Raw genomic sequence first — 71,674 nt, 5'->3', positions numbered from 1 at the left:
GGAATTAGCCTTCTAGACAATGCTTTACCTTTATGTGAAAATCACTGTCAACAAGGATATTTTCAGGCTTCAAATCTTTGTGTATCACACCTTCTTCATGTAAGTACCTCATTCCTTCAATGGTCTCCATAATTATTCTTCCTTTTAGAGAAAGTGGGATACCGACCTGAAACAAGTGACAGTAAGTCTATAAAGCAGACAAGGCAAGTATTTTGTGGAAGACTGGTAGATCTGAGTGTGAGGATAGCTTCTAGGTCTCCTGCTTGGAGAGGCCTATCAGAACTACCGTCATGATTCTCCAACAGTTCCATTTCAGGGGCTGAAGGTCCATAGTGCTATATTTTGTGTGTTTAAGACCAAAAAGTCTATTCCACTTATGGCAAATAAAATACCATAAAATTAAATTCCTTGCAAAGACATATTATTATTACTCTTACTAGTATAATTTCAGATAGTACTTTTATTACTAGAATGGTATCTAAAATGCGTGAGTAAATGAGCAATGGTAAATCATTATGGCACATTCTTTTTACCATAACGATATGGTTACTTGCATTAAATGCATGAATAATATCAGGAAAATGTACATGTGAAATAATGTTAAGAAAAAAATAAAAGAAAACAAAATCATACAGATAATAAATGAAAAAATCCATGCTACATGCATAATTCAAAAGCTATGATGAAATAAATTGACATCTTTGGTGATATGGTATCAGACACTTAGGGCACCATTTATAGTAGCATAAACAATTCTAATTTCTATCATAGTGGTTAAATTGTAGCTTTTCTTTACACTGAGAAACTAATTTAAACACCAGTATTCCTAAAATTTCTTAAAGTGTTCCTAATTTAAACACTAATATTCCCTAAAATATTTATGTGCATATTGGTTATTAGCTAACAGGAAAAAATGATGGAAGTTAGATTTGCAAGTTTATCTCTGGAGCCATATTTAACTCATAATGTGGATGAACTACAGAATCTATAATATCCATCACTGTACTAAAAAATAGCAGAAGGGGGCCGGGAGTTTGGCCTAGTGGTTAAAGTGCTTGCCTAGCATGCACAAAGACCCGGGTTCAATTCCTTGCTACCACATATATAGAAAAAAGCCGGAAGTGGTGCTGAGGCTCAAGTGGTAGAGCTCTAGCCTTGAGAAAGTCCAAGGACAGTGCTCAGGCCCTGAGCTCAAGCCCAGGACTGGCAAAACAAACAAACAAACAAAAAAAACAAACAAAAATAAAAATAAAAAAATAAAAAATAGCAGAAGACTAAGTGTGGGAGCAAATGCCTATATGCCTAGCTATTTGGAAGGCTGAGGCAGGAGGATCACTTGTGTTTTCAACTTTGAAGCCAGCAAGGGGAACTAGCATAGCAAGTCCTCATTTTGATAAACAAATAAGCAAAAAAAGTATCTTTTTAAATGGCGGAAGAGTTTTTCCTGTTTTTCTTGGTATACTTTCTAAGTTGGGAAAAATTTCAGGAAAGCCAAAGTGTCCCTCTCCCATCTCTGCCTGCTTCTCTCTTGGGCCCTACTCATTTTTTTTTCTTTTTGGGGATAATGGGGTTTTTCACCTCAGGATCTCATACTCTCTATGCACTCTACAACTCGATTCATACCTCTAGCTTTTTCTGCATCTGGTAAGTTTCAGGCAGGAATTCATGCTGTTGCCAAGGTTAGCCTGAGACCTTAATTCTCTTATCCCTTCCACCTGCATAGCTGGGATTAGAAGTATGTGCTCCTGCAGTCTGGCTGACTTTTTTCATGCATCCCAAACAATGTACTCTATCTGGTCTAATTTTGAATGTCTTATTCTCAATCAAGATGCACATTTCTTTCAAGCAGCTAATTTTACCTGGCTTAGTAGAGAAGCACAATCTGAAAACTATAATACAATGAATACAAGTGATCCTCTTTAGTCATTTCCATAGGTTTTTGGAGGTTTCCAGAGCGATCTGTGGATCTAGCTAGTGTGATTTGGAAGAAGCAGATGGAAAAAGGGACATATTTGCTATAAATTATGGTAGCCATATCTTGCATTCCTCACATGTAATCTATGTTCTGCCCAAACCCATCGATTTGTATTTCTGCAAAGCATGCCATTGTCTCTACTGAAGCATGCATTCAACAGTTGTCTGCTTCAAAACTCTACTTGTCTTTCAGACTGGAAGTCTTTCCTATCCATCTCAAATTGGGATGTGCCTGTCCTCTCTGTTCTACAGCAGACTTTGGGTTTGTCTAACAATACCTTTAACAGTATTTCTTTTTTTTTTCTTTTTTGCCAGTCCTGGTGCTTAAACTCAGGGCCTGGACACTGTCCTTGGATACCTTTTGCTCAAGGCTAGGGCTCTGCCACTTGAGCCATAGCACCTCTTCTGGCTTTTTCTGTGTATGTAATACTGAGGAATCGAACCCAGGACCTTGTGCATGCTAGGCGGCCACTCTACCACTAGGCTATGCTCCCAGCCCCTTGACAGTATTTCTTCATTCATTTATCTTTCTTACTAGCCAGCATCATATTGGCAATGGGCTTCTGACAAATAATACGTGATCTTGATCATAAAAGATTCATAAACTTTGGCTTTGGTAAATTTTGTTTTTCCATTTTCTATATTGTCTATTCTTGTTATTCTCTATTTAACTTATAAGAGATTTTTAAAATGTTACAGGTATGGATAGCATACATGTTTCCCATCAACCAGTGATTATCGCAGCCATGTACTTCTCATCAAGAGCTGTTATAATCATCTATACCTCACACATTTCTGTCAATCAACAGCTGTTAGTCATGTATAGCGACTGTGCTTCCATCAATCAACAGCTGTCATAGTCATGGGTGTGCATCAGTCAACTTATTAGTCACAAAAATAATCCAAAGAATTTCACATGCTTTCGAAGACAGGCCTACCTCTGAACTGTGGGATCATAAAGAGCTACAAGGTATGTTAAAAAGTCAACCTCAATACCAAGACATAAAAAGCAGCCTGGGAATGGCAGCACATCCAACATTCGGGGGCACTGAGAGGAGGGTGAGAAGCCCCAGGGCAGAGAGAGGTAACAAAGATCTAAGGAAAGCTGACTTCAGAAAATCTATATTATGGTGTCAACCACAAGGGGATTATTTTATTCCAGCAACTCACAAATGAATTGTTCGATAGTCATAACAGCACCAGCACACTGAAATACTGGTGAATTATCTTCTACCTGGGCTTTCAGCACATGCATCAGGTTGCCCTTCTCCATGTACTCCATCACCAAAGAGTAGTTCCCTTCTTCTATGATGATGCCCAGCAGCTTCACCACCCGAATGTGATTCAGTCTGTGCATCATCTTCCCCTCCTCCAGGAGGGCCTGGTTGTACCTATGGGCAAAAAAGGTGTTCTGCTGCAGTGGGCAAGGCCAATTGTCCCTGGACACCTGTATCTCATCACATCACACATGTTGTCATCACACCTTGGTCTGTTCTAGTCTCTTTTCAGTACAGAGGACAAGGCTTAGAAGACAAAGGGTTCTCCATCTTTCTATCCCTCCATCTGAGTAAATGGCAATGGTCACTCAAGACATGGAAATCGGTAAATGAAGAGTACAGGGTCAGAAGCAACACTGACTGTATAAAAAGATTGTGCTGGACTACAATACATAAAGTTCCCCTCAAAAGTAGTTTATGGAGGAAACTCAGGTAGAACCTTTTCACTGACTGCATCAGGCAGGGTTCCTGGGGCCTATCATGGAAGAATCTCCTACTCTCCTTCTCCTCTTCCCCTCCCCACCTCCACTACTCCCTTCTCCCCAGCCCTTTCCCTTCTTTCTCCTCTACTCCATTCAATTTAGACTTGGTCTTCACCAAGTCTATTTTTACTGATCTCTTCCATTTCTTCTCATTGCTTCTCTCATCACCCCTATCTCTCTTTCTTGATTTCCTTCCTTTACATTTCTCTTCTGTTATCCAACACCTCTTCACTAACTACTCACAGAATCTGAGTCACAGGTAATAATATTAACAAGAGCTATCATCATGCCTGACCTAGAGCTGGTATACTAAGGCTCCCACTAAGATCTGCCTCACCTCAAACCTGGGCTGTTCTTAACCATGCACTGACAATAACAACACTCTCTGTGGACAGATGGTGTGTGACACCCTCCTCTCCCGCCCCCCTTTCCAACTCACTCATTGCGCTTGGGCCCTGTGTACACCTTCTTCAGGATAACGAATCCATGGGTACTATGGTAACATAAGGACACCTTCCCAAAGCCTCCACTGTCTAGATCTTCCTTCTGCAGAAGGTCACTGGATTTCATCTTAATATCATCCAAAGACATGTCTGGTTGCATTCTGAATGTTCACAATCCCCGAACACACTTCTGGTTTCTTAGTACTGTGCTCTGTGAAGAAAACACAAGACACAGAGTAGCAAGACCATGATTCAAAGAAACACATCTGGGGCTGGGAGTTTGGCCTGGTGGAAGTGTGCTTGCCTAGCATGAACAAAGACCCAGGTTTGATTCCTCAGTACCACATACATAGAAAAAAGCTGAAAGTGGTGCTGATGCTCAAGTGGTAGAGCTCGAACCTTGAGAAAGCCCAAGGACAGTGCTCAGGTCCTGAGTTCAAGCCCAGGACTGGCCAAAAAAAGAAAAAATCATTTTTTCCAGTAAGATAACAATCTCTAAAAATGAGCTGTTTGTTTTTTTAAAAAAAAGAAACACAATACCATAAATTTTATTTCAGCAGACTTTACATTTCTGATAATATGAAGCCTTAGGGGAAAAAAGGCCCAAAACATGCTAGATAATGTAATTCAAGCATCTATATAGATGGATAGCTAAGCTCAATGGAAAGACCAAGAATTTCAGGCACATCACACAAAAAAGAAACACAAGACAAGTGCAGTGGACCATGTGGTAGCTCTGAAAGGCATTGCCAATATCACCATCAAGACACAGGGCATTAAATCCCCGCCAGGGACAGGGCCTATTTTAAAGATATGCCCCCTTATAGCCTGGACCTCCATAGTGCAGGAGCAGAAGAGAAATAAAACTGAAATCTGTATACCACCCAATGCATTTACATATAAATTTATAAGCTATCTTCCACATATAGAGGAAAACATACATCCATAGTCTCTCTGAGCCTGACGTACTTCACTTAACATAATTTTTCCAGGTCTTTCCATTTGTTTACAAATGGTATAATATCATTCTTTCTAATGGATAAGTAAAATTCCACTGCATATATAGACAATATTTTCTTAATCCATTCTTCAATTTAGGGGCATCTGGGTTGATTCCATGCCTTGGCTATGTTGAATAGTGCTGCAGTATACTGGGTTGTGCTGGTGGCTTTACTGTATCCTGTTTCAATCTTTAGGTAAATGACTATGAATGAAATCATAGGATTGTTCTATGTTTAATTTTTTTTAGGAACCTCTATGCTACTGTTGAACAAGTTTACATTCCCACCAGCATTTGTTATTGTTAGTTTTCTTGATTTTGTTCCGATTTATATTTCCTTATGACCTTAGATAGTTTTCATGTGTCTACTGGTCATTTTTACTTCTTCTGAAAAGACTCTCTGGGTCATTTGGTTTCTTGAGGGTTTAAATTTTAAGTCCTCTGTACACTCTGGATGTGAAGCCACTATCTGATAGGTAGCTGGCAAAAATCTTTTCACATGCTGTAGGCTTTTTAGCTTGTTGGCTGTGTCCTTTCTTGTGCAAATTCAGTTTGATGAAGTCCCTTTATCAAGTTTTTCTTTGATTTGTTGTGCTTTTGGATATTTACTCACAACGTTTTTACCTGTGCTCAGGGGCCCTAATGGTTCCACTACTTTTTCCTATAATAGGTCCATGGTTTCGGGTCTTATATTGAGATCTTTGATCCATTTTGAATTGATGCTGATATATAAAGATCTAGTTTCAGTTTTCTGCATGTGGATATCCAGTTTTGCCAGCACCATTTGTTGAACACAAGCTGTCTTCCAGCCTATGTTTTTTAGCTCCTTTATCAACTATTAACTGCCTATAGTTCTATGGATTTATTTCTGGATCTTCTGTTCTGTTCCATTGGTCTTCAACCTGATTTTGTGTTAGTACCAAGCTGTTTTCAACTCTATGGCTCTGTAATGGAGTTTGAAGTTTGGTATTGTTATTCCTCCAACACTATTGTGCCTACTAAAGTCTGTGTTTATTATTCAGGTCTTTTGTTGTTCTACATGAATTTTTGGATTGCTTTATCATCGAAGAATGGTGTTGGGATTTTGGTGGCTATTGCATTGAATTTGTAGATTGCTTTGGGCAGTAGTGCCATTTTAATGTTAATCCCAACCCAGAAGCAAGTCTTCTTCAATTTCCTTCTTTAAATTTTTAAAGTTCTCACTATGTCCTTCACATCTTTAGTAAATTCCTAAGTATTTTATTTTTTGAGATTGTCGCAAATGAAGTTGCTTTCCTAGTTTCAGTCTCAATCTTCTTGTAGTTAGCATATGGAGACACCACTGATTTTTATGGATTGATTTTATACTCTTCTATTTTACCAAAGTTTTGAATCAGCTTTAGCAGCTTGTGGGAGGAATCTAAGGGGTCATTTAAGTACAAGATCATAGCATCTGCAAAAAGAAAAGGTTTTTCTTCTTTCCCTAGTTACATCTCTTGACTTATTGCTATTGTTAGGAATTCCAATACTATGTTGAAGAGGCGTGGAGAGAGTGAGTATCCTGCTTTGTTGTTGTTACATAGGAAAAAAATAAAAAGTAACCAGCTACAAGGTTAAAAAGAGAAATAAAATGCATTCTGACTGCAAAAATAAAATAAAATAGAAAATTATCACAGGTTAATTACATCTTCAAGTTGTCAAGCAATGGAAAAAAATAAAAACATGAAATTGGGCCATAGATGCTTCTCATATGCACACAAAAAGGCTTATTTTACCATAAAGTATCCTCCTAAAACCATAAATCAGAAAAGAAAATAAATGCTAGTTACAGGATGTTGGAGGTTCACACCTGTACTCCTAGCTACTCAAGAGTCTAAAATCTGAGGATCAGTCTGGTTTGAAGCCAGCCTGGACAAGAAAATTTCTTCATCTTTTTTTTTTTCATTTTATTTTTTATTATCAAGATAATATATAAAGGGGTTACAGTTACATTCGCCAGATAGTAGGTACATTACTTCTCACACACTGATAACCCTTCTTATGGTTTTTTTTTTCCCCCATTTTCCTCCCTTTATCCCCTCCCAATCATCTTGTTGAAACAGGAAAGGGAAGGAAAGTTTCTTATTGCCAATAAACTACCTAAAAACTCGAAGTGGAGGTGTGGCTCAAGTGGTGGAGAACAATCCTTGTCTGAACAAGCTAAGGGACAGTTCCTAAGCCCTAAGTTCAAGCTCCAGTACTGGGGTGTACACAAAGAAACAGCACCTGAGCCAGATACTTAGTAGTGCTGAGCATCAGGTAGGGACTGTGGTAAATAAATCACACTTGAGAATAAATACATTTAGAGGAATTATGAACCAAAGTAGGAATTAGAAGAATGAAGAAGAATATTCAAGTCTGAATAGAAAGATGTAAAAAACACCCAAGATTTTAGAGACTTTGTCCTCCTGTGCTGTATAGGCTACTATGAGATCTCAAAACTTAACTATTTGTTTCATCTTCCTTCTCTTTCTTTCATTCACTCATACTCACTGATTTCTGCCAAACGATAGGACATTCAAAATTAAAATGATTTATTCATAATTCCAAGGGAGAAACAGTTGTCCACTACAAGAAGCATAGTACACATATTGCAGAGTATTCACAGAATGCAATATGACTCAACAGTTAAAAGGAGTTCAACTTCTTGTACATAAAAGAGCATGAATAAGGAGCTGGAAGTTTGGCCTGGTAGTAGAATGCTTGCCTAGCATGCATGAAGACCTGGGAGAGTGCTCAGGCCCTGGACTCAAGCCCAGAACTGCCCCCACCCCAAAAAAAGAGCATGAATAAGATGCAAAACAAGTCATTAAATTACAGATGTCAAAGAATAGGCATTCTGTGTGCTTCTTAGCTATATGCACATGATCATATAAAATGTCAAAATGAAACAAAGGTTTCTTGTTATTTTGCTTTTATTTTTCCTTTGTCATTTTGAAAAATTTATTTCTGTACCTTTTGTCTTGTATATAAGTATATGTTTGGAGGAAGGTAAGGAGGAACACAGAAATGGTGGGGCAAACAGTGAATAAATATAGCAGTATACAGCAGTGAACAAATACATTCATCAGACACTATGTTGAAAATGAACTATACAACTTGTTGGGGAAGGCTGTTGTGAAGGAGAAAATGAGAAGTGACACTGTTCAAAAAGAAATGCAGGGCCAGGAATATGGCTTAGTGGTAAGAGTGATTATCTAGCATGCATGAAGACCCAGGTTCAATTCCTCAGTACCACATACACAGAAAAAACTGGAAGTTGTGCTGTGGCTCAAATGGTAGAGTTCTAGTCTTGAGAAAGCCCAAGGACACTGTTCAGGCCCTGCCTGAGTTCAGTTCCCATAACTGGCAAAAAAAAAAAAGAAAAAAATTAAAACAAACCTAGGACTCTCCTAACAGAGGACTACAATAGCTCAAAACCTAGATACATAAGGCCATATAGGATGAGGCTAAATGAAAGGACCTCCAAGATATAGAAACAAGAGCTTTATAATATGTGATTATTGTTCTTAATTACTACTTTATTTCTCTTTTCTTTTGTTGCTCTTTGGTTAATCTTATATAGGTACAGTATCTGACTTTGTTACCTGGTATATTGTATATATGTTTATTTGCTTATTTGAAATAGGAAAGGGAAGGGAAAAAATAAGATGATTGGGAGGGGTGGGGGAAGGGCAATGGGGACAAAAACGTGAGAGGGGGTGTCAATGTGTGAGAAGTGATGTACCCTCTATCTGGCTAATATAACTGTGACCCCTCTATAAATTACAATAAAAAAAGAAATGTACTCATTGCCTGACTTATGTAACCTCTCTGTATATCACCTTTACAACAAAAATAAATAAAAAATTATTACAATAAAAAAACAACGGAATGTTGAGCCATCAAGTTTTGTTTTGCTTTGTTTTATGGTAAAGAGCTATTCATTAGTAAAGAGAGCCAAGCAGGGGCATGCATGAGGCCTTAAGTTTAAGCCCCAGGTTCAGAGAGGAAAACAAAGTACCTTGGAGAGAAGGTATTTTAAAATAGCCTAGATGCCTACAGTCTTGTTCACTAGACAGCTCTAGGTAGTTTAAGGAATAGATCTTCTATATTTTATACTATACATAGATGACATCCATATGTCAGCATATTAGAAATGTGGGCTGTCATTATTTACCACAGCTAAGATATGGAGCCAACCCAGATGCTCTTCAGTAGATGAATAGATCAAGATGATGTACTTATCCACAATGGAATTCTATGCTGCCATCAGAAAGAATGACATCGCCCCATTTGTAAGGAAATGGAAAGACTTGGAATATATCATATTAAGTGAAGTCAGCCAGACCCAAAGGAGCATAGACTCCATGGTATACCTCATTTATAATAATTAGTACACACCAAGGATTCTCCTAGCAGAGGATCATAATACCTCAAAAGCTATGTACATATGATCATATAGGAGGAGACTAAATGAACTCTAGGTTATGGAAACAAGAGGTTTATCTTTGTGATTGTTGTCCTTAATATACTATGTGAAGTTTTTATTTTCTCTTTTTTTTCTACTTATGGTTAATCTCATATGGTTACTGTAGCAGACTTTGTTACCTGGTATATCATATATACGCTTATTTGTTTATTTGAGATATGGAAGGGAAGGGGGAAAACAAGATGATTGGGAGGGGGTTGGGGGAGGGAAAAGGGGACAAAAAAAGAAGGGATATCAAGATTTCAGAAATAATGTACCCATTACATGACGAATATAACTGTAATCCCTCTATACATTATCCCGCCAATAAAGTACAATAATAAAGAAAAAAAGAATGACAGAAAAAAAAGAAATGTAGGCTGTCTTTCCCCATGGGAAAGGGTGTGGCTGAAGTTGCAAGTGATATAGCAGGAGCCATATACAATGGAACAGAGTCCTTTCTCTTTTGAGTAAGATCTCTAGCTCTGTGACGTATTATCCCTGTGACCTTAAGGAATATATTTAAGCCTCAAATTCCTTGTTTACAAAAGGAGATTATAAGGACCTGTTTTTCACCTGATTTATTATTGCTCTTGCAATGCTCTGTCTGGCTGCTCATATTTATCTTGGGCTTTGAGAATGGCAGGATGCCACTGGGGTCCTTCTGGACAGGAGGTTTCTGCTGACAATCATTGTAAAAACAAGACTGGGGTGGAAAGATGTATAAAAGATACATTTGTTCCAAGAGGACTTATTTTTCCTTTACTATAGGGGCATACATGACTCTATAGTCTTCCACACTGCAACATTTGCCCCTCCCCCATTTTTGTCCAAATCTCTTTACTAGAGGCGGTGGGGGGGGGGGTGTCTCAGGAAAGCCTCACCCTAAGTCTTCTTAAGCTGTGTTATAATCTTCATTTTTATCCCCTCAAACAGTAAAAAGAGCTTACTTAATAATTATTTCTAATGAAGTTCAGAGAGGGCCAAAAAAAAAAAAAAAAATCTTGGCCCTGATTCCAGTATCTAGCATTATCTAATGTAAGGCATTTTTTTTTTGTAATTTTTTTTTAGCCAGTCCTAGGCTTGAGTTCAGGGCCTGGGCCCTGTCAGAGCTCTACCACTTGAGCCTTAGCACCATTTCCAGCTTTTTTCTATGTATGTGGTACCAAGGAATCGAACCTGGGTCTTCATGCATGCTAGGCAAGCATTCTACCACTAGGCCAAACTCCTGGCATTTTTGATCATTAATAACAACTATGAGCATTTTGTTTGTTTGTTTGTTTGCATGTTGATACAAGGGCTTAGCTTCAGGGCCCTGTTTCTTGCTTGGCTATTTCACTCACACCTAGTGCTCTACACTTTGAGTCACACCTCCAGTCTAGCTTATTTGCTGGAAATTGGAGATGCAGTCTCTCAGACATTTCTGCCTAAGATGGCTCTGAACTGTACTTACAGCCATTTGGGTATAAGATTTCAACCTTGGGCCTGGAGTTTGGCCTAGTGGTAGAGTGCTTGCCTAGCATGCATGAAGACCCGGATTTGATTCCTCAGTACCACATACATAGAAAAAAGCCAGAAGTGTTGGTGAGGCTCAAGTGGTAGAGTTCTAGCCTTGAGAAAGTCCAAGGACAGGGCTCAGGCTCTGAGCTCAAGCCCAAGACTGGCAAAAAAAAAAAAAAGAAAAAGAAAAAGAAAAAAGATTTCAATCTTATAAATTTTGTTGGGCTCTGTCTCCCTCAACCCAGAACACAACTCTTCAAATTTACCAATGTTGATTTCGCTAGCAAAGCCTCCAGCACATGAAGCTGGGGGAAGACATCTCTAGGTAGGCCCTCTGTGCACTGTGAGCTTGGTGCATGCTCTCAATCCTCCCTACAGCCTTATGCTTTGAAGTTTAGACTGCCTTTTTCCATGAACAATTCAACTTCATGTTGTTGTTTTCTTATAGTGCTAGAGACTGTTTTCACATATGCTGTACCAATGAGCCACATCTCCTATACCATTCAACTTTACAAGTACCAGATGTCTTGAAAAAGCCTTAGGACTACTTTAGTGAGAGATGACCAAGGACTTCAAAAATACTGACCTTAGGGTAGAAAGCTACATTACAAAGTTACATCACACAGTAGTTAATAAAGGCATGCTAGCCTGTTCTACCACACTCCAACTCATTTCAACTAATGTAACTGCATTTAAATCAAGGTAATTCAACAAATGTAATTTGTAGTGACATGTATTCCTGTTTGAAGAAATATGTATTAAGTTAGGAACTAAGGGAAGTGACTTTTTTCCCACTGAAAATAAGAAATTTCACAATTTACTTTCTATATTAGGAGAGGTCTATATATTTTAATATATATGTATATTTAATATATGTATATTTAATATATATGTATGTATATTTGCCTTTCAATAGACTACTTTTTATTTTTATTTATTTATTTATTTATTTATTTTTGCTAGTCCTGGGCTTGAGCTCAGGGCCTGAGCACTGTCCTTGGACTTTCTCAAGGCTAGAGCTCCACCACTTGAGCCTCAGCACCACTTCCAGCTTTTTTTTTCTTTGTATGTGGTACCGAGGAATCGAACCCGGGTCTTCATGCATGCTAGGCAAGCACTTTAGCCACTAGGCCAAACTCCCGGCCCTAGACTACTTTTTAATACAATGCCTTTCCTTTCTTCTTTCCTCTCTTCACTTCCTTCTCCATCCATTCCACTTCCATTCACTCCATTTTAGTAGTATGGGATTTGAACCCAGGGCCTTGTACTTACTAGGCAGGTTTCTATCACTTTGAGCCACACCCCAATCCCTTTTTGTTATATTTTTCAGATAGGATATTGCGTGGACAGTATCAGACAATGATTTTCTTGATACCTGCCTCTCATGTGGCCAAGATTACAGGTATGAACTGACTGGACTTTCCCCCCATTTTTCAATGATGATCATATATAATAAGAGTGTGATAAAAATGCTGATTGCCTGGTTCTTCCTTGCTAATAGAATTCTGACTTTATTCAGGTTTCAACATGATCAGATGACTTCTCTAAGGTTCTCTGATCAGCTGCTTTGTCCACATAGACTCCTGAACAAGGGAGAACCAAATGACCAACAAAAGACAAGGCTGAAATATAGCTTAAATAAGAGTGATCACATTCATTATCAATATTATGACCAAAATAAATATCATCCCTACTTCAATTTACAATCGAGGAAACAACAATTTTAGGTCAAATGAGTTATATTAACCGTAGATTCTAGGATCAAACCTGTCTCTCTAAAACCTTCTCTTTCACATGCTAATACACGCTATTTCTCTAAACCTCCATTATCAAATACTAATACATGCTATTTCTCTAAATAGCCAAAACCCAGGTGCAAAGATGAAGTCTTACAGCTTTGGCCAAGCACAGTGACTCTTATTTGACTAGGTACTTGGGAAGGAGAGATGGAAGGATTACAGTTTGAGCCCAGTGAGGCAAAAAGCATGAGATCCTATCTCAAAAACAGCTAAAGCAAAAAGGGCAAGAGGTGTGGCTCAAGTGGTAAAGTGGCAAATGAAAGGCGCTGGGTTCAAATCCCAGTATACTTGGAAAAAATACCTTACAGCCTTGCTTGTCTATATTAAATGAGTATGATACAGTTAGAAACAGGAGCATGGAGGATTATAAAGACTAAAACTCAAAACATTAAAAAATATGATTCAAAACTTTATACATTAATAGCTGTTTCGACCAGGATATTATACCCAACCCAACCAAAGGACGAGTAGCTAGAATTTTTGTTTCAGATCAGATTGACAGTATTAATATGTTATAGATTAGTAAGTAATAAATAGTACCTTGCTGAGTTTATTAGTTGATATTTTGGTCATTGTTCTTTTTTAATATATTTTTTATTGTAATTAATAAAAGGGTTACATGATATTTGCCAGATAGAAGGTGCATTAGTTCACTTACATTGATACCCTTTTACATGTCTTGGTACCCATTACCCTCCTCCCACCCCCCCCATCCCCCCATCCCGTCTTGGTTTTCCCCCCTTCCTTATCAAATTTCAAATAACAAAATACAAATAAATTCAATGTATCAGATAACAAAGTGAGATACTGTAACAATATGAGATACCCAAGGGACAGCAAAGGAGATGAGAGATAACATAGTAGATTAAGGACAACAATCATTCTTTATATGGCTTTTGTTTCAATATCTTGGAGGTCCTTTCAATTAGCTTCATACTATATGGCCTTATGTATCAAGATTTTGCTCTATTGCAGATCTCTGCTAGGAGAGCCCAAGGTTTCTACTGATTATGACAAATGAGGGAAACCATTGAGCCTAAGTTCCTTTGAGTCTGGCTTACTTCACTTAATATGATTTTTTCTAAATCTTTCCATTTCCTAACAAATGGGTCGATGTCGTTTTTTTCTGACAGCAGCATAGAATTCCATTGTGTACAAATACCACATCTTCTTGATCCATTCATCAACTGAGGGACATCTAGGTTGGTTCCATATCTTTGCTATGGTGAAAAATGCTGCAATGAACATTGTTGTGCTAGTGGATTTAGTATGCCCTAGATTCTGGATGGTAAATGCCAAGTAAGTGGAATTGCTGGATCATAAGGGAGTTCTATGTTTAGCCTTTTGAGGCACTGCCATACTGCTTTCCATAGTGGTTGAACGAGTTTGCACTCCCACCAACAGTGTAGTAGTGATCCCTCCTGGCCACATCCCCTCCAGCATCTGTTATTATTCGTTTTCCTGATCCTGGCCATTCTAACTGGAGTGAGGTGGAGTCTTAGAGTTGTTTTGATTTGCATATCTTTTAGGTCATTGTTCTTAATAGTCATTCACACTCTCAATCCTGAAAGCATAATGTTTCTCTGGGCTCAATATAGCCGAAAGGTGAAATGAAAATGAAAACTACAGTTAACTGTCACTGTTGTTTTATCAATAATTAAAATAATAAGACACTCCAAATTCCGTTTTAAACAAGCCTAGCCTTCCCTTGTTCTGGATAAAGAGTTGGAACAGGTCACATTTCTAACGGAAACCTATCACAGTACCTTCTTGGTGGTTAAAAATGCAGGTAAGTAGTAAATCATGATACCGAAAGTTCAACCTGTCCCTACGTTTGCTCACATGTAAACGAGGGAAATAAATAAGGGAAGAGTGAAGTAGCCACCGTAGTAGTCTTCTACGAAGACTTGAAGCAAGTTAGACCCAAGTGCAGCAAAAAGACAAGGCATTCTCCACCAGCACCAGCGGCCCACAACGCACACTCATCCTTCCAGGGCTCCTCCAAACGCTGCGGCGAGGAGAGCTGCTCCTTCTCAGCGCTCAAGCATTCCCGACCACAGAAACCTCTCCGACGCGACGCCTGCCCCCTACCAAGAACCTCTATCTAGGAACGGTTAGGTAACCCTGTGGTGGCAAGAGGACGCACATTTCCTGCAACAACCCATCGTCCTTACCTAAGGAACAGAAACAACGACGAAGCGCACGGCCCCAGGTACGTCTGGCCGACCTCCACCTCCATCGCGATCAGAGCTCAGAGAGAATCGCAAACCGAGGACAACCAAAGCAACTCGCGCCGACTTCCGGGATCGCGGAAGTGGCTCCACCCACCCTGACGTCAGAGCCCATGCCACGCCCCCTTCCCACACGCTTTCGAGCAAGTCCCGCCCTTTCCGGGAAGCGGTCGGGGCGGACGGCGGCCCGCCCAAGCCTAGGCACGAGAGCGGCGTAGGGTTGATCTGCTTTCGCTTCTACGGCAAACCCTCCGGAGGCCCCGATGAGGGGAGAAGCGCGGAGATGGGAGGGTCAGAAGTGGCTCCGGCTTCCTCTCCGGGGCGGGCAGAGGGATGCCGACGTGGGTGCCACCCGGAACTGAACTCGGCGGGCTCGGGGCCGCCGTCCTGCCGCGCTGCCCTGCGCCCCTGTCCCAACTCACCGCGTCCCGCCGAGTCCTCTCCTGCGCTACCCGGGCGCGTCCGGCACCGACGGCTCCGGTGTCCGGGCGGGGTGAGGGGCCCCCCGGATGGCGCGCTCGACGGTTGCTCTCCAGGCCGCTCCCGAGGCCGCGCTCTCCGGGTCCGAAGTGAGGCGCGGCGGGCGGGAGGGTGTGGACTACCGCCTGCCTCCGCCCCCTGCCCGGGTGGCGGACGGGCACGCCGCCAGGGCCGCTCGCCCCTGGCGGATCCCTAGTCACGGGGTGTAAATCGGGGCGGCCTACCAATGAGAAGCCACGTCGGCTTCGAGTAGATGGGAGACTAAAGAAAATAGCTTTAAAGGGTGTGGAACCTCTGCCACCAGGGAGAGACCTGTGGGCGCGTTGGGAATGCACTGGGTAGGTTTGGCGAGGTTGGTTAGCCCATGCGTCTGTCCCGCAGGGCTGTTGAGGAAGAAATGTAGTAATTATTCTGTGGTCCTTTAATAGGACAATTGTGAGATTGCAAGCCAAATAGGAAATACTTAACTAAAAAGTATTCAGTTAAGCGCACAATGTTGGCAGAGTGTGAAAAGATACGTGTCAAGAGAATGTGAAATGGAATGGGATGTGCAAATGGAAAGGAAATATTTATATATATAAAAACATCTGACAGTAGACTCTTATTGAAACTACACAAAAAGAAAATGTTAAGCCGGGCGCGGCGGCTCATGCCTGCAATCCTAGCTACTCAGGAAGCTGAGATCTGAAGATCGCGGTTCAAAGCCAGCCCAGGCACTAGAGACCGTGAGACTCCAATCAATCACCCAGAAATCGGGAAGTGGGGCTGTGGCTCAAGGAGTGGGGCGGTAGCTGAAGGGCTCAGGCATAGCTCTCAGGATCAGAGTTCAAGTCCCATAACCCACAAAAAAAAAAGAAAGACGTGAAATGCACCAGAAAAGGAACAGCCTGATTAAAAGTGGACACAGGTCTCAAAAGATAAATCATCGTGTAGATGAACCTACAAAAATAGGAAAATACAATTTAAAGCAAGGAGATTATAATACATTTTTTACCATAGTTAAAATCCAAAAAAACAACAACAACAAATGCTAAGGATATTGTAGTGATAGACGCTCCATTTATTCATGGTAGGAATGCAAAATGTTAGGAAAACTTTGGAAAATAATTGGGCAGTTTTTTGATTTTGTACAGGTACTGGAGCTTGAACTCAGGGTCTGACATTGTCCCTTAGCTTTTTTACTCAAGGCTGGCATTTGAGCCACATCTCCACTTTGGCTTTTTGGTAGTTAATTGGAGCTAGTTGCGTTAGAGTTTCCTAACCAAGACTCAGGCTGGTTTCAAACTGCAGTCCTCAGATCTCAGTCTCCTAAATAGCTAGGATTACAGGCATGAGCCCCTGGTAACTGGCCCAATGTGGCAGTGTCTTACAAAGCTAAGTCTTAGTGTATAACAGCAGTTGCACATTTTGACATTTACCTAAATGAACTGAAAGTTTATGCTCATACAAACACTTGCATGAATTTTTAAATAGTTCTTTTAATAATTTCCAGTGCTTGAAAGCAACTGAGATGTCCTTCAATAGCTGTGGTGCATCCATACAATGAAATATTCAGCACTAAAAAGACACAAAGTTACAAAAATTTGGAATCAAATTTATCTAAAAAGCCTACATAATGGGGGCCGGAAGTTTGGCCTAGTGGTAGAGTGCTTGCCTAGCATGCACGAAGATCTGGGTTCGATTCCTTGTTACCACATACATAGAAAAAAGCCAGAAGTGGTGCTGAGGCTTAAGTGGGAGAGCTCTAGCCTTGAGACAGTCCAAGGACAGTGCTCAGGCCCTGAGCTCAAGCCCAGGACTGGAAAAAAAAAAAAAGCCTACATAATGTATAGTTGGAATTGTATGACATTCTGGAGAATGCAAAAATCAGTGGTTGCAGGAGTTTGCAGAGAGAAGGAGGAGAGAGAAAGGGAGGCAGAAAGAGAGTGACAGACAGACAGACAGAGGTAAAGCCTAATACATATTTTGAACATTGAAACATCTAATACCACAATGGTGATACTTATTATGAAGAATGTTACTGAGTGTTCTCCAGACAAACAAATCCGGAAGGATGTACATCCCTATCTATCCATCTCCCAAATTGCATCTGCAAAACAATGATTTTTTCCAAATAACTTTCTCTCAGATTAGAACTTAGACATAATGTTTTTGAAGATGCAGTTCTATCGACTACAAGGAATAATTTATGTGTGGTAGAATTCATGAGTTTTGAGTGGTTCCTTTGAGTAGTTTTGATGAATAGATGTAGTAGCATCACTGTCACCAGAGTCATGATTCAGAGCACCTCCACCAACCAACCCAAAAAGTCCCCCTTGACTTTTTTTGGGGGGGCACAGATGTTGTAATACATACTAGCCTGAAACACTGTGTAGCACAGGCTGCTTTGAACTTTCAGCCTCCTGTCTTTGCCTCCCTGATTACAGGCATGGCCCCCAACACCTGGCATTCTCCATGACTTTTGTAGTCAGTCCCTCAACGACTCCTCATCACTGATAGCCACAGGTCTTCTGTTAGTGTAGTTCCACCCCCCCCCATTTCCACCTACCATGTTGTCCTATAAATGGAATGCATGCATGTATGATATGTCAAACCTTTGTATCTAGCTTCTTTGATTTGGCTCAGTGCTTCTGAGAATTAATCAGTGTTATATTTATTAGTGGAATCAAAAGGTTTGAATTTTGTAAATATAAAATATGGTTGCAGGAAGGGCTCAGTGGCAAGCAATGGCGGGTATTTCCCCATGTTTGTGTTACTGCTCTACTTTTCTGCACATGCCTCACAGATTTTGTTAAATCATTTTCTTCAGCTCACTTCCTTGATGGCAATACTCTGGTTGTATACTTTTACAATAGCTATTGTGAAGCTCCTGTAAAGCCAGTCAGTTCATCTCAAAGTGTGAATCATCTAAATATGCTCTTATCCAAGTGGAAATCCTAGTAAATTTTCTTGTACACATGTTTGCAAGAGTCAGACCCAAAAACATCACTATTCAGACATTGGTAAATCTGCTTAATAATTGTACTGGGCTTATTGATTCTCTTCACAGGCAAGTTGAGATTTAGGAGCAATGTCAACTAACTTGGGACTATTAAAATGAATTTTTCTGACATCATATTATGCACTGTCATTGGAAATCTAGGAAGAATGTTGTTTTTATTTTAGCAAGATTTCAAGCAGGTTAGATATCAAGCCGGTAAAGTTCAAGCCAGAAGTTTTATTGTACATTTGTGGACTGTGGTTCTTAAAGCCTTTGCTGTGCTGTCCTGTTCTGATCTCTTGCATGTGTGTACCCTTTGGTCTTCGTTTTAGTTCTCAATGTTTTCATCTTGCTGATTGGATCTATATGCATGAGGCTCAAGCGAGCCCCTGTCTGTATTCACATACCGTTTTATGGTGCTGCTTTACTGTGCTCATTTCTCTCCCTCTGTGATCTCAGTATTTTTTGGCTCTTGAGACATTTATTCTTAGTCTTCATACAGAAAGCTGGGACTTTAGTTGCCCAATCTGCTGCATGCTTGTTCAAGTGCACCTCTCTCTAGAGCCAAAAGATGGGAGGACAGAGAGAAGAAACAAGAAGGCTTGACTTGTGAGACTACAATGTCCCTGTTTGGATGAGGAGGTGTGTCATGGTTTTGGCTCCTGTAGGTTTTATTTGCTGCCACAGTGGGATTCCCAATAGACTCATTTGCGACAGAAAAGAAATATTAGGTAGAATACAGAATTAAATTCCTGCTATTCAAGCCAGAAGTAGAATGAGTTTGTTTCTGTTCTCAGTAATGTTTTCAGAATTTTGAACTATGATGGGTTCAGGCTTAGGGATACTAGAGTAAAAAAGGCAAACGTGTTGCTACAATGGTTGTACCTTGAATTCTGCTTTTCTTACTTGCTTCCTGCTGATAGTTTGTATACTCCTGAAATAGCTTCTCTTAAGTGTTCTGTCCAGATTTTATAGCTGCATTCAGTGGGACAGTCAGAATGAGTCATGCTTATCGTAGAAGCAGAATGTGGATTTTGTTTTCGTTTCTATGAAACCAAGCAAAACTGCACATCCAGATACTGTTATTTGTGAGTGGTTCCAATCATTGAAGCAATGAACTATGTGATTAATCATTAAGAGGATAGAGAGAAGTTCTGAGATTACACTTCATATTAAAATTTAATAAACATGTTATGAGGAAAATTATAAGCTAATCTAATTCATTAATGCCAGTAAACAACACTTAATAAAACCAATTAGAAAACAGAACTTATTAGAATATAAAAAATAACATGAGATGACCAAAGTAACTCTCCTAGACTTTGTTTAAAGTTTGTTTAAAATTAGTAAAACACTCAACAGAATTTACTATATTAATTGATTAAAGTTTAAAACAAGCTGAGCACCAGTGGTTCATGCAATAAGTCTAGCTATCCAGGAATCTGAAGTCTGGGGATCACAGTTTGAAGCCAGCCCCTGGAAAGTCTATGAGACTCATATCTCTATCCAACCACCAAATCGCTGAATGTAGAGCAATGTGTGGCTCAGTCATAGAGCACTAGCCTTGAGCACAAAAATTTAGGGTCAGTGCTAAGGTTCCTAAGTTCATGGGTTACCTAGTGAAATCCTCTCAACAAAAAAAGCAAATGAAAAGACTGTCTAGATTATGCTTTAAAATATTTGGTAAGCATGCAGTAACAATTCATCATGCCATGAAGCTGTAAAGTCTCTTCACATTAACGAGATCAGGTAACAAGATGAGGGTGCTCATCATCTTAGGAAGAGAAAGCTGAGCTCAGAGATTCCATCGCTTTTACAAAAAGCTGTGCTTTGCCAGGGAAGATTCTTGGCCCCCTCCCTTGATGTCCCCCCTTGTAACTACTTTCTAAGAAATAGTTCCAATAGCATACAGTTAATACTGGAGAGTCTCCTAAAATACAAAAGGGCAGGAAAAAGTGTTACAAGAGTTGGAAAAAATAAAATGCCCATTACCCCAAAATGAATTGTGTTGAGTGCAAGCTCCTGGGAGCTTTCAGGTCCTCTTGGACGGGATCAGGGCTCTAGTGTCCACGTGGATATTCATAGTTAATCTGTAGAAAAGATGGAGAACCTGAGCAGCATGTCTAACAAAGGAAAGAAAACTATTCCCGTGATTAGATTTTGGAAAGCTGGTAGTGGATAGCGCTTAAGTGTAAGTATACACATATAGATAGTGAGAAAAAAACCAAGGCTGCTACAGTGTGTCTTTCAGGAATTCATTTGCTGGAAACTTAGTTCTCAGGGTGGTGATGTTGAAGTGGTGAAACCTTTTAGGGATGGGGCCTACTGGAAGGTGAAGTGGCTGCCCTAGGGAGGGAGAGTCCCTGAAATGCAGTTTGATAATAGAAGGAACAAGCCTGGCCCCTAAATCTCTAGTGTCTCATCTTGTCTTGTGATCCCTTCCTCACATGCTCTAACCATTGGGATTCCATTTTTCAATGAAGACCAAACAGTCCTAATCTTGGACTTTCAGCCTCGAAAATAGTGAGCTAGATAAACTTTTTCTTTATAAAGAATCCAACCACAAGTATTTTCTTATAACAGAACAAGGACACAGTTTAGGAAGTATTTTGCCACACTAGCAAAATTATTTTTCTGTTTTACAGTTCCATTTTTATGCTTCTCACCAAGTTTTTACATTGTTGTTAGGCAAAATGGTCCACCATAGTGCTGGGTCTTCCTGCAAAGAATACTTGATGGCACTTTTTCTTGCCTGTTAGAACATGTGTACAAGGAACAGCCTCAGAGGAGGGGTCAACAACTCACTGAAGCAAAGAGCAGCTGTCTTATTCTTCCTAGGAAAACAGTGACTCCTCAAGCTTAGCATTCCCTTCCTGAAGTGCAGGTGCCCTCATGTGCAGTCATCAATGACAAATCTTTTGCATTTCCTTCCTAGGGCTTAGGTGGCAAGAGAACCAACACAGGGGAGTGTGGCAAGTGTTGTTAAACTCTCCTATCCCCTACCCAGAAAGCTATATCTTCTGTTAGAAACCATGAAATTGGATTCTAGCCACTACCTAGCATCACATCCTAAAACTACATAGCTCTCCAAGGTATAGTCCTGGTTCTTATATTCATTTCTCAAGGGTAGGACTTTCTGGCCAGCAATTTATGCGTTACATATGACACTAAATTATTTTCCCATTAAGTTTATAGTGTTAAAAAGGTGATGTAGTTTGCTTAATGAAACTCCTATGGGGGAGTTCTTTTATTAGAAATTTTTGTTATTGGTGATTTTTGTATGTGTGGGTATGCCAGTCTTGCTGCTTGAACTCAGCCTGGCCTCAAGGCTAGCACTAAACCATTGAGCCACACAGAGTTTCACTCTCTGCTTTTTGGTGGTTCACTGAAGATTAGAGTCTCACAGAGTTTCCTGCCTGGGCTAACTCTGAACTGCCATCCTCAGATCTCAGCCTCTTGATTATACATGTAAGCCACCAGCACCCTACCTTACTTGGTAATTTCTTTTCCTTTCTTTATTGAGATTGAGTAATTACATACATAATCATTTTTACATTCACACTGATAAGGACATCATTCTGATTTACAAAACTGATGTATAATGAAAAATATAAAAACCTTAAGTATCACACAGGAAAAAAGTTTAACTCTTGGAACATGAACAATAAGATGAGTTCTTCTTGAATGGTGATACGTACATTTCTTTCCTATTGCTTAGTATCAGCTGTTCCCTCTTTCCATTCCCTCCCTCCCCCCTCACTGCCCTTGTTGAGTTGCTTAGTTCTTTTTCATCATGATGGGCCCATTGCTGCACTGTTTCATTCCACTGAATCTGTGCCCTCCTCCCACTTTCCATTAAATGTGTACATGTTTGCATTACTCGGTGATTTTTTTTTAACAATCTACTGAGGATAAATTATTAACAATAAGGTTAAAGTAGTAAATATGGATGTGATGAAAATTTACCTTATAAATTGTCTCATCACTTCTGAAAAACAAAATCTAATAATAGTAGAAAAAAATAAACCTGCATGTTCCAGACCATTGATTACAAATAGTTGTAAGTGGAGAGTGTGCTTCTTGGAAGCATTGATTGTGTCATGGGGACCAATATCTAGGTATCTTCAGATTTTAAAGACTGAGATTTGATTTTGCTGGGTAGAATATTGAAAACCACGGTATGAAAGTTGTCACTTGGCTGTTGATCACTAAGGCTTTGTGCACATTATTAAGTCTAACAATCGAACTGTCAGGAGATAGAAATCAAAATTAAGTATAAGGAAGTCATTATCAGCTGAATTTCATTAGCTAATGCCTGTAATCCAAGCTATGCGGGAGGCAGAGAACTGAAGGTTGAGATTCAAAGCCAGCCTGGGAAGATAAAGCTCTTTTATCTCTATTGGTTAGCCAACAAAAATCCAGAAATGGTGTGGTTCAAGTGGCAGAGCAACAACCGTGAGTGAAAAATCCAAACCAGAGCATAAAGCCCTGAGTTCAAGCCCCAGTACCAATGTATACAGAGAAGGAAGAATCAGAAGGAGAAGGAAGGATGAAGAGGAGAAAAAGGGTAGCGGGGGGAGGAGGAGGAGGTAAAAGAAGGAGAAAGAAGGAAGGAAAGAGGAGGAGGAGGAGGAGGAAGAGGAAATTGTGATGAGTGACCATAGACATAAAGTCTAAAAGAGCCAGACTCATGCTTGTAATCCTAGCTACTCAGAAGGCTGACATCTGAGGATCCCAGTTCATATCCGGCCCAGGCAGGGAAATCTGTGAGACTGCTATCTCCAGTTAACCACCAAAAAGCTGGAAGCAGAGCTGTGGCTCAAGTGGTAAAGTATTAGCCCTGAGTTACAAAAGCTCAGGGACGGAGTTCAAGCCTCGAGACTCCCTCCCCCCACCCCCTAGCCCAACACAGACACACACACACAGAGTCTAGAAGGTGCCATGGGGACTAAGGGAAAGCCACCAGGAAAGGACAGGTGGGAGAGATTCTTACTTGTTGGAGAAGATGGGGCTGGTCTGGAGTGGCAGAGAAACAGTGGGTCACTATGGGGTGTGAAGAGAGCGCATTTGCTTTGCCAACCTCTCCAGCCCAAGTAATAGAGCACAGTGTACATCAGGGCTTCCCAACGGAGAGAGTGGCTAAGGTCAGGTTTGCCCCAGCCAGGCTGCAAGGTAACAGGTTGTGCTACAGTTGGGCAGGCTTCCTGGAGGTCCTCACTCCATGCTATAGTCCTCTAACTGTGCTTGAACCCACCCAGTGGATTCTGCCCCTTGCTACCCCTCCCCAGAACACCACCCCATTAAGGAGAATGCCAATTTTTTGCTTGCTTGAGAGGTGTGTTTGAAGGAATTTCGTTGTTCATCACAGCACGTGTTAGAGGTGGATGGAGCTTAGAAGGACAAGACTGATAGTTGACCCCTGAACTATCCCAGCCAGTTTTTCTGTACATGTAGTTAGCTGTAGTTTTATCTCATCACTCTGCTAGTCTCCAAATGTTGAATGTTACTGGCTTCAAGTCTGAAGCCAAACCTACCAGGTCACATTGGAGATCTTTCTTATGATTACAGCCTCATGAGCAAGGTGTATCTCTTAAACACCACTGAAGGACAGCTTCAGTTGGCTTCTTTCCAACATACAGCTCCCTCAGGATGTCACAAAGGTAGATGAGAACTGGTTAGAAATCATGCCACACACATACAAGAAACATGCCAAATGTCCTTTAGAGCGGGTTAAATACCAGACAACTGAAAAAGCTCCCTTCTTCAGTCCCCTCCTCAGAATGTCAGTCCTTTCATGTAATTTCTGGTTGTGGCAGAAATTCTCATTAAGGTGAAAAATTAGTGAAAAGAAAGAAACTTCGTGTGATGGAGAAGACTGAAGTTCCTCGCTTCTTCAGCATGTCAGCTCCTAGAACCACTAGTCTCTTTTTCCAAATTGTCACACATTCTTCTTGAAATCAATACCCATCTTCCTCTCATGCTCTTCACCCTTCACGAAGCAGTTCTAGGGGCACTTTGCTTCGGATTCTGAAACACTGGACTCTTTTTAGTATTTGCCACCTATGCCTAGGACTTTTTTTTTCAGCAGAAAACATTGCAAAAGGTGACCTTCGGGCCAGGAGTCTGGACTAGTGGTAGAGTGTTGGGGGCCGAGTAATACCATGTCTAATAACTTTCTGCTGAGTCCTGTAGTAGGGGTAAACAAGTGGACCTCTTTATCCTGCCCACCTGTTGTGCTGATAGGCTACCGCACCCAATATAAGGACAAGGGATGGGCGGAGAGAGATTTTCCTGCCTTGATGAAGCTGCGTGGCGTCTCTGTTCATGCTTGGGGAAGGAAGGCTGAGTGCAGGAGGACAGTGGGCCCTCTCCTCTCGTGGCTTGGAATAGTCCCCATCCCTCCTGCTAGTCGAGAGGGACTGGGGACGAAGGACCCCGACATACTGGCACCCAACGTGGGGCTCGAAAGAGGCACGAAATGGGGCACGACTGCGAGTTGAGCTAAGCGAGAGATACGTGGAGAAGGGACTGAAAAGCCAGGGAAACCTGAAGGAAAAATACAGGCTGAAATTGCTTACAGGGAAAAGAAAGACTGAAAAACCAGAGAAACCTGAAAGGCACAAAAAAAAGAAAAAGGGATTGAAAGGCCAGGGAAACCTGAAGGGAAAATGCAGGCTGAAACTGCTTAGAGGGAAAAAGACAAAGAGAAAGAAAAAAAAGTTGGTAAACAAGAGAAAGGGAAGCAACTACCTCAAAGAGAAAGACAAAAAGAAAAAAGGTGGTAAACAAAGCAACTACCTAAGTATTGAAAGAGAAAAAGGAGGGACTGAAAGGCCAGGGAAACCTGAAGGAAAAATACAGGCTGAAATTGCTCACAGGGAAAGAGAAAAAGACAAAGAGAACTCAAAGACTGAAAAACCAGCGAATATGTGTGTGAAAGAGATATTATTCCCAAATCTCCTTCGAAGTGCGGGTCACTCTGGCCAGAGCAGTGTAAGGGCGAGGATATTTTAGAATAGAACCGAGATGGGTTCAAACCGGAACAACCGCGAATGTGTTTATGAAAGGGAACGAATGTGTGTAAAGAGATTTTAGAATAGAACCAAATGGGTTCAGACTGGAACGACCGCGAATGTGTGTGTGAAAGGTAAATCTAAGTCTATACGGGAGTAAACAGGTTAAGAACAGGTGAAAAGCGCAGACTTAAAGAATTAAGTGGTAGTTATTTAGAAAGCCTGTGCTCAGGTTCAGAATAGTAGAAAACAGGCTAACGCTTTTTAAAGTTCCTGACAAAATAGAGATGACACCCCTGAGTCAGCTTGAAGTAACAGAAAATGGATTGTTGCCCATAACCCCCTTAAAATGAAGGGACCAGAGTCATTTTTGGACAATAGTTTAAAACAGAAAGGGCGGGGACTGGAAGACTCCTAATTCTTCCATTGCCCTGCTATTCTCTATGGCGTGTGTGAATGTTGTTTTCTTAATGTTGGAATGTTTCCTTGTTTTCTCTGGCTGTTGTAGTAGAGCCCCTCAGTATATGTTGGGGGCTGAGTAACGCCATTCTGATAACTTTCTGCTGAGTCCTGTAGTAGGGGTAAACAAGTGGACCTCTTTATCCTGCCCACCTGTTGGGCCGATAGGCTCCCGCACCCAACATAAGGAGGGGAGTTTTAGAGAGGGAGATTCCTGCCTTGATGAAGCTGCGTGGTGTTTCTGTTCGTGCTCTGGAGAAGCAAGGCTGAGTGCGGGAGGACAGTGGGTCCTCTCCTCTCGCGGCTTGGACTGGTTGGGGTGTGTTTTCCCATCCCTCCTCAAGAGGGACTGGGGATGAAGGACCCCGACAAGTATATACTAGTGCCTGTACAGGCGGAAGAGAATGCTTTCCCACTTATCAGTAAAAGAGACTTTGGTATTTCCCTGCCGTTACTGCTGCAAGTATTGTCCTTGCCACTGAGGTTCCTATAGAGAATGCTTTGAATAAGGCATTAATCAGCATGTGAAGACTGGAATTATGTGCAAAAATGACATTCTAACTTTAGGTGATTTTTGGGACTTGATCAAAGATGGGCAGGATTGATCGGTTTGGATTTATTTTTATGGGCTATCTATTGCTTGCCTACAAAGTCAACGCAGAAAGTGAATGCTAATGCGACAGGCATCTGCTCCCATGGAAATAGACGCATTCACTCAGGTCTGATTTGCTTAAATGGACGGCTGGTAGTCAAAGACGGGCAAGTCCCAGCTGTTAGCCTATCAACCTAAGACAGGAGCCAAGTAAAAAGGACTTAGTGATCCCATGACGGGTAAGAAGACTAGCGAGCTTGGAGACACCTAAGACAGGCACAGTCGATCTGATATGATGGTAGCCCTACACATCCTAGGTTTTTTCTTAAAATACAAACGGGGGAGAAGCTGGGGGCTGAGTAACGCCATGTCTAATAACTTTCTGCTGAGTACTGTACTAGGGGTAAACAAGTGGACCTCTTTATCCTGCCCACCTGTTGTGCTGATAGGCTCCCGCACCCAATAAGAGGGGAGAGAGAGAGATTCCTGCCTTGATGAAGCTGCGTGGCATCTCTGTTCGTGCTCTGGGGAAGGAAGACTGAGTGTGGGAGGACAGTGGGCCCTCTCCTCTCACAGCTTGGAATAGTTGGGGTGTTTCTCTCCATTCCTCCTACTAGTCAAGAGGGACTGGGGACAAAGGACCCCGACAGAGTGCTTGCCTAGCATGCACAAAGACCTGGGTTTGATTCCTTGGTACCACATACATAGAAAAAAAGCCAGAAGTGGTGCTGAGGCTCAAGTGGTAGAGCTCTAGCCTTGAGAAAGTCCAAGCCCTGAGCTCAAGCCCAGGACTGGCAAAAAGAAAAAAAAAAAGCGAGAGGGGGGTGCTGAAGGAACAATGAAACAAATCGTAAGTCATTAAGAATAAAAATATTGTTAAAAACTTGGGTTCTAAAGGCAGGCCAAGCTGGGGCTTCATCCTAGCTCTCTGGTTCTTTTACCAGGACATTATTCATATTTCCAGCATGCTTTCCTGAAGAGGAAGAAACTGGAATACTACTACAGATTGAGTATCCCTTATCCAAAATGTTTGGGACCAGGGACCAGGAGTTTGGCCTAGTGGTATAGTGCTTGCCTAGCATGCATGAAGATGGAGGTTTCATTCCTTGGTACCAAACATAGAAAAGCTGATAGTGGTGCTGTGGCTCAAGTTGTAGAGCACTGGCCTTGAGGAAAGCCTAAGGACAGTGCTCAGGCCCTGAGTTCAGTCCCCAGGACTAGCAAAAAAAGCTTGAGACCAGAAATGTTCTGGATTTTTTTCAGATTTCAAAGCATTTGCATATGCATGAGTTATTGTCCAAAGTTCAGCACCAGCATATGGCAAATGCATAGCTGGCTCCCAGTCTCAGCACCCTAGCACTGGAGACTCCAAATTTAAAAACTCCTGACTACAGCAGTCACATTCCTGGACTGAAATAGGTTGTGAGCACCATTTCTTGATGTACTTTACTGAATGTTATGGTTTCTACACAAAATGTTCTATATAGACTTATTTGAATATTATACAGCCATGTTCAGAGGTAGATCCTTGATGTGATTAGAACATGAAAGTTCTCAAAAATGGATTTAATTTTATTTAATGTTTTTGTCGTTGTGGTGGGGCTTGAACCCTGGGCTTAGGCTCTGTCCCTGAGCTTTTCAGCTCAAAGCTCCCCCCTACCCCTGGGCCTGGGCGTTGTTCCTGAGCCCTTCAGCTCAAGGCTACTGCCCTACCCCTTGAGCCACAGCAACACTTCCAGTTTTCTAGTGGTTAATTGGAGATAAGTCTCGTGCTCTTTAGTGCTGGGGCTGGCTTTGAACCTCGATCCTCAGATCTCAGTCCCCCTGAGTAGCTAGGATTATAGGAGTGAGCCACCACGCCTGGTTGTTGATAGGTTCATAACTGAGTGAACTGTTAGTAGTGGAAACTGTAGGAGGTCTCTAAAAAGGTGAGCCAAAATAAAACTTATTTGGTAAGGTATCTTGTTACAGCAATGGAAAATGGATACACTTAAGTATATGCATGGTACACTAGAGTACACTGGAATCTGAAGATAGTTGACTTATATTTAGAAGTATTAGTTGCTAGTTGGCTTACTGCTATAATCACAGCTACTCAGGAAACTCAGAACTGGAGGATCAAGATTCAAAGCCAGCCTAGGCAGAGACTGTCTATAATTAACTAGCAAAATGGCTGGAAGCAAGTGTCAAGTGCTAAGATTGCTAGCTATGAACAAAGAAGCCTAAGAAGAGCATGAAGCCCCAGTATTAGCACACATTAGTAGTGGGTACATTACCATTCTTCCCCCCCCCCCCCAGTCCTGGGGCTTGAACTCAGGGCCTGAGCACTGTCCTTGGGCCTTCCTCAAGGATAGCATTCTACTACTTGAAGCACAGTACCACTTCTGGCTTTTCTATGTATGTGGTACCAAGGAATTGAACCTGGGTCTTTGTGCATGGTAGGCAAGCACTCTACCACTAGGCTAAACTCCTGGCCATCCCTCTGCTTTTAGTTTGTTAAGAGTCCTATGCTTCTGCCCAGGTTGACCTCTGCTAGTTATTTTTGCATATTTGTACCCATGTTTCCTTTTAAAAAATTTATAAAGGTGATGTACAGAGGGATTACATTTATGTGAGTGAGGTAGTGAGTGCATTTCCTTTCTGTTCCCTTACTTTCTCCCAGTCTCTCTGTCCCACCTCCACCCACAGGTTGTATAATTTACTTCCATTAATGTCCTGTGTGCTCTACTGCTGCATGTTTTCACTTCTTTTCTCTTGTTCTCTGCCCTTCCCCTGACCGTTCAAAAATCTACACTATCTACAAAAAAGACATAAATATAAAATTGTTTTAAACATTAAAAGAAAAAAGAGGGAGATCTCTTGGTTTCTTTTGTGCGTAGTAATTTTGAGTCCTTTCTCTTAAAGTTGTCTTGATCAGAGCAATTCATGCAGGCATTAGATGATCTTTTCTTCCAAAAAGAATTTCTCATATTTTCCTGTACCAAGAATTGCTGTTATTTGAGGCCTCAATTCTTTCTTTCATGGACTTTATAGATATGGGTGCGAAAAAGTCAGTCCAACATTATATAGTACAGGGCAGTTTTTTTACTTTATCCAGATTTGAATAGATTGCTTGCTTACCTGTCTCCTTTTTCTTCTCCTTTAAAAAAATCTTCAAGTAGTTGTATAAAGGAGATTCAATTTAATATATCAATTTATGAGTGCAAAACCTATCTCCTTTTGAAGGCAGGTATATTTTCCTACCTATTTCTTTTGCCAGCACACGGCTGTAATATGGTCTCCCTGTTTTCCCAGGTTTGTTGGTCAGCAGGAGATCAAGGTTACTTGATTATTCATACTTGCATGCCATTCTGATGTCAACAATGAATTTTGTTTTGGAAAAAGGTTTGCAAGATATGCTTGGGTATTTTTATTTTCTCTTGATCTTTATAACTAAGGGTCTATTCCATGTGATTTATCTGACAGAAGTTTTGCTACAGTAGGGGGGCTTTCTGCAATATCTTAATTAGCATAGAGCAGGAAATCAAAGTCCCACTAGGGTTTAAACCTTAAGTAGACACCTGGCAGAACAATCCCAGATCTATAAAACTCTAGGCCAGAGAGAAGACAGCTCAGCTTTCTCTTCCTCTCACTGTGCATCTTTCTGTAAATTCCTTGAATTATCTTCTAAAACTTTGTGTAGTTTTGTTCCAATTTTCCCTTACCTGGTTCCTTATCCCAAGTGGTCCAGAGCACAGGCCCTGGAAAAGACTGCCTTGGTTTGACTAAGTGTTACCAATGGAAGCAATTGCAAATCCTTATTACAAACTTTCAGCTCATTCTAGAAGACACCAGCCCTAAGGTCATACCTTCTATTACTGATCCATGATGTCTTTCTTGACAAGCTTCCTCCTTGGAATGATTTCCTGAACCAAATGACCAAGTACATCACATTTTTAACACATCAGTCCCCCTTGAGAAAAAGGAAGAATTGCAACCAGCAGTAGCATTGGGACTTGGGAAGCCCCAGCCAGGATTTCCTGCTGGCGCTCTGGGCAGAGAACATGAGTAGAAGGATTGAGGACACACAGACGCCCTGCAGTATCTTGTGGGACATGGTCTTTTTTTTTTTTTTTTTTTTTTTTTTTTTTTTTTTGTGGGTCATGGGGCTTGAATTCAGCCTGGCACCATCCCTGAGCTCTTCAGCTCAAGGCTACTGCCATACCCTTGAGCTAAGCCCCACTTCCCATTTTCTAGAGGTTAATTGGAGACAAGAGTCTCAGGTCCTTTTGTGCCCAGGCTGGCTTTGAACCTTGATCCTCAGATCTCAGCCTCCTAGAAGCTAGGATTACAGGTGTGTGCTATCATACCCAGCCCATATTCCTTTTGTATCACAGATGGGGAAAGTAAGGCCTACCAAGGCTGCTGAACTTGTTCAGGACACAGATACCATCAGTTTACTACAGAATCAGTTCCTTGGACCTGGTATTTTATGCATCTGTGTCTCTGTCCCTAAACTACAATAGCAGTTATTTCCTCTTCCTCTTTTTCCCTCTTCCTCACAATATATTGAGCCCATTTTGTGAAAAAACAACTGATAATACTATATTTAAATTTTTCTTTATTTTCAGCCATTTTTTGTTGAATTATTTGGTTATAATTTATCACCCCAACCTAAACGACTTGAAACAAGAAAGGCAATATACTGTTTCATATAACTGAACTGACTCACTTTTAGGGAAGGATGGATGTGTATGTCCAAAGGGTTAGCATTAAGCAGTCGTCTCTCTACAAAGCTGGGTAAGCTTTGCATGCTGGGAAGCTGACCTACCTCATGGCTCTTGAATGACTTCCATTGACGCAGCTTCAAGTCCCAAAGTGAGCACCACTTTTTTCCAGTAGAGCCAATTGCTCCCTGAATTTAATCGTTTTAGGACTGGGCCACAGAACACCATTATTCGTGAGGTCTGTCAGGTGCCACCCCCGAATACAGCAGACTGGTCATCTCTGTGAAAAACACGTGGCCAACTAGTTGCCATCAGAAGGCATGGATGACTGTCCATAATGTCTACTATTTAACAGCACAGTGGATGGCCACGTTCTGGGTTCAAATCCTCCTGGCTGCAATCCTGGGGCAAGAGTCTTATGCTAATTTCACCTGTTTAAAGTAGGGATAACATGTTCACAGGACTGTCATGAAGATCAGATAAGCTACTAAGACATAAATTTATATCACTCACTGGCACATGAATGTTTTGTTATAATCAACACTATCCCAAAAGAAAGAATACTTTCATTTTCTCTATAGTTTCCTAGAATCCATTTCTGAGAATGGAATCTCCTGGTCACAGGGCCACCTAGGGTCAGCCTTCCTTGTCATTTGCTATCAATAGCACCAGGCCAATTAACAGTGTCTCAGGCAACATGCCCTGTGCTGGTGAAATCAAAGTAGAGTAATGCTTCCCTTTAAGAGCAGTCTAAGTCACCTGAGCACACATGGGTTAGTGGGAGGGCTTCCTGGGACAGAGCAGGTTTCCCTAAAGCTTCTAGACCACCCACCACTGAGCTGTTTGCAAGTCATGCCTCATGCTCACCTTGCTGCCATTTTCTGGAGCCTGTTTTCCATCTTGAGCCCCGTGTCAGCTTCTCTCTCCTCTGGGGACACGGCATCAGCTGAGCTATCAGAATTCCCCTTGAACTCCTGCCACTTTCTTATATTGAGCAATACAGTTCCTTCCTCTTTGCTACTAACTTCTGTCCAAAGAGGCCTTTGTGCTAAGAAAAATGGATTTTAGGGATGCAGCCATTTCTTTTCCCAGATCGTGCCTCAAGTTTATTAGTCAAAACAGCAGAGGACATCAGATGGTAACCCAGGGAGTCAGACCAGTCTACCTATCCTCACACTGGCAGGCAAAGGTCTTTATTGTGGGCCCTTCACAGCAGAGGGGGGGAGGGGGGAGATGGGGACGGGGAGGGCCCAACTAGGCACCTTTGGGAGCTAGAACTGCAGCCTTGATTTGCACCTTGGCTTGGTTTTTGGCCAGGTGAGCCTGGCCAATATATAGGTACCAACACACTTGCAAAGCTTGGGGTGGGTGATAAGGGAAAGTCTTTGGAACTTGCAGGTAGTGTGCTCTGGGATCTTGCAGTTATTAACTGCTATGGACTTCACAGGGTCCTTGATGGCCTTGAGCTGTGGGCACTCAAGGCCTTGGCATTATTTGCCTACATCTTCTTAAACCTCTTGTGTTTCTCAGCAGAACACATGTTCCTCAAATTTGGGGGCTACCCACTTAAGAGATTCATGTCTTTGTGGTCAAGTTTCTTGATGTCATTCCTGGGCTATTTGGCATAGGGTGGTAGCATTGAGCTGAAGAGCTCAGGGACAGCATCCAGGCCGAGGATTCAAGTCCCATGAGCCACAAAAAAAACCCAAAATAAAAACAAAACAAAAAACCTATACAATGAAAATATGCTTGGGAGTTTTTTAAAATTTTATATTTCATTGTCAGTGTAATGTATAGAGGGGTTACAGTTACATTCGTCAGGTAGTGGATACATTACTTCATTTTTCTCCCCCTACCCCCTCCCAAGAAGGGCCCAGAAAAAAAGCATAAAGATGTGTTGGAATGAAAATCTGAAGACTGCTTTGAAAAAGTTTCCACATGGCTCCATTAGATAATCGGTAAACAAAAAGTGGTATAGCTCTGGAAAATCGTATAGCAAGCAGATTATTGAGATATCTGACTTGGCTATATAAAAGACACTCATTCATGGGCATTATTATCTCTATTTGATTTGCTCTTTTGGATATGGCACCATGTTGTGCTTAAATGTCTGAGTATCTTGGCGTGCTACTCACACAATGTGCGCAGGTGCAAAGTGTTAGTCCCCAAAGTACCAAGGAGGAGTACAGTTGATGGGCTCTTCCTTCCAAATGCCTTTGAGCCGCTGGGCCCATGATTCCACCATTGATTTTCTTTCTTCTTGTGATGAAAACTCAGGTGCAAAACTGATCTGAGGGGCAAGGACTTTAAATCCACAGAAATGGAGTATGCCATGCTACAGAAAAGGAAGAATTGATCAGAAACTATATATTTTATGGGCTACTCAATTATATGATCAGGAGATGGGAACTAGTATGAAGCAAACCTTCAAAAAAATTATAAACCAAAAGAAAGAGGGCAAGGAAAAACTATAAACCAACGTTTCTGCTACAAGATAACTGAAAACTTCTCTGTAACTACAGAATTGGGGCTTCACTATCCAGGGAAGGAAACTGGAAGGTATGCTGAAATGTACAGATGAGATTTATCTGTAGTCTTTGCTACTAATTCCAATGTTAAACATTACAGTTTTGACTGGCCAGAAAATAAGGGCACATTCTGTGACCACATACTGTGGACCATTCTAGAATGAGGTTATCCTAGTTATAGGATACTGTGGAAGATTGCTGGTATTTTCTAAATGAAAAAAATATTAGAAGCAAGCATTTGTGATAGTGTTTATAAAAAGAGAATAGACATAATATATGAGCTATAAGAAAATCATTTAAAAATGATCATTTCAGCTGGGTGCTGGTGGTTCCAGCCTTATAATCCTAACTACTCAAGGAACTGAGATCTGAGGATTGTGGTTCAGAGAAGGAAATTTTGTGGCTCAAATGGCAGAATGCTAGCTTTGAGAAACATAAAGCTCAGGAACAATATCCAGGCTCTGAGTTCAAGCTCCAGGACCAACACCACACAGACACACTTATACACACACACATGCACAAAGTGATTATTTCTGGAAGAGAGATTAAGGTAACATCTTCAATTTTCATATATATACAAAATATATATCTATGAAACATGAAATATATCTATTTGAATAATATTTGAATATATATGAACATATATATTTTTTTGGTAGCAGTCCTGGGGCTTAGATTCAGGATGTAGGTACTGCTCCTGAGCTTTTTTTTGACCAAATCTAGTGCTTTACTTCTTGAACCACAGCTCTACTTCCAGCTTTTTGGTCATTAATTAGAGGTAAGAGTCTTACACTTTCCTCACTGGACTGGTTTTAAGCCACAATTCTCAGATCTCAGCCTGCTGAGTAGATAGCATTATAGGCATAAGCCACTGACACATGGCTTCTAACAAATATTTTTTGTGGACTAAAAGGTAATTTTCTTGTTTGTACTGGTCCTGCGACTTGGACTCAGGACCAGAGCCCTGACCCTGAGCTTTTCTCATGGTTAGCATTCTGCCAATTGAGCCACAGTGCTACTTCTGGCTATTTTAGTGGCTAATTAGAGATAATAGTTTCAGACTTTCTTGCTTTGGGTAGATCTGAACCATGATCCTCAGATCTCAGTCTCCTGAGTAGTTAGGATTATGGGCATGAGCCACCACCATGTGGCTGGAAGGTTAAAACAAAGGAAAGCAGGAATGCAGGCTTGGTTGGCTATGACATGTACAAGAGTAGTTGGCCTATACAGAAGCTCACAGTTGATAATTATTTCCTTCAACAAAGCATCAGTAACTGGAAACACAGTCCAAAAAGGACTATTTTCCCCCAGAAATACTACACTTGGTCTTCTGCATTACCATCTTTAAAACCATAACCCCGGTCTTGGCCTACTCCATTAGGCAGAATGCCACATGCTACTTTTGCATTACTTGTTCTCATATGACATGGCTGTACTACTGGAAATTAGCTTTACAAAGCCAATTATAGTTGGTAGAAGAAATCAGTAAATAGTTTCAAAATTAATATTCTTTTCACACAGACTAAGAACCTTCACAAGTAAAAAAGAACTTTCAGAAGACAGAAAATGATAAAAAAAAAACCCTCCTTAAACAATAAAGACCGAATGAACTAAAAAATACACGTGTATTATCTAAAGAAAATTATCACTGGTGGCATACACCTGTAATCCTCGTAACTCAGGAACTTGATTTGAGGGTTCACATACTGCTAAAGGACAGCAGACAGGCCCTGAATTTAAGCCCCAGCAAAAAGGCAGGAAGGAAAGGAAAGAAGGAAGGAAAAGACCTTCAAGTTTTGAAGACAACAGAGCTAAGTTCACTAACATAAGGAGCTGATAAGTACAACAATGCCAATACCCCCACAGAAACATGTAACCTAAATTTAAAGAAAGGTAATTCCTAGTATGTGTGGTGGGATGGAATTCAACACGAACATTCCATGGAGGCACACTGACCCCCTACAATGTCTACACTTTTTGAAGCAAGCTATAAACTCTTAAATATGTGTGCTCCTCCACCAGGCATCCCTTATTTCCTGGAAGGGCAGCTTGTTGATACCCCATTGAAATTTATGGGTCTACTTCAAGTCCATGCCCTGGACCCTGCTTCTTACAACCCTGCCTTCGGCTCTGCCCCAGCTAGCTTGAACTCCCTCTATCCACTGCCTTCCCAGGGCAGATGGGCACTCCTCAGCTCCTCTGGGTGTTCACCCTGGTGATCAGGAGGTAAGAAGTGGGAGGGCCTAAGCAGGGCAGGTGGTTCACGCCTGTAATCCTAACTACTCAGGAGGCTGAGATCTGAGGATCACAGTTCAAAGTCAGCCCAGGTACTAAAGAACATGAGACTCTTATCTTCAATAACCACAAGAAAATAGGAAGTGAGGCTGTGGCCTAGGGGCTAGCCTTGAGCTGCAGAGCTCAGGGACAGTACCCAGGCCAGAGTTCAAGCCCCATGTCCCACAATAAATTAAAAAAAGAAAGGGGGGGCCTATGGCAGATAGGATAGGAGAAAAGCTTAGGATATCCTGGGCATGAAGCACAAAGCCAGCATGAAACCATTCAGAATATAGGGCTTAGGTGCCTCTTGGCCAGGCTTCACGGAGCACTGTATGTGTGTGCACAGCTCTGCACTTTCTACTAGGCCTTACCCTTACACATATATACCATGTAGAGGAACTGCAGGGCCATTTCCTTCCCCATAAGGCAGGCTGCAGGCTAGCCAGATGTGGCTTAGTTTTGGACCAAATGGTACCAACCACTATAATTATGTTTTCTCATTAGCCAGCCTTCCTAGTACTAGCAAAGAAAAGAATCAAGAGATGAAGCATCAACCTTCCCTGATGCAAATAGAGAAGGGGGTGGAAGGGAGTAGGTTTAGCAAGTCTCACTTTACATGGGAAGTTGGGGAGAGGGGAGGGGTTGTAGTACCTGGAGTGGCCACAGGAAGTGCCGAAAATCTCCATGGACCCCAGCTTTCGTGCACATCTCCGCTGTACTTCCAGTGGTAAAGGAAAGGAGGGCTAGTTTATCCTGCAGAGATGAGATCAAATGTGTTTGAATGGATGCTAGAGATGATCGTAGTGCTGTTAGGATACAAGCACAAATGTTTCTTATGCACAGGAGGAAATCTGAGGTCACCTGTAACCTTCCCACAGGTGACAACTGCATCCCACAAGGAGGCAAGCATGGACGAACCCTTTATGTAGGTGGGAAATATATTTTGATATTAAAAAATTTTATTCTGGACCTCTTTCAGATCTGATTCAAATTACAGTTGTTCAAGCAATACAATGCAAAGGGAAACTGCAACAACAAAAAATGTTCCTAGAAAGGATAAGTCGTTGGGGACAAATCATTGTGATGTGGAACCAAATACATTGTAAGTGTAATTAACATGGTCCAAGACAGCATAGAACATTTTCATCAGCCTTCCTTACACAATAATTATGAAAACTGAACAATAAGTTCTTTAACATGCACAGAAAAAAACTGTTGTGGGCTGGTTTACACTTTTACAACAGTTTTAAAGTTAACCGGATAACTAAAATGATGCAGACATTTTAATGCAGTGCTACAGGTAGGCTACAGAATTAGACCCAAAGGATTTGGAAAAAAAATCAAAATGAAAACATTATAGCTACAATGTCAAAGTTAGGAAAGAAGAAAATTACTTCTGTATTCAAAAATTACAGAGCTACAAAATGCGGTCTGTGTTTTTGTCTGTAATGATATGGATAAGTACATCAGACTAGATATATAACATGCAGAACATTTTCTTGAATTGATCCAGAAATTCCAAAGAAGCAGCTCACTAGAAAAGAAAAACATGCCCTAGTTTATTCACCCTGCTTCAACACTAAGAGATGCTACCAATGCCTCAGAACCACTGATAGAAGACACCAAATTTCTAAATCAGTGTATTAAAAAGTGAATACTTCTTTTTCTCTCTTCTACACTTAACTAGAATCATGTTAAAAATTGATATTAAATGTGTCAGTGGGAAATTCTTTTAGCAAGTGCACCACCAGGACCCATGCATTCCTCTCAGCAACCTAGGTGCTTTGTTGTTTTGTTGATTCACAGGTGGGTGTGCAGAGCTCAGTCAGTAAACTCATGTAAGACAAGGCTGGTCAGGGCTGACACCATGTTTCCAATTTTAAGTTGGCTACATTAGAGTCCCATTCCATCTCCCCGAACATCCAGTCCCATCCCTCCTTTGCTATGTGTGTGGTTAGGATGGCTGTGTTTGTCTACTAGATAAAAATGTTCCAAGAGTTCAGAAACAATGCTTTTTCTAAACATCTATAGACAGCACAGAGTGCTATATACATTGGCAAGTGCTCAATCAATATTTACTCAAACTAGAACTATAACTTGGTGGTTGAGCCCACTCAGTCTCTAGCAATCCTTATTCCCAGGGCACATACCTTGAGGAAACCGGAATCATAGAATCCTGGGATGTCGAAGGCAAATCCCTGGCACAGCACCCTGTCCATCCAGCCCTTCAGGATAGCAGGCACACTGAACCAGTACAGCGGGAACTGTACAGAGGGGACAGCAAGCACAAACAAATGTGGCTTGTCTCAGGCTTTGTGTTTTAATCTTTTTGATTAAGAGTGGATCCCATTGTCCTTTAAAGTGGCCACTGGGTAGGTAGGGCATAGTGTGGGTGGCATGGAGAGGAGTTGACAGTGGTCTGGGTTGCTGTTCACACAGTAAGAACCCCTGACTGGCCCCCAGACAAGCAGAAATGAGGTGAAAAGTGGACGGGGGTTTGGAGGCAGTGATCCTTAGGATACAGCCAGTTAAGGGGACATGAAATGTGTGGAAGAGAACTGGCCCTGTCCTTGCCTGGGTGAATTGTTAACAATTGGGACCTATCAGATATCTTTCTTGGAAATTCTGACTTAGGGGACTAGGGAGCAACAAAAGTTTAGAGCCAAAGTACAGGGAGAGAAATGTCCCAGCTGTGGGTCCAAGGTCCCTGGATCTGGTCCCTGGTCCAGGGATGCAAATGACCAGAATCTGTGTGACAAACTCCATTTCTTTCTAGTTTGACTTGGATTTTTGCCAACTCAGTGATTCCCCAGAAGCACATGTTTACTTAATGCCAGGCTTCCAGGTCCTTCTGCAATTATATCCCAGCCAGTAGCTCTTATGAGGGGTGGTGGTAAGTCCCTCTCACAGGCTGGTCTACAGAATCTGCACTTTCTGCAGTGACTTCACGGTCTCAGGACAATGACATAGAAGGTAGTGGGATGTGTATGCATGAGTATAGCAACTACAAACAAAAGGCTCAACTTGCCTTTAGCCTGCATTATCTCAATAAGCACTTGGGCAGAGAAATATGGTTCACAAGTGGCTAGCATGCCTGGGTGGGAACTGAAGGAGAATGAAAACAACAAGAGTTGCATTGGCTCAGGTGCTTCTTGGACCTCTGCTCGGTGGAAAATCCTTCATTCCTAGGGGTTTTGAGGCATAATGGCTATAAGGATCTGTTTAGGTAAGTGTTCTAACTAGTGTTGTTGCGAGTAAGTGTTCACATGTACTAACAAGAAGAAAAAAAAACCACCTGATACCACTTCTAGGAGTGCAGAGCACAATATGAAGACTTTGTAAGGTGAATCTAATTTATTAGAGGAAAACAAACCTGAAATATCACCAGATCAGCTTCTTGCACCTTTTTCTGCTCCTCTGAGATATCACTGGTCAGCGAGTTCTTCTTGAAGGCTTCGTAAGCTTCTGCCCCATAGATGAAGAGCTCAGGATTAGAGAGGGCACCTGGAGAGGGAAGAAGACAGATGCTTCACTTGCAGGTGAGCATCCACAGCCACTCCCATCCCCCTACCCCTAGCCACTGGCCGGGGGTGCCAGGAATCTTCATAGTAAGTCAGAGACATCTGTTGCAACCTGACCAAGAGTCCAGTCCTGGGACCAGTCTAGAAAGAGAAAACATGCCCAAAGAGCAAATGATGGAGTGCTTGATGGGTCCCAGCTGCTGTTTCCATGTGTCACTCCTCTTGTCTTTATGGTGACCTATGACATCATCATAATTCCTGGTCTATCACAGAGGAAACAGACCCATGAGAAACTAGAGGACTTGCTCAATGCTAAAGTGGCAGAGGTGGACATGGAGGTGGGATGGCCTGAGGACCAGGTGTTGTCTACTACACAGTGCCATTGCAGACAGGCACCTGTAAACTCAAGGCTGCTTTGAAAAGGAACCCCATGGGAAGTGGGCTAGCAGGATCTTCAACACATTCAGAAGAAAATATCCAAGGATTCCTTTGCATGTTTTAACCTAGGTGTATCTGAATATGCTTTCCAGGGATCTCAAGAGGTAAACTACTGCCACAAGCATCATGTGCCTCAGGACAGTGACCCGTAGGGTTTGGGCTGCCATAATATGTACAGCCTAAACCTACCTAATATTTTAAAATAATTTTGCCTTTAATTTGTGTTTTCATCTGAAACCTCTGCCCTTATCCCAGTATTCTTTATTTTTCTAGTCATTGCACTATTGTTGACTAAGGGAAAGGAGTGATTAGGTCTTGCATACTGAGCAAGTGCCTTACAATGTGGATGTAGTAAACTACAGTCCCAACCCAGGTTGCTTTATTTAAAAAGAAGAGAGGCAGGGATTAGAGACATGACTCAGTTGGTGGGTTTTGGCTAACTTGGTGAACAAAGCATCAGGTACCAAGTTAGTGTCCTGGTCTCCCAACAAATGAGAAGATGGAGAAGAAGAAAAGGAGGAAAAGCAGAAGAAAAGGGAGGAAGAGGAGGCAAATGAAGAGAAAGAGAAGATGCAGTAAAGAGGAGGAAGAAGGGAGAGGAGGAGAAGGAAGAAGGAAAGGAAAGAGGAGGAGCTGGAGGAGAAAGGCAAAAAAAAAAGAATGAGCACTAAAACTATCGTGGAGATCTAGTCACCATCACTATAAACAGAAAGAAAATAGGGGGGTTAAGTCTTAGAGAAAAGAAGGTAAAATTGTTATTTGCAGATAACTTGTCTGCAGGTTTGGAAAGCCCCAGAGAATCAGCTGCAAACAGTAAGAAAGTTAGTGGTGGCTAGACAGATCACACACACACACTCATCCACTTCACAGAAGCAACTGGCAATAAGAATAAAGGGAATGCCAGCAATGTTTGCGCATGAGCTCATTTCCCCTATCACCTACCCTTACTAAGTTTTTGATAACTGCAAGTCAAGCATGTGAAAAATGGCCTTCCAATATAGTTCTAGTTTTCCTTGCTTCCATTGTATCTTATTTTTTTGTAGCAGTACTGGGGCTTAAACTCAGGACTTGGGCACTGTCCCTTAGCTTTTTTTACTCACAGCTGATCTCTACCACTTGAATTACAGCTCTACTTCCAGCTTTGGAGATAAGTGACTTAGGGGCTTTCATGCTTGGCCTGGCTTTGAACTGTGAACCTCGTATCTCTGGCTCCTGAGTAGCTAGGATTATGTGGAAAACTAGCATTTGTCTAATATCCTAATATTTTACATTCAATTTATATTAAGTACTTTCTACAATATTAATATATTTTACAATATTAAATAGCTTCTTTCCTATGAGTTATCAGTTCATATCCCTTGTACATTTTCCTCTTAGGTTGTCTTATTACTGAGCTCTTTATATATTAAGCATTAGCCTATTATATTGGGATATGAATTGCAAATAGCTTTTTATCAACGTTTAAAATTTATTTTGACTTTATCATGGTTTCTTTTTCCCTGAAGGATTTTATTTCCTTTTTTGTTATTTAGTTGATTAAAAAAATCATTCTTTTCTTGGCTTTGATGTCTGGATTTTATGTAATATGAACTCTAAGATTATTTGTAAAACTTTTGTAGTTTATCCTAGCATTTAACAAGTTCTGCATTTTAAACTTAAATGTTTTATCTGTTGTGAATTTATTTTTTTATATATTGTAATAGAAGGGTTACATTATATTTGCCAGATAGAAGGTGCATTAATTCACATACATTGATACCCTTTCTCATGTCTTGGTCCCCATTTCCCTCCCTCCCATTCCTCATCTTGTTTTCCCCCCTTCCCTATCCAATTTCAAATAACCAAATACAAATATATCCAATATATCAGATAACAAAGTGAGATACTGTAACAATATGAGATGAGATGAGAGATAACATAGTACATTAAGGACAATCGCTCATTATATGGCTTTTGTTTCTATACCCTAGAGGTCCTTTCATTTAGCGTCCTACTATATGGCCTTATGTATCTAGGTTTTGCTCTATTGCAAATCTCTGCTAGGAAAGCCCAAGGTTTCTACTGATTATGACAAATGAGGGAAACCATTGAGCCTATGTTCCTTTGAATCTGGCTTACTTCACTTAATATGATTTTTTTCTAAGGCTTTCCATTTCCTAACAAATGGGGCGATGTCATTCTTTCTGACAGCAGCATAGAATTCCGTTGTGTACAAATACCACATCTTGTTGATCCACTCATCAACTGAGGGACATCTGGGTTGGTTCCATATTTTTGCTATGGTAAATAGTGCTGCAATGAACATTGTTGTGCTAGTGGATTTAGCATGTCCTTGTTTCTGGACAATTGGGCAAATGCCTAGTAGTGGAATTGCTGGGTCATTTGATATAAGTTGTGGGTCCAACTTTTAACACATACCTTCCTGGTTATCCCATCACTTACAGTTATGTGTTCCAGTGGTTTGTCCCCATCCACAGTGCTCTAAATCACCATCGAGTACTGAGTACTCAGTCTGAGTCTACTCTTCCTCTTCCTAGTCCGGCTGCTTTCCTTATTCAGGATTTAGTACCACATGTTAGAATTAAATAGCAGACAGTGATGGATCACTCTCGTTTCTTATTTTCTAGCTTTTCTATTTTTTAACTTTACTTTCCCATAAAACCTTTTTATCCTGATTATTTTGTTTCATATATTTTTTATTGTAACAGAAGGGCATATTATATTCACCAGATAGATGCATTACTTCACATAGACTGATACCCTTTCTCATGTCTTGGTCCCCATTTCCCTCCCCCCACCCCTGAATCAGTTTTGCAGGTTAAACAAGAAGCAAGCCTGATATTCTTTTAGTTGAGGTCCTATTAAGTTTGTAGTGCACTTTGGAAGACTACCTTTCATCATGCTGTTTTCTCTCCAAGAGAATGGTGTGGCATTTCACTTGCTCCTGCTTTTACTCTTTACCAACTAGTTCAGGATCTAAAAATGTGATTTCCAACTAGGTACTGGTAGTGCAGGCCTGTAATCCTAGCTACTCCAGAGGCTGAGATCTGAAGATTGTGGTTCAAAGCCAGCCCAAGCAGGAAACTCCATGATACTCTCATCTCCAATTAACCACCAGAAAACCAGAAGTGGAGCTGTGGCTCAAGTGACAGAATGTTAGCCTTGAGCAAAAGATTCAGGGACAGCATCCAGGTCCTGAGTTCAAGCCCCATTATAGCAGTGCTTATAATAGCATTGCTCAAAGCAAAGGATCAAAAAACCTAAAATCCCCTTCAATAGAGGACTACTTCATACAATAGAATGCTTTGTTAAAAGACAATATGCAAAAGGCAACATAGTTTCCATTTTCCCCTCTGTATTTATGGTATTATCAGTGTCATGGTTAGATTTTGTGATGTCCCCCACAAACCTCCTGTTGAAGGCTTGATCCCTAGCTAGTGGTGCTATTTTGGGAAGTTTTGGCAACTTTAACAGGTAGGGCTTAGCTGGAGGAAGTAGGGCACTGGGGATGTGCCCATGGGAGCTGTGTCTGGTTATGTATACCACCCTTCTTTTCCCTGGATCCTTGCTCCCGTGATATGAACTGCTTTGCTTTATCATGCCCTCCCCACTATAATGCACTGAAACCATGGGCCCAAATAAACCCTTCCTTTTTAAAAGTTGTTCATGCCAGGTGTTTGGTCACAGTGCTAAGAAAGCTGACTAACACTATAATTGCTTACATTGACCAGATATCACTGAAGGAAACGGAGAAAATGGAAATCTGACTATCCAGAGAAACTGGGTGGTCAGAGGCAGGGATGGGAAAGGAACTGGCACAGTGATCTTTGTTGCCTGTGATATGAGTCTCAGGCCAAAACTGCCAGTCCTAGGCTTGAACTCAGGGCCTGAGCATTGTCCTTGGACTTTCTCAAGGCTAGAGCTCTACCACTTGAGCCTCAGCACCACTTCCAGCTTTTTTTTTTCTATGCATGTGGTACCAAGGAATGGAACCCCAGTCTTGGTGCACGCTAAGCAAGCACTCTACCACTAGGTCAAACTCCCGGCCAAGAAGAGATTTTTTTTTTTAATGCAGCACTATACCATGACTTACCAGTGATATCTTTCCTTGTGGCCCTTGGTTCAAACTTCATGGCATACAAATCAGACACAGTGACAGTGCAGCCCTGCTTGCTCAGTTCTTCCATGGCTACTTTCTTAAGGGATCCATTGAAGGATTTGGGTTCTTGGTGAGCATAGATGATGAGCACTTTCTTACCTATGGCAGAGGAAGAAAAGATTTCAACTAAAGAGATGTTCCTTTGGTCAAAAATCAGTATAGGGCAGGTGTGGAAGCACAGTCTCTCGGAAGGCAGAGATGGGAAGATTGTAGTCTGAGGCCAGCACTGGGCAAAAACTTGAGATTCTGCCAGAAACATAAGCTAATACATAAAAGGAATGGAGGCATGACTCAATTGGCAGACTGCTAGCATGAACAAAGCCCTAAGTTCAAACTTCATGAAAAAGAACTCAAAACAAAATTATCTGGTATGTATATATATATGTATATATATGTTTATTTGATTATTTGAAATAGGAAAGTGAAGGGGGGAAAACAAGATGATTGGGAGGGGGTAGAAGGAGGGAAATGGGGACAACACATGAGAGGGGGTATCAATGTGTGAGAACTAATGCACCTACTATCTGGTGAATGTAACTGTAATCCCTCTATACATTACAATAAAAAAAAGAAACTCCAGTCGAAAAATGAAATAAAACTACAGACGGAAAGAAAATTAAATCTTTAGATTTATTATAGCAGACATAAAGGAAATGCCAACATTTTCAATAGGAATAGTTTATCATAGTTCATACTTAGAACAAGAGGAATTTCCGATTTGGGGCTTTTTTTCTTCAGATTTTAGAATATTTGAATGGATTTGCAGGCAAAGCATCCTTAATCCAAAAATCTGAAATCAGAAATATTCTAGAATCCAAAACTTAGATTCTTATAGTTTTTGGAGTAATTTGCTGAAACAATTTTCCATTTCTGGATTAATGATGCTCAATCTGTACACATAAATATACTGGGCCAGATAATGTTTCCTCAAAGGAAAAGAACTTCACAATAATATCCTCCAAAAGCCTACTCTGCTGGGTGCCAGTGGCTCACACCTGTAATCCTAGATACTCAGGAGACCAAGATATGAAGTCAATATGAGGAGGAAAGTTCATGATTATCTCCAATTAACCACCCAAATCCAGAAGTGGAGCTAGCCTCAAGTGGTACAGCAACAGCCTTGAGCCAAAAAGTTAAGGTACAGTATCCAGGCCCTGAGAACAAGCCCCAGAACAGGCATACCTCCTCCGCACACAGAGTTTGCGTTTTTAATTTGATGGCCTCTATGAAAAGATTTAGCCTTGTTCCCTAGCAGCAAATTCAGAGCTACTAGACTTAATCTTTTACAGCAACCTTTCCTTGGCAGGCACCAGCTATAGCACCTTCTGTCTAACACATTCTACTTCCAACTGCTCCAAGACCATGGAAACCTAGAAAAAGAAAACTCTTGACCCTTATGGTCCCTACGAGATGCACTGGCTGTATCCTGAGTGCCAGCAGCTACTGATGCAGTCTTCCTCATTCAGCCTGTGAATTCTGTAAGAAGCTTGATCATTTGCCCTGATAACAACTAAAACTGAAAAGTTAAACTCTCAAATGTTTCTATCTAGAGGAGAAAACACACTTGTTAGCTGGCAGCAAACAATTTCAGAGCAGTCAGCTAAATGTAAAGGTTGAGTTCTATGACTGGTTATTCAATTACATTTTACTTTCTCAGGCTGCTGTGTTAGATGGGGGTAGAGAACCTTTACTTTTTACTGCCAAGGGCCATTTGAATATTTACAATCTTATCCATGGGCTATACAAATATATCAGTCCAAGCAGATATGCATGAATAACTGACCAGAAGCCTAAGTATCTGTCCTGTCATATACCAAATGATTTTTGAGAGCCTTTCATGGTCCATGGGCTAGACCTTACATGTCCCTATAACAGTTCTGTCTCCTAGGGCTTTCCAGGAGAATGGGTACAAAAATACACATGTATTTTTCAAGTAGAGGCTATGTTACAGCCAGGGACATTTGTCAATAATGGGTATTTCTAGATGTCACAACTGGCACGGGGGCGGGGGGTTGTTGCTACTGGCATCTAGTGGGTAAAGTTCAAGGACACTAACTGCTAAACACCCTACATCACACAAGATGAACTGCTCCTCCCTGCAATAAAAGATTATCTGGTGCCAAGATCATAAAACCCAAATCCACACTAGAATGTATAAAGTGAGGAGAATCTATATTCTATTTCTGTTATAGTTTTGTAACCTATTTTACATTGATAATATATGTTTGTATGCATATGATAAACAGACCCAAAAGCAAAGATGGGACTGAGAATGTAGCTCAGTATAAAAACACATGTAAGTCCTGGGTTCAAGTCTAGCACCTGAAAGAATGGGATTTTTGCTCAACAGCTTTGTTGTTTGTTGCTCCCCCAGTGCTGAGTCCCAAACTCAGGCCTCATACATGTGAAGCCTTGGGCCACACACCTGTTCCTTTTGTTTTAGATTTTATGACATAGGATCCTGCTAACTTTCCCTTGAGTAGCTGGGCTTCCACACATGCACCACTACTCCCATCTCAACAGCTATCTGTGGAAGAGCCACTAGATCTCAAGGATGATTCAGGGACAGGCAGTAGGACAAAGACAGTGTGGGAGTAAGATCCACTTGTGAGGAACTTCACATTCTGGAGAAGGTCAAAATGGAAATCCATATAGTGATCCATGTCATTAACCAAATTTGACTTTTATAATAATGATGCATTCAATTTGATTAAAAGTCTAGTTCCTTCATTCCTAGTCATCACCTGCCATGTTGGAAAAAGGTGGAGCCTTTCTCTGATTTGATGTGGCCGGGCTTTCAGGTATAGTCACTTTCCTCCTTGGTGATCACAGCAACCTACAGGAGAAACCCAGGAGACAGAAGCAAAGGTGAGGACATTGTACCTAGTACAGGTCTCAGCTGTTGAAGTATAAAAATACAACAAATAAGAGTTACACAAGAGGTACAAGGTGTCCTCTTGAGACCTGGGCCTTTGAGAACAAACCATGTACCATGTTACTGGAGGGGAATGTAGCTTAGGGGTAGAGTGCTTGTCTAGCAGGCATGATGCCCTGGGTTTGATTCCTCAGTACTACATAAACAGAAAAAGCCAGAAATGGCACTGTGGCTCAAGTGGTAGAACGATAGCCTTGAGCAACAGAAACTCAGGGACAGTGCCTTAGCCCTAAGTTCAAGCCCCAGGACTGGAAAATAGAAAAGAAAATGCTACTTTAGTTTTTTGGCTTTTTTCAAGAAAACCTTCTATGAAGCCAGCCACATAGAAGAGCTCTTGAGAAATGAGCCGTGGACAAGAGCAGGAGTTGTACCCCCTCAGCCTTCCTGCTGCCCCAAAGCTTCCCCTTTAGCTAATAAATGAGACTGAAAAGATGAAAGGTAGGACTGCAAGCACTACTGAGCACCTCAACTTCCCAGCCACAACTGGGAAAGAGGGGGTGGTATGGAGTATCACTACACCTTTCTGCCTCATCTGCAGGAAATAGAATTACTTCAGACCTGGTTTCTAGCCAGTCTGAAAAAAGGGCCTCTGGAAGGAGGCTAGGCCATCCTTTCCATGTCATCCTTTCTGACATGGAGACTTCCATGTCAGGTCTTGATCCAGATTCCAGCTCTTTGTCACTGCTGGAATCTGCAGCAAGTCCTTTCTCTGCTCTTTACCTAACCCTCCCATCTACAAAGTCATCAGATAGCCCAATCAACAAAGGAAGATTGTGTCTGACAGGGTCTGTCTATGGAGGCTGTCATCATATTTGCCTGGGTGTGGAACTGAGTTGTAGAGAGGAGTGCTGAAGATTGAACCCAGAGCCACATCGCAATACTAAGCACAGCACATGCTTTACCAAAGATTTGGGGAAAATATTAGTTTCTCCCTAGCCTGCCTTAGACATCATTAATGGAGTTCATTCTGGAAAACAAGGTAGCTGAAATGAACTCATTCCCAATGCTGGGAGGAGGAGAGAGCTAAGGTACTGAAGCTCAATAGTAAAGAAAAACCAAGTTCAACTCAATGTGCAAAAAATCTGAACAGATCTTTCCCCAAAGAAGAAACACAAATGACTAACAAGCGCATGAAAAGATACTCAATAAGACCAGTTATCTGGAGCCGGGAGTGTGGCCTAGTGGAAGAGTGCTTGCCTAGCATGCGTGAAGCCCTGAGTTCAGTTCCTTGGTACTGGATACACAGAAAAAGCCAGAAGTGGTGTTGTGGCTCAAATGGTAGAGAAAGCTCAAGGACAATACCCACACCCTGAGTTCAAGCCATAAGTCTGGCAAAACAAACAACAAAAAGTCATCTGGGAAAGCCAAATAAGCTATTACTTCATAGCTATTCCAGTGGCAGCTAATACCACTAAGCCAGGAAATGGAGCTGGTGGAAGAGGAAAGATTGCAACCCTAATCATTGTTCTGGGGAGAGGTGTGTAAAATGGTGCATCACTATAGAAAACAGCACAGGCAAACACTAACCATAAGGACTGGAGGAGTGACTCAAGTGGCAGAGCACTGAAGAATACATAGCAAGCCTAGACACTTCAATGAAAGCATGCGTCTGTACTAGGATGTCTCTGGACCTCACTCTGAGAACACTGGAATGAGTGTTCTTGAAGTCTGCAGTAGGTTTAAGAACCTTTCTAAAGATTTAATACACAACCACTCTCCTGCTTCAGAGGTTGAGTTCAAACCCTGGTACCACCGACAACGAAGAAAAAAATAAATAAAAAGCTAAATAATTATAAACCTAATCATTCCATTTCTTGTCATACACTCAAAAGAACTGAAAACAGGGTTTGAAAGAACCATTTGTCCTTAGAAGCATTTTTGGCAATAGTTGGGAAATGGAAGCCACCTGTGGCTGGATACTGCACCAGATACTCAAGCTTCAGAGATGAGAAAAAGTACTGAAGGGAGGTTGCAAAGAATACAGACAGGAATAAATACTAATGACAGTGGTAACAGTAAAACATGATGAACAAAAAGACACATTAGCCACTAAAACAGTGGAGTTATGCTTGCCATTTTGGACAGGAGGTCCCTGAACCAGCATGAAAAGTAAATAGAGATATGGAGCCAGCCGCAAAAACCTAGGGAAACAGAGGTCTAGGGAGATAAGAATGGATACTGGTGGCTCATATCTGTAATCCTAGCTACTCAGGTGGCTGAAATCTGAAGATCATGGTTCAAAGCCAGCCTGAATAGGAAAGTCCATGAGACTCGTACCTTCAATTGACCATCAAAATCCAGAAGTAGAACTATGGCTCAGTGGCAGTGTCAGCCTTGGAGCAGGGAGGGGAGAGGGAGAAAGAAGCCAAGGGAGAAGGCGTAGCCTTGAATTTAAACCCTTGCACTGGCAAAACAAACAAGCAAACAAAACAAAACAAAACAAAAAAACCTTAAAAGAAAAAGGGGCCGGGCTTTTGGCCTATTAACAGAGTGCTTGCCTACCATGCATGAAGACCTGGGTTTGATTCCTTGGTACCACCTACCCAGAAAAACCCAGAAGTGGTACTATGATTTAAGGGATAGAGCTCTACCCTTACGAAAGCCCAAGGACAGTGCACAGGCCCTGAGTTTAAGGCCCAGGACTGGTGAAAAAGAAAAAGTAAGAATTGAATTGGAAAATGGTATGGAAGTTTGTGAAATAGCAAGGAAGCCTATGTGGCTAGACTGTGGCTGAAAACTAAGAGCTGGTGGTGAGACATGTGGTCAGAGAAATGAGTGAAGTTGGACCAAGCATACTTCATAGTGCAGGGTGAAGCTCTTACACTAAGCCTGACAGTAATGGAGGCCTCAGAAAAAGGAGAGTGCTGTGGCCCCATTTATCTTTAGCAAGGGTCTCATCCCTCACTGAAGACTTAGGGAACACTAATCCTGAGATCCCCAGAGTGAGGGCCCAGAAATATCCTGGTGTGATCAGATACTTTCATTTGAATGTGTCTGGGCCATGCTAGACATTCTGTAGCATCCTCGGGCCTCACTTTTCCCTATTGTCTCCCTTGGTCCCATTTACACATTTATATTTGACCGACACTGGAGGTATTTACTTGTGACTCTGCATCTCACCCAATTCTCTGAGAGGTACACAACAAGAAACAGATGCTGAAGAAGTTGGGGACTTGTTCAAAATAATAGAATATCTCCAAGATAGCCTCTTTGCTCTCAAGTACATTCCATCCACAACTTTTTTTTAAATCCATGCACCTACCCAGGGCCAGAGGAAAAACGGGCCATGTGTGATTATTAAACAATATACTGCATCAAATGTGCTCTGAGTTTTAGATATATGTGCCATTTAATCTTCACCGGCCCCAGCTTCATGATGCTGTCATTCTGTTCCTCTTTCCAGAAGGTCGGGCCTCAGGCAGGGCTCGCTAACATTTCTGTCTAGACTTCAGTTGTGCAGTTACACCATTGTTTGCCTGTCCTTTTATGTCCACTTTCCTACTTCTGGACACTTAGGTCCCTCCTCTCTTGCTCCCCCTTCCATAGCCCCCCACAACTATTCACAGCACCCCTATAAGCCTGTAGGATTTACATGGGGCTCATTTCCCTTTCATTTGGTTGAGAATCTCAGAGATTAAAGGTTACAGAATCCCCCCCCCCCCAATGTCTTTGAAGGAAAACTCAGTAAAGGTAATCTGAGACTCTCCTTTACCTTCTTTGTAAATATGCAGATAATACCAGCAGCACCTTCTTCCCGGGGTTGGGTGAGGATTAAGTGACCTCGTTCATGCTGAACCCTGGCTGGGCCTAGCTTGGGACAGTGTTCAGGGAGTCTGTTTCAAGCAGCCCAATGTCGGGGAAGCCAGGAGCCAGGGCACACGGGTCCACTCTTTGGCTGGCAAGTTAAAAATCTTTCTCAATCTCTTTCACTTTACAAACCCCCAGGGGCCCACCCGGGGAGACACTCACCCTCTTACGGAGCGGCCCGCGGAGGCAGCAGCGGCCCGACGCGCACCTGCACCGCGAGGAGGAAGGAGAGATTGAGTCCTCGACCCCGAGCGGCCCGCAGCAGCGCACTTCTAGACCGCCAGTGGGCGGTACTGCGGCTGCGCTCTGGGAGACTGGGACCCCCGGCAGCCATAGCCCCGCCCATCGCCACACCTACCAGCCAGGCCCCGCCCTTGTCCAGCCTCGAGATCGGCCCCACCCTCAGCCGGGGACCAGGGTTGGCTCCGGACTGAGGGAAACCGGGAAGGAAGGTTGAGAAGTAAGGATGTCCTCCTAAATTCTTGCCACGTATCTAGGTGTGAATATGTGCGGGATCAGGAAATAATGAGCAATGAAAAAGAACGAGCTACCGACAGAGTTCTCCGCACAGCCGGTTGAGATTTTTAGGGAATTAACCCTAAGCGAAAACAGAGAGCTGTTGCCCAATAGAAAGGCCCAATTCCCAGTGCAAACAATTAAACCCGCCCCAGTGTCATCACCATTCTCTCCCCGCGCCCCCTCCACCCCACCAGCCCCGGAAGAAGGCAGAGAGACCACACAAGTGGCTTGCTGACCAAGGCGCTAAAGAACTTGGAATTGAAGAAAGCTGCTGCTCCTAAGCCTGGGGCCAGTGGGTAATGCCTGTAATCCTCGTTACTGAGGAGATTGAAACCAGTTCAAAGCCAATCCCTGGCAAGAAAAGTCTGAGATTCTGTCCACAAAGTAAGTACCAAAAAAGTAGGGCTGGAGATATGTCTCAAATGGTAGAGCACTAGCCAGAAGCAGTTGTACAAGGCCCTGAGTTCAAGCCCTCAACCAGCACAGAAGGGAGGCGGAAGAGATAAAAGAAGAAAAGAGGTGCTACTCAGCTGTCACAGAGGGACTCTTACCCCAACATGACTGACACCACACAATCAACCTCTCCCTCAGTTGTCATGGTTGAGGGCCTTAGTGACATACTGAATGGCTAGCTCAGATGCCAGTGTGGGAAGCTCATGAGACTCTACAAACAGGTGAAGGAACTAGATGCCAACTAGGCAGAAATGTGTAAAATCTTCATTGATTTTGCACAGACTAGTTTTCACACCTGCCATGCAACACAGAAAGCTAAAAGACTTCAGTGGCGCTGGAGGATGAGGGTTGCTCTTGTCAGAGCCCTTTTTATTGGCCCTTCATGCTGCTTCTTGGGGAACCCACAAATTACTTGGACCTAAATGCTTCTGTGTGATTGGAAGAACTAAAGACTAAAAACTGTGTGTGTGTGTGTGCTGGGGCTTGAACTCAGGGCCTGGATATTGTCACTTAGATTGTTTTTTCCTCAAAGTTGGTCCTTGGCTACTTGAGGCACAGTTCCAGTTCTGCTTTAGGCTGGTTAATTGAGAGAGAATTCTCATGAACTTTTCTGCTCAGGCTGGTTTCAAACCATAATCCTCAGGTCTGCCTCCTGAATAGCTAGGATTAGAGGTGTGAGTCACCAGTATCTGGATAAACTTTTAAAGACTTTTAAATTTATCCTGATCCTTGGCTTTCTTGAGTGGTATGTGACAAAAATCAAATACTCAACAAGAACTGAGGTATTATATGGGTAATTGTGGTCTATATGTGAAGACACATCTGGAGTGGGAGGAGACCTAGATGAGATATCTCTGGAGACAAGATCAGCTTGTGTACATAGACACTATATTGCTAGATTTGGTCATGGTAGTGCCCGATTGCCCTGGCAAGTCCAGAGCAAGGAGAATGGGCTTTAGAAAATGGCATTGGGACTGACAGGGAGGGTTGTGAGTGATAGGATACTGTTATTGTATTTCCTGCTGAATCATCAGATCCTTCCACCTGTCATTATGGTACCTACAAAGATCTAGAGTTTTGTTTTGACCTCAACACACAAGTGGCTCTAGTAGGGCCCCATGGAGCAGGGTCATTTACTCTTTTGAATCTGCTAACTGGAGATGGGATGATCATAAAACATCCCATGTCAACACAAGGCATTCTCAAGCCAGGAACCAATGGCTCACACTTGTAATCCTAGCTACTGAGGAGTCTGAGGATCTTGTTTGAGACCAACCTGAGAAGAAAAGTTCATGAGACTCTTATCTCCAATTGACTAGCAAAAAGCCAGAGGTGAAACTGTGGCTTAAGTAGTAGAGTGTGAGTCTTGAGTGAAAAAGCCTAGGGAAACCATAAGTTCAATCCACAGTACTAGCAAAAAAAAATTAATGACTGTATTAGCATCTTCAGAAAAAGGATGAACTTGATCTCTCACCATTGAAGTACATGATGAAGCGCTATCTAGAGATCAAGTAGGAGGAGGTGAAGGTAACTGGATGTCTCACTGGGAAACGGTATTCCAATCCAGAACCTGTCAGAAGTGTCAGGTATGTGTGTGCTGACTGGCCTGGCAAAACCTCTCCTGTACTGTTCTTGGGCAACCCATTACTTGGTCATGAAAACCACAGCACACTGGCAGATGCCATCAATGAGTTTGAGGCTGGTATGATGCTAGTTAGTAATGACTTCATAATCATTCAACAAGTTGCACTAGAAATTTAGCTAATCTGTGATAAGATGACTCACCAAGTGATCTGGAGACATCCTAGCCTACAAAGAGCTTCTTATGTCCAAGCCAGTAGAGGAGGAGCCCCAGCTCACAAGCAGAGACACAGTGCCTGTATCTCCCCCATCCTCCTTCCAGTTCCTTCTATCCATGTTTGGACTCAGCAGGATATTCCCATACTCCTGATTAAGCAGTCCTGAGAGAGATACAGCAGAACTATCTGAGCTAATCGCAGACCCTGTGCTCTGGATTTGGCCAATAAACGAGTTTAAGAACCACAGTTTCTGGGGCTTGGTGATTGTAGAGGAATATTCCCTAGCCCACAACTCCTCCCATTTCTTTAGGTTTGGAGCTCTGGTTCAGGGCTTTATTTCTGGTAAATACTCTGACTAAAAGCCAACACACACACACAAAGTGGCAACTCACTATCTTAAGGTACAGGGTTTGCCTGTACCTTGCTTGCCGATAATGTTCTTCCTGGGGGGCAGAACCCTCACATACCTAAGCTCCCCACCAAGGAACAGGAGCAATTCCTCTTGTGGGCCCAGATCTTGAGTGAAGTCTTAACTTTGGAGAACAGCAGCTGGTGTATGGAGCTACTTGTCCTGAGTGATCATACTCAAGTACAGGACAACAGCTCCTTCTTGTGGCAGAAATGAGGAAGCCAGGGCATGAGTTGCGCAAGCAGACTGGTTCATAACCTGGGATTCTAGAGTTGCCTAAGTGGAACAGTGGTTTTGACAGTGGATAGGATTATGTGCTCAAGTAGGAAATAACAGAAGTTTCTCCTAATCTTTTCCTGTCACACTTACTTCAAATAAGACATGACCATATTTGTATTCTAAATTTAAGGAGGCTATGTTATCAAAAACAGCACCAAAGGGGCCGGGAGTTTGGCCTAGTGGTAGAGTGCTTGCCTAGCATGCACGAAGACCCAGGTTCGATTCCTCGGTACCACGTACATAGAAAAAAAGCCGGAAGTGGTGCTGAGGCTCAAGTGGTAGAGTGCTAAGCCTTGAGAAAGTCCAAGGACAGTGCTCAGGCCCTGAACCCAAGCCCAGGACTGGCAAAAAAAAAAAAAAAAAAAACCCAGCACCAAAGACAAATGTCATCTCTGGGAACCTCTAGATTCCCAATTTTTTTTTTGCCTTTTATTTTTTTATTTTTTTCCATATATTTTTTATTGTAATTAATAGAAGGGTTACATGATATTTGCCAGATAGATGGTGCATTAATTCCCATACATTGATACCCTTTCACATGTCTTGGTCCCCATTTCCCTCAGATTCCCAATTTTTATTTTCAGTTTAGCTTTGAAAAAATCCCAAAAGAGGACTATGTATGCTAGGCAAGGAGGCAGGTAAGCCAGATAAGTGCTCTTCTCATCTTCCTGTATTTTATTTCCAAACAAAATATAACACCATAGGGCTTCCTTGAGGCTAATTAAGCTAACTAAGCCATCTCCTTAAAAGGCAGGTGCTTTGGGGTTTAGTTAGTCATGGGGCTTGAACTATGGGCCTGGGCACTGTCCCTAAGCTCTTCAACTCAAGGCTAGTGCTCTACAACTTGAGCCACAATGTCACTTCTGGTTTTCAGGTGGTTAATTGGAGATAAGAATCTCACAGCCTTTTTGTGCTTGGGCTGGCTTTGAGCCATGATCCTCAGATCTTAGCCCCCTGAGTAGCTAGGATTATAGGCATGAGCCATCATGCCTAGCACTTTTGGCTTTAAGTGAGATTTTATTACTTTTCTCTTCTGTCAATAGTACCTTTTTTCCTTTGGGAAACTTATTCTTCTTAATAAGATGGTGTGTGTGTCAATGGAATTCTATGCTGCTGTCAGAAAAAAACAACATCGACCCATTTGTTAGGAAATGGAAAGACTTAGAAAAAATCATATTAAGCGAAGTAAACCAGACTCAAAGGAAAAAGCTCAATGGTTTCCCTCATTCATCATAACCAGTAGAAACCTTGGGCTCTAATAGCAAAGATTTGCAATAGAGCAAAAACTTGATACATAAGGCCATATAGTATGAAGCTAATTGAATGGACCTCTAGGATATTTAAACAAAAGCCATATAATGAATGATTGCTGACCTTAAGGTGCTATATTATCTCTCATCTCTTTTGCTGTTCCTTTGTTATCTCATATTGTCACAATATCTCACTTTGTTATCTGATATATTGGATACATTTGTATTTGGTTACTTGAAATTGGACAGGGAAGGGGGGAAAACCAAGAGGGGGGTGGGGGGAGGGTAATGGGGACCAAGACATGTGGAAGGGTATCAATGTATGTGAATTAATGCACCTTCTAGCTGGCAAATATCATGTAACCCTTTTACTAATTACAATAAAAATATTAAAAAAGATGGTGTGTGTGAGAGAGAGATCTCTCTCTCTCTCTCTCTCTCTCTCTCTCTCTCTCTCTCTCTCTGTCATTTTAACCATTTGAAATGGGCATTAATTCTATTCACAATGGTTATTATATAAAACTTTTTCATCACATGTTCATCTTTTGTTCTGCTTTGTATCTTGAATGTCTAAGAGCTATGTTGAAGACCTTGGTCTGCAGAGCCTCAGTTGGAGGCAATAGAACTTGTAGGAGGTATAGGCTGGTGGAAGGAAGTTAAGTCACTGGAGGGTGTGGTCCTTTTCTCTGTCTTTGCTTACTTGCCACCATGAAGTCAACAGCCTCTGCTCTTGATTATGTGCTGTCATACTGCTCTGCCTCCACACAGGCCCCAAAGCAACAAAGTCAGTCATCCCTGGACTGACAACTCTGGAACTGGGAGCCAGCAAACCTTTCCTTCTTTATCTTTTATCTCAGGTGTTTTATCACAGTGACAGAAAGCTAAACCACCATTGGAAAATAACTGATGTACCTCGAAAACATGTTTGCCAAGCTTCATCTATGTTACTATACCTGATATGTTTCTGATATATATGTTTGTAATATATATTAGGGATATTAATATATATGTATACTGATAGCTAGATATCAGCACTTCATTCTTTTCAATGGACAAATAATACAGAAATGTGACTACCACATTATGCTTTTTTTTTTATTCATCTGGATTTTTATTCTTTCTGTTTTGGTACTGGGCATCTGAGCTCTGGGCCTCAAGCTTACTAAGCCGACTTGATACCTCTGATCCATGCCATCAGCGTTGGTTATTTTTTACAATGGGGTCTCCCTTTCCCACCTGGACATGCCCCTGAGCTGCGATCTGCTGAGTGCAGGTTGTTTCTTGTCATTGCTGGGGTCAGAGTTGTGCATCACCATATCCAGCTTCCCTTCTGTAGAGACAGAGCCTTGAAGACTTCTTTCCAAAGCTGGCCTGGATTTGCAGTCCTCCTGATCTCAATCTCCTCTGTAGCTTGGGATGATAATGTATGTGTATTACTGCACGTAGCTATGGGGTGAGGAGAAGGAGTGTCACAATTTTTTTTTTTTTTGCCCAGACTAGCCTCAAGCCATCAGCCTCACATTCCCAGTCTCCCAAATAGTTAGGGTACTACATGTTAGCCACTGGGATCCAACATCTATGTTCTGGTTTTGTTTGTTGTGCCAGTACTGGGACTTGAACCCAGGGCTCAGACACTGTCCCTTAGCTTTTTCACTCAAGGCTTGCACTCTACCATTTGAGCCACACCTCCACTTCTGGCTTTTTTTGGTGCTTAACTGAGTCTCATGAACTTTCCTACCTGGGCTGGCTTGGAACTGTGATCCTCAGATATCAGTCTCCTAAGTGGCTAGGATTACAAGGGTGAGCCACCAAAACACAGCTTTGTTTTGTTTAAGACAAAGACTCTCTATGAAGCTCAGGCTAGCTGGAAACTCACAATCTTCCTGCCTTTGTCTCTTGAGTGTTGGCTTTGTTCATTTGTTGAGGGACATTTAGTTTGACTTTGGTGAATTATGCTGCAATCATTATTTCTGTAAAATGTTTGAGTTCCTTTATTCAATCTTATTAGGTATATAATTAGAAGCAGAGCTGTTGGGTCTGATGTTAACTCTTGTTATTAGTAATATTATTATTATTACTTGTCATTGCCTTTTACCTGTAGGTACCATCTGAATCATACCCCAGGCTTTTTGGTTTGCATTACTTTTTGTTCTTTTAATTGTTATTATAAAGGTGATATATAGAGGGGTGACAATAAGTCAGGTAATGAGTACATTTCCTTTTGGAGTATGTCATCACTTCCCTCGCTCTTTCATTACTTTTTAATGCCAGTAGTGCACTCAGGGCCTGAGTGCATTCCCTTATCTCTTTCAGCTAAAGACTGGCACGCTACCAAGTAAGCCACAGCTCTGCTCCTTTCATTACCTTTGACATCATAATCCTCTCATTTATATTTCTCAGAGTAGCTATGATGAAAGGCACAGGGCATCATGCTCAATTTTTTTGCTTGAAACTGTCTTGTGAACTTTATGCCCAGGCTTTTCTTAAACCACGATCCTTTCAATCGCTGTTTCCTGAGTAGCTAGAAGTCTGAATAGCTTTTCAAAGAGCACATAGTGACTACACCATTTTACATTGTGCACCAGCAAATTTCTTCACATCCTCCCCAAAATGTGTTAGGCTGTGTTCCCCACATTCTCCTCCCTCCCCCCCCAACCTTTTCCAGTGCTGGGAATTAAACCTTGGACATGCTAGGCAAGTACTCTCCCACTGATCTTCAATGCCTGCTCCATTACATTTCTTTCTTTTTAGCTGTCCTACTACGTGAGAAATGGTATATCAGTGTGAGTGTAAGCATATACATGCACGTGCATGTGTATGTGTGCTATGTATTGACTCCAGGGCTTCGTGCCTGTGAGTGTTACCATTGAGGCACACCTCAGCAGCTCACTGTGTTTCTTAATTTATATTTCCTTGAAAACTAATGGATTGAGTATCTTTCCTTGGGCTTCTTGGCTACATGCCCACCTTCTTTAGAGAAATGCTTTCACATTCATTACGCATTATTGAACTGGGTTGGTTGACTACTTGTTCAGCTGCAGGAGTTTTTGTGCATTCTGATCTCAGCCTCACAACTAGTAAGATTACAGATGTGAGCTACCAGTGCCTGACTTCTTTGAGTATATTGAATGCATGGGTTTTTTTTTAACTCCTTGGTGAATCTGAGCTCTGCTGGGGACAATTTCTATCCATTTATTTCAATATATCATATATTCATATTTCTTTATAACACTTGCAGGTGATAGTATTATTAACTATTGTGTTGGTATTCTTCAGAGAGTGAGGTAAAGTATTAACACCTCTAGTATGGGGTGGGAGCAGCTAGAGCCATCTGGAGAATAGATTGAACTTTTCCCTGCCAGTCACGAAGTTGTATAGATACATCAATCTTCAAGTAAGTCTAGTTTTTCTCTGGTTGGACCTACTTACATGGATATAAAATTTCCTTAATCCTTGGTAGTTAATATATATCATGAATCTACCTTGTAATATAATGAAATCAGTGAATAATATTCAGGCAAAATGGTTATTTATCAGCCAGACTTCTATTAAGTCTGTAAAAGATTTCCAGGTTGGGGCTGGGAGCATGGCCTAGAGGTAGAGTGCCTGCTTACCATGCACAAAGCCTGGCTTTGATTCCTTGGTACCACATACACAGAAAAAGCTGGAAGTGGTGCTGTGGGTCAAGCAGTAGAGCACTAGCCTTGAGAAATTCCAAGGACAGAAATCCCAAGCCCTGAGTTCAAGCCCCAGGATGGCAAAAACAAAAATAAAAAAAAAGTTTTTCCAGTTGTGTTTCTAAATGATTTTCATGCCCAAATGATTTTTAACAATTGTTTTCTATGCAATTCACAGCCTTTCTTTGCGGTAGCTATTCTCCCTGTGTGCTTAATAGTTACTATTGCAGGCTTCTATAGCCTTACTTGTGTGTAGAAAATGTTTTCGTATCATATGACAGGACTTGTGAGACTGAAGAACATGGTGATTGTAAAGCAAATATGTGCAAGGATGTCGATTCTATACCTGAGAAACACACTTTCTTCCAGAGAGTTCAGGTCCCTGACGTGAGGTGGAAGAAAGATCTCAAATACCTAATAAAATATTTGGAGATCAGAAAGTGGACTGGACAAACTACCCAGTCTCAGTGTGCCTTGATGTGCATTCTATGGGTTTATGGGTGTTAGCTTGGCAAAGCCAAGGGTCCTGGGCAGTGATCTGAATGGCATAGGGTAGGTGAGCAGGTCAGAAGTGATATGTTTACATGTGAGTGGGTGACACAAAAGCTTCTTTATGATAACCTGTCCTGCTGTTCATGGGACTCCAGTTCCTGGACCTCAGGGCTGAGCTGCTTAGGCACAGTGGAATCTGGAATCCCTGAGTGCTGGCTTCTCCCCTGAAAGCTACCTTTCAGTGGAAACAAACACAAAACATATGCAGTGACAGACATAAAGAGGGCACTGGGGACTTACCTTTACAATCCTAGCTACTTAGGAAGCTGAGCTCTGAGAATCAAAATTCTAAACTAATCTGGGCAGAAAAGTCCATGAGAAGTTGGGCATGGTGGCTCACACCTGTAATCCTAGCTACTCAGGAGGCTGAGATCTGAGGATCATGGTTCAAAGCCAGCCTGGGCACTAAAGACCATGAGACTCTTATCTCCAGTTAACCACTAGAAAACGGGAAGTAGCACTGTGGCTCAAGGGCATTAGTTTTGAGCTGAAGAGCTCAGGGACAACACCCAGGCCCTGGGGTAGGGTGGTAGCCTTGAGCTGAAGAGTTCAGAGAGCACTCAGGCCCAGAGTCCAAGCCCCATGACTGACAAAAAACAAAAAGGTAAAGTCAAGTCCATGGCACTCCTATGCCATGGGGTTGGAAGCTTGCCTTGGCTGGTAGAGCATCCAGGTATCAAGTTCAAGTCCCCATCTTAGACCAGAGAGAGAGGTGGGGCAGGGGGAGACTTTATGCCCAAAGTTGGATGTGGGGATGAAGTGATAGAATAATTGATTTTAAAAGCTATAAGAGTATGAGGCCCTGAATTTAAACCCTAGTGCCAGGCACACATAAAACAAACCGAACAAACATAATGTGAAAAAAAAAAAAACCACATAGCCAGGTGTCAGTGGCTCACGCCTATATTAGCTACTCCAGAGGCTGAGATCTGAAGATGATGGTTCAAAGCCAGCCTGGGGACAAAAGACTATAGACTCTTATCTCCAATTAACCATCTGAAAACTGGAAGTGGCACTGTGGCTCAATGGTAGAGCACTAGTCTTGAGCCGAAGAGCTTAGGGACAACACCCAGGCCCAGAGTTCAAGCCCCACAACCAACCAAAAAAATAAACATAAACATGAATCTTAATATAAATACACATACATAAACAGATAAAAAGCTCAGTGCTTCTTCATGGCTGCCTCAGCATCCCCAGCTTGGTCCCCGGGCCTCAGTCCCAGGAATAGCCAGGTGCATTCCTGGGTCATAGCTACTTCCCTCCGCCTGCTTTCCAGCCAGCTCTCTACAGCTCCCCAGTAGCTGTATCCTCCCCTCCTGGGGCTGAGAATCCTGCAGGAGGTGCTGCAGGACTGCGCACAGGCCCACAGTCAATGCCAGAAGCACCATGGAAACATCATAGAAGTGAGCTCTAGAGGCCCCAGCCCCTGGCTAGGGAGGTCTGACTTCCAGGGGACTAGGCTGATGTCAACCAGCTTCATTCACCTTTCCTCAAGCCAGATCATTGTTTTTCTTTTTTTATGAGTATATGGTGAAGGCCTGCAGAGATCCCCTTTAAATCCAGGCATCTTCCACTAAGAGTTTTTCCAAGGTCTTTGACTGCAAGAAGAATTTCTGGACAAATCACAAGCAAAAAGCATTCTGTGTAAGCCTGGCACTCAGAGGAAGACTCGCTGAGCTGACCTAATGCCAATCAGGGGTATTTATGGCAACAAGACAGAGTAGGGGTTTTGCTCAACATTCCTTGAAATAAGGACTTTCTTTATTAAGTTAACCAGATTTGGTATCCCTGGCACAATGAACCATGTGAAAACACTGTAACAACAAGGATAACAACATGGGTTCAGAATAAATTCTCTTAGATCTCTTAGACATAGCTTTAAACAAGAGGTGGATTTCAATGGATGCTTCTTTCAAGGCAGATGTCCTTTTCTTTTCCGTGTGTGTGTATGTGCCAGGATGAACTCAAGACCTTGAGTTTTTGCTCAGCATTTTCACTCAGGCTGGCAGTCTACCACTTGAGCCACATCTCCACTTTCAACATTTTGTTAGCTAATTGGAGATAATATCTTGCGGATTTGTCTGCCCAGCCAGGCTTTGACTCGCAATCCTCCGATTGCAGCCTTATGAGTAACTAGGATTACAGTTGTGAGTCACGGCCACTTGGCCACTTGAACCTTCCAAACATGTGTTCAGTGTCCTTGAGGTGGCCTTTCCCCAAATGCGTCTATCATTTCCTTTATGGTCTTAAACTGAGCATGCTCAGGAATGGGCTCACCCTAAAGGGCTTTCCTGCATGACTACGCATGGTTCTGAGTAAACTACTCATGCTTTCTTTGTTGGAGAAGAACATTGCTTTGGAGATAACCCTGTGTTCTCTTTCCCTGTTATGGCTAATACATATTTCTCCACCCCTTTATGGCTTGGCCATGCTTGTTTCAGATTTATACTCACCACCATGTGAGTTTACTGCATTCAATTACATCAGTGTTTAGTCTAAGCTGCCCTTAATACACGGCAAAGTAATGGTGAACTACTAATTTCCTCAAACATAGGTGTAATTGTAGGTTTTCCAGTATCCTACATTGGAATGCATTCCTCCTGTGTGTGGCCTGGGCAGCTCATTGACATTCTTCAGTGCTCAATTCAAATGTTAGGATCCCTGTAACACCTTTCTGCATGCTGCCTTCCCCCCACCGCACCCCCAGACAGACTTACTTTGTCCTCAACACCATGATACTGACACAATTAGCAAACATGTGATCCATGCTGCTGTGGTGCTGAGTACAAAGGGCAAAAAAAAAGTAGAAGTAACAATGTCTTCTCTCTTCCTATCTGTAGACCCTAGAATAGGTCCTGGTCTATAGTGAATGCTCGATAAAAGTCTGTAGAATGACCTTGGGTCAAGTTGGTGACAGAAGGGCAAAAAAAATAAAAGTTTATAATACTCCTAAAAAAGTCTATAGAATGAATAAAACAATTATTCATCCCCTACCCAAGGACTGGTTTTACTTCCCCAATGATAAAAGTTGATATAATAAAATCATTAAAGTCAATATCAAGTTTCCCAAGACCAAAAGAACTTTGCCCATTGGGTTATCTGAATAACTTACAAGATAAGGACTCCCCACACCCTTGAAGATCTCATAGTGAGTTGAAGTGCTGCAGTCCTGGAAAACAAACATCTAGTGAGTAATGAGAGGATTTTTGTGGACAGGGGAATCAAAGAGGAGGCCGTAATAAGTGACTGGACTCGCTCCTTACCATATATCCCTTCTACCTATACCCCACTTACTTTGTGCTTTGGGCTCAGCAAATAGACCCCTTCCTTGTAAGGGGCTCTCTTCTTCAGGGTAGATTGATGCTATCCAATTGAAATTCATGCTGAAAGTCAAATTCCAGTGTGAGGTATTAAGAGGTGAGACTAATGCCAGTTACTGGACTCTCACACCTGTAATCCTAGCAACTCAGGAAGTTGCGATCTGCAATTCGAGATTCGCAATCAGCCTGGGGAAGAAAAGTCCATAAAGCTCTTCTCTCCAAATAATCGGCAAAAAGCCACCAGTAGGACAGTAGCTCCAGTGGTAGAATATTACCCTTGAGAAAAAAAGAGAGGAAAACACAAAGCTAATGAACAGTACCCTATGTTTAAACTCCAGTACCAGCACTGAAAAGATAAATAAAAGGGAGGACCAGATGTGACCTTTAAAAAGTAACTAGATCATGAGAGTTCTGTCATAAATGGATTAACAGACTGATGGACAAATCCATAGTGGGTTCTCTCAGTTGTAAGTCTGATAGAAATATCAGTTCAACTGTTTCTTTTAGGTACCCTCTCAACATGTGTTCCTTGTCAGACCTCTACAGAGCGCCCACCAAGCAAAGAACTTCACCAGATGCAGACCACTGGCCTTGGACTTCTCAGCCTCCACTACTGTGAGGTAAATAAGCATCTATATTTAAAAAATATCTGGTGGGCCAGATGCTGGTGGTTCATGCCTGCAAGCCTAGCTATTCAGGAAAATGAGATCTGAGGATCATGGTGTTCCGGCCAGAAAAATCCCTGTGAGACTCTTCTCTCCAATTAAGCACTTTGAGCCACAGCTCCACTTCCAGTCTCTAAGTGAGAAGAGTACTAGCCTTGAGCACAAGTGCTCAGGGACAGCGCTCAGGTACTGAGTTGAAGCCCCATAACAGAAATATAAATAAAAACAAATACCTGCTGGCAGTTATGTGCATTAAGACAAGTAGGGATAAATGAAAGCAATGAAAATAAAGCTGGGTACCAGTGGCTCACACCTGATAAACGATTCAGGAAGCTGAGATCGAAGGATTGAGGTTTGAAACCAGCCCAGGCAAAAAGTTTGGGAGATACTTAGCTCCAATTAACCAGCAAAAAGCTGAAAGTACTACAAATATGGCTCAAGTAGTAGAATGCCAGACTTGAGTGTAAAGGTCAAATGAGAATTCAAAGTCTTGAATTCAGGCCCAACTACTGGCACACATACATGGAGTGGGGGTGGGGGTGGAAGGAGAGAGAGGGAGCAAGAGAAAAGAGAGATGAGGGGGAGGAGGGGAGAAGATAATCCTTTTTGACTACCATTCACCAAAGAAGAATAATCACCAGAAATACCTTGTGTCCCTTTCTGCTTTTACTCTATAATACTTAAGCTGGCATTTTGGAATTAAACCTCTTACCCATGGCTTGAAAGCCAAATAAGTGTAAAGGAGAAGGTTGCCTTTGAACAGGGTGGCACCTTTCTGGAACTCCAGTGGGCAACTGGCTCTCAGGCAAGTTCCAATTTCAGCTTGTCTCCCAGCCCATTCCCCGACCCCCAGTGCTAGAATGGCAGGGTCTGGAGGAGCACCGCTCACAAGCTGGCTAAAATTAGCCTTCAAATCCTGGGGCCCTATTCTTTTTTTTGCAAAAGCATCTGACTTTTTATTGATTATGAAGCATTGAAGGCACTTAGTAGGTTAAAAATGGCTTGCTCTGTTCCACACAGGGCCATCCAGGGTGATATTACTGTGATGTGCATCTGCTGTCCAGACCTTTAAAAACACACTTAAGGGAACCTGGCTATTGCTGACCTCTGAGGGAACATGGTGGGGAACCCATCTGCAGGTGTCTCACATTGCTACTCATAGGTTTTAAAAACAAAACAAGCGGGGCCTAGTGGTAGAGTGCTTGCCTAGCATGCGCGAAGACCAGGGTTCCATTCCTTGGTGCCACATACATAGAAAAAAAGCTGGAAGTGGTGCTGAGGCTCAAGTGGTGGAGCTCTAGTCTTGAGAAAGCCCAGGAATAGCAAAAAGACAAAAGAAAACAAAACAAGCCTCCCAGGTGGTGTTGACACTTGTTCTTGAGAGGATATCCCCATTTTAGGATGTTTGGATACCCTCCTCCTGCTGCTAGATAGTTTCCTTTGAGGGAAGAGTGTTTTTTTGCCTCGGTATTAGTTCAATTTTGATCGGTCAAACTTCTCCACTTCGAACATGTCTGGTTTATCACTCATCTTCAGTAAGAGGCTGGAGGCCTGGTGACTCCTGCTAGGACCTTGGCTGAAGAAGGCTCGCTGGCACCGGGAAGGTTGGGTCCTAGGGCCCTATTCTTAATAGGTCCCACACCCACTTAAAAAATAGTTTCGAGAATTTCACTGTTGTGGCCAGGAAGCCTCCTCTGACCTGGTCTCGAACTTAGCATTTGAGGATATCCTGCACTTCCAAATGTAATTTGCCCTAGCTTCCTTCCTCAGAACCAGGCTGCTCAGTTCCAGTCCTGGTCTCAACTCATTTGGCTTCCTATTTGCATTTTGAAATGGGGCACCCAGTGATCCCAGAGCAGATAAGATTTGCATCTCTTGTTGTGGAAAAAGCATAGGAAATGGCTCCTGAACCAGGCCTATTCTGCCCATTGCATGGTCTGATATCTTCTTTCTTTTAATTCTTTTTGTCAGTTGTAGGGCTTGAACTCTGGGCTGGTGCTGTCCCTGAGCTCTTCAGCTCAAGGCTAGTGCTCTGCCATTTTGAGCCACAGTGCCACTCCCAGTGATTAATTGGAGATAAGGGTCTCAGGGACTTTCCTGCGCCAACTGGCTTTGAACTGTGATCCTCAGATCTCAGCCTCCTGAGTAGCTAGTGGCCATGAGCCACTGGAACCTGGTGACAACCAGTTTTGAACTGGCAATGTGGCTGAGTGTAGATGGTAGGCCCAAGTCATAAAGTTGGCAGCCTCAGGATAGGAAATATGCAAAACACAGAAGCAAAAAGAACAATCCAAATTTTGGACGTACAACTCGGCAAACGGGTGACATTTTTAGTTTGCTAGTTAGGTTGATAGTATTCTTTATTGTCCCTGTGAAAAATATCTGAAACAGTTAAAACAGGGAAATATTTGATACACAGTTCTGGAGGTTTTCCATTCATGATCAGCTGGCTCCATTGCTTCTAGGCCTGTGACAAGGAAAGAACATCCTAGAGGAATGACATGGCCAAGAAAAGCTGCTCACCTCATGGTAACCAGGAGGCAGAGAGAAGTAACAGGAAGGGCCAGTGCAACAATGCACCCTTCAAGTCAGGTGCCCATGGTTCACATTTGTAATCCTAGCTAGTCAGGAGGCTGAGATCTGAAGATTAGTCCAAAGCCAACCCCAAGAAAGTCTGTAAGATTTTTCTTTTTATCACCAATTAACCTCTAAAAATCTGCAAGTAGAGCTGTGACTCAAGTTGTATATCAAAAGATATACTCTAAGGAACTCTGAAGCTGAGCTGTGAACCTGGGCAAGGTTTGAGAGGTTGGAACACTGCCATGACAATACATGGGATGCTGAGAACTGGCTATGGAAGGATTAAAACAAACAGTTCTGGAGAAGGTTTAGATGCTGAATGCTATACCATTCCTTAGTGCTGGAAGGGCTGAGAGGTAGACCTTGAAGCTAGATAAAGTAGTAGAATACATGTTTGAATTATGCCTAGGATGCAGTCTTCACTTTCAAAATAATAAGGGGGCCAGTTATTTTCACAAACTCTGTTTTGTCTCTGATTGCAAGAACAGTATAGATGCTTTGTTTTTGCACATACCTGTGGTAACCTTCCCTGTACACAATAAGTAAACTTGCTTACAGGAACGAGGGGTTCACAGCCAGTGAGCCTCTGGTCCCTTGGTCCTTGCTGTCACTCCCAGCCCACATGATTGCTGTTTTCATTGAAGTAATTAATTTTAATGAACTAAAAGGTTGTTTTTGAGGGCTGGGAGCATAACATACTGTTACAGTGCTTGCCTAGAATGCACAAAGCCCTGAGTTTGATTCCTTGAGCCACAACACCACTTCTGCCTTTTTCTGTGTATGTGGTGGTACCAAGTGGTTGAGTGCTAGCTTTGAGAAAGCCCAAAGACACTGTTCAGGCCCTGAGTTCCAGCTCAATGAACTAGGTTAGAAGAAAAGCCCTAATTAATGGTAGTTGTAAAAATGTGTAGAACAGTGATTGGCTGTGATGGAAATCAGACCTTTAAACTTCAAATGTTTGAACAAACACCTACAGGATAATAACCTGGTGACTTGGGGACAGAGCCCATGTTCTCAAGACAAATTAACTACCCTAGTGACCACATGCACAAGTCTAACAGCCATCACACAAGAGATGCTATATTAGGTAGGCTGTAGTGCTCATGCCTGTAATCCTAGCTGCTCAAGAGGCTGAGGTCTAAGGATCGTGGTTCAGAGCCAGGTAGGCAGAAAAGGTTGTGAGACTCTTCAATTAACAAGTAAAAAAATTGTGGAGGTGTGGCTCAAGTGATAGTGCTTTACATTCTCCCTTGGCTTTTTTTCAGTGCAAATCTGGTACTCTTAAGTTCAAGCCCCAGCCTCAGTCACATCACACACACATACATACACACACACACACACACACACACACACACACACACACACACACACATGCTATATAAACTTTGTCTCATATGCACCAAAGAGGATAATCTCAGATACTAGCCATCCATCTTCAGACATGACTTATAAATTAACACATTTTCTTTCCCTATCACTGTGCCTTGAGGCATTGGTTCTCTCCCAGCAGCAAAACTGAACCTTTTACAGTTACAATATGGTGCCCACTTCACTTCAGGCAGGTCTTGTTAAACTGGTTTTCAGTTTGACTGGCAGGAAGTAAAGCAACAACATATTTTGTCCATATTCATGAGCTTGTGACAGATTCTCTACTGCTTGTAAGTTTGTGTCCTTTCGTAGTGACCCATAACACAAATTGGCAGCAGCCATTCCAGTGTCTCACTTAAGCCTCTTTTTTTTTTTTTTAGAATAACTGTTAGATTGCTTGATGCAAGGAACAAGAAATTAATGTGACATTGCTAATGGATTATTGTCACGCGCATTTGCGTAACTTTTTTGTTTATAGGAAACATTCAATGTTTATTGTCTTGAAGGAAAAATCACATAGGGACAGGAAGGGTGGGAAGATTCTAGCTCTGGATCAATCTTATGTTCGTACTACAGATGTGTGGTATGTGTACATGTAATCAAGTTGAGTTAACCAAGTAACAGGTCTAATCATAGGTGGTTTAATCTCTTCGGAAGTTTCCACTTCTCTCTAGTTTACTATTGAGACATTTAGTCTTGCCTGGGTCTACACACTGCTTTTTAAAAAATAAGAAGTTGTACAAAGGTGTTGCCATTCAACAAATCTTAGTTTATGGAATCAATGAGTCTTGGTCAATGTCTCCTGTGTTTTTAAGAAGTATTACTAAACCAATGCAAATCCACCTCTATTACTGTTATCAAAGTCAAAATGCTCTTCAAGTGTTACAAATCAGTCACCTTATACTGATAGTGTTACTTATCACACTGAAATATTCAGTGCCTTTCTTTTCTACGATACCAGGAAAAGGCAGTCATGTAATTTCTTAGTTGTTGTTCTTGAATCTAGCCATGGGTGATTGTGGTATTATGCTCTAATGTCAAATCTGTGTTCAGTGAACTGGATGTGGGTGGCAACATTTTTTAAAATATATATTTCGAACTATTATTCCAACATTTGAAAGTGGGTTATTTTCTTTTAATGCAGGGACTAGGTGCGTAGCTCATCATTAGACCTGTGTTGGGGCTGGAAGTGTGTATTAGTGTTTGCCTAGCATGCATGAAACCCTGGGTTCAATTCCTGGGTACCACATACACAGAAAAAGCTGGAAGTGGTGCTGTGGCTCAAGTGGTAGAGCGCTAGCCTTGAGCAAAAAGTGTCCAAGGATAGTGCCCAGGCCCTGAGTTCAAGTCCCAGGATTGGCAAAAAAAATCTTTTGTGGAACAAGGTGTTTCTGTTGATATCGTTATGTTTGGAGTAGATTTTTAAAGCATTAGATACTAATATGTTGCAAAGTACCATGAGCCAACAGCTGTCTGTGCCCCAAATGGACTGGAGCAGCCTTGCTTTTTGCTATTGATCACCTTTTGACAGTGACATTTCTCTGTTTCTTGCCACTGGTGTCTGAGACCTGGTCTGGGGAGATGCTGTAGGTGAAGTCCTAGACTCTGAAAGTGAGGGGTAAAACACTAAGATACAGATAAGTAAGGCTCAGAAGAAATTGATTCATCTTGTTTACCCCTCCTTACTGCTTCTCACTCATATGGAGTCATGTCAATCTAGCAACTCGTACTCTTTAGATAATTCTTCTGGGTGGCTGAGATAGGAGAACCCCACCCCAAACTCAACTCATCTTCAGGACTTCCTTTGTCAGATACACCTTTTATTCTCTTTCTACTCATTCAGTTTTCCATTTTTATCATGTCCAAGATGAAAAGAGGTATAGGTTGATTTTCTATATCTCTTAATCATATGATTGAACATTCATGAGGAAGTATATAGGGGAAGAGATGGTTTGGTTTTTAATTTTCTTTGCTTTTTGTTTTCATTCCTGAGTCTGGCCTTTGAGATTTGGTTAAAAAAAAAAAAGAGCACTTTTTTTGTCTTCTTGTTTGTCTATCCTTCTTCATTTGTACTAAATTACTCTGATCTCTTTTCATTTTAAAAGGGGCTTATAGGGTCAGAAAACTTTCTTTTATGACTGCTTCATGCTGACAGTGGACTATGGGCCCTACCCGGAAAAGAGGAACCAAAAAGTCACTTCCCCATCTAATTTAGAAGGTGACTCAGGGCATTCAGCTGGCAGAAAATTCAGCTGACAAGTTGCCATGAGTAGGGCCAGAAGACAATCTGGATTGGACGATATCAAGATATTCTTTCAACTAAAGAGAAATAAAAAAGATACAGTTTCTAAGGCTTAACTCACATCCTCTCCAACATTCTTTTAGCCTTCTGTTTTGTCTTTGGTTTTTCCATTTTGGAAAACTTTTTAAGACAAAGCTTACCTTTTCAAGGTACTTTGTCATTCAAAACATTTTCTGTTTCCTTTATTTTGTTCCCCAAATATGTATCTTCATGATCTCTATTTCTTTTCTGCTTGAGAAAGAGCTCTTACACAGAGCAGAACAGAAAAAGTACAGCTCATATAAGTTGAAGAAGTAATCTTATGAACATTTTAAACCTGAACAAAATATTTTACAATAAAATAGAATTCTCTTAGTGTTATTTTAATGAAGATCAAGAAAAAATCTCAACTTTCTGGCATAACAATTCACCAATTTTTATTGTCTTTAAGTAGTTATACAAAGGAGTTGCCATTCAACAAAGCAGTTTATGAGTGCAGGGTTCCTTGGTCAACGTCTCCTCTTTCAACATTCTCACACCTCCCTTCCCTTGCTTTTCTTTATTTTTTTTAGGATATGTATTCACTTCCTTCCTGACTTTCTTTTTTGCCATTTAACAAAAGTCATTTAACAAGAAGTTGGAGTTAGGAATTTAGGAAAAACAAAGTATCTTTTAGAAGCCAGGCACCAGTGACTCATACCTGTAATCCTAGCTACTCAGGTTGCTGAAATCTCTGAGGGTTGCAGGCTAAAACCAGCTCAGGCAAGAAAGCCTGTGAGACTCTTACCTTCAATCACAGAAGGAAAAAAAAAAAGGTAAAAGTGATGCTATGGCTCCAGTGGTAGAGTGGTAGCCTTAAGCAAAAAGTAGCTCAGAGACAGTTCCCAGGCCCAGAATGTGAGCCTTAGGACAGCCCAGTTTCCCCCCGCAAGGATAATAGTCTATCACTTGAGTCACAGCTCCACTTCAGGCTTTTTTAGTGGTTATTTGTAGATAAGAGTCTCATATCTCATGGATTTGTCTGCCAGGATGGCTTTGAACCACATCCTCAGATCTCTGCCTCTCAGGCACTGATGAATCATACCTATAATCCTAGCTACTAACAGGAATGTAGTAAATTTTTGATCTCTGTGTTTAGTTACTGTATAGCTCTATTTAGAGATCTAGGAAAATCAGTTAAAGCAGAAAATTGGGTTCTGTGACCTATTAAAATATGAGTAATTTTGAAATTTCTTTTGGAAGAGTGTGAATATGGTCAAAATAAGTTGTTTCTAACTATAAAAATAGAATAAGGACACTTGCTTAAATTGTCTTGAAGAGGTAAGGGACATGATGGGGGAGGTCAGATTAATTGGAATCTGCTATAAATGTGTAGAGGGCCAGGAGTATAACCTAGAGGTAGAATGTTTGTCTGCCACAGCACCACTTCTAGCTTTTTCTGTGTATCGAACCC

The 71,674-nt window shown here is 41.8% G+C and overlaps 2 protein-coding genes, 1 long non-coding RNA gene and 1 pseudogene across 9 annotated transcripts in view; 2 read left to right on the top strand and 2 right to left on the bottom strand.

The window, feature by feature from the left end:
• Ripk1 (receptor interacting serine/threonine kinase 1) overlaps positions 1-15,729 on the bottom strand; it is a 40,677-nt gene extending 24,948 nt beyond the window's left edge. Inside the window, exons 1-4 of one of the 3 annotated variants that reach the window (XM_090356386.1) lie at positions 15,597-15,729; positions 4,173-4,387; positions 3,209-3,365; positions 29-166 (exon numbers count right to left, since the gene is read on the bottom strand). In XM_090356386.1, coding sequence (XP_090212512.1) covers positions 29-166; positions 3,209-3,365; positions 4,173-4,336 — 459 coding nt within the window. In that variant the 5' untranslated portion in view covers positions 4,337-4,387; positions 15,597-15,729. Of the gene's footprint in view, positions 1-28; positions 167-3,208; positions 3,366-4,172; positions 4,388-15,117; positions 15,257-15,596 lie in introns of those variants that run through there. The other 2 variants (XM_090356385.1, XM_090356387.1) reach the window with 2 other exon arrangements.
• A 17,814-nt stretch (positions 15,730-33,543) lies between these two features.
• Positions 33,544-53,630, bottom strand: Nqo2 (N-ribosyldihydronicotinamide:quinone dehydrogenase 2). Of its 5 annotated transcripts, XM_090356381.1 has the most exons (8): positions 51,232-51,373; positions 50,975-51,157; positions 47,072-47,163; positions 44,262-44,426; positions 39,583-39,713; positions 38,360-38,473; positions 36,861-36,962; positions 33,544-33,739 (listed from the first exon to the last, which is right to left on the bottom strand). In XM_090356381.1, the coding sequence occupies exons 3-8, from the start codon at positions 47,076-47,078 to the stop codon at positions 33,563-33,565; spliced, it is 696 nt and encodes a 231-aa protein (XP_090212507.1). In that variant the 5' UTR covers positions 47,079-47,163; positions 50,975-51,157; positions 51,232-51,373; the 3' UTR covers positions 33,544-33,562. The 5 variants fall into 5 exon arrangements, with proteins under 5 accessions (XP_090212507.1, XP_090212508.1, XP_090212509.1 ...); XM_090356382.1 differs by lacking the exons at positions 50,975-51,157; positions 51,232-51,373 and adding an exon at positions 53,516-53,630; XM_090356383.1 differs by lacking the exons at positions 50,975-51,157; positions 51,232-51,373 and adding an exon at positions 51,981-52,000.
• LOC150048400 (uncharacterized) lies at positions 51,440-63,941 on the top strand. Its single transcript, XR_016539330.1, has 3 exons — positions 51,440-51,566; positions 51,783-51,972; positions 63,835-63,941. It is a non-coding gene; the product is annotated as an uncharacterized LOC150048400 (long non-coding RNA).
• LOC150048402 (ATP-binding cassette sub-family F member 2-like) lies at positions 52,002-53,599 on the top strand (annotated as a pseudogene).
• Positions 63,942-71,674: the final 7,733 nt, after the last annotated feature.

This window comes from Megascapheus bottae, chromosome 22 (genome assembly GCF_031878675.1).
Source record: "Megascapheus bottae isolate mThoBot1 chromosome 22, mThoBot2.hap1, whole genome shotgun sequence".
Taxonomy (NCBI): domain Eukaryota; kingdom Metazoa; phylum Chordata; class Mammalia; order Rodentia; family Geomyidae; genus Megascapheus; species Megascapheus bottae.
The sequence above is the reverse complement of the archived record's forward strand: the minus strand, read 5'-3'. Positions and strand labels throughout refer to the sequence as shown.

What these genes read in the sequence shown, in the direction of transcription:
- Nqo2 (XM_090356382.1), bottom strand. An exon ending in CTGATCTGGTGATATTTCAG is followed by an intron (nt 38,474 to 39,582) that starts GTTTGTTTTCCT and finishes CCCTCTGTACAG; the next exon opens with TTCCCGCTGTACTGGTTCAG. An exon ending in ATGATTCCGGTTTCCTCAAG is followed by an intron (nt 36,963 to 38,359) that starts GTATGTGCCCTG and finishes TCATCTCTGCAG; the next exon opens with GATAAACTAGCCCTCCTTTC.